At 40.2% G+C, this 72,089-nt stretch overlaps 1 long non-coding RNA gene across 1 annotated transcript; it reads left to right on the top strand.

The window, feature by feature from the left end:
* Positions 1–39,772: 39,772 nt before the first annotated feature.
* Positions 39,773–60,686, top strand: LOC117526523. Its single transcript, XR_004565318.1, has 4 exons — positions 39,773–39,852; positions 55,120–55,122; positions 58,059–58,066; positions 60,677–60,686. It is a non-coding gene; the product is annotated as an uncharacterized LOC117526523 (long non-coding RNA).
* Positions 60,687–72,089: the final 11,403 nt, after the last annotated feature.

The following is a 72,089-nucleotide window of genomic DNA, read 5'->3' as shown; positions in this document are numbered from 1 at the left end:
ATACATATATACACACACATATACACGTACATATACATACATATTGACTGATTGATCATTTATTTTGAGTTTTACAAAATAAGCATTTGATTGACATCTACATTTATCCACATTGGGTTGAAAAGAACAGGAGATACAAACATACACGCATACATACCCGCACACTTAACCCGAAAAGGGGTGGGATGAAGACGAATTTATTTAATCCCACCCCCAAATACCCATACGTTATTACGACTACCGAGTGTGACCAATATTCCTTTTTTATTACTATGTAATTGATATCATGTATTAGTGATGAGTAGCTATAATAATGATAATAATGATGATAAAAACTATTCCCACCATAATAGACAGTAATAATGACAATAATTGTCAATCAAATTTTTTTTTTTTTTTATTTCTATTATTATTATTACTACCATTTTTGTTTTTTAATTGCTATTGATATTGCTGGTGTCATTCCTTAAGCCATTTTCATATGTCAATAAATCCCCCACATTTACTCAGAAAATGACTATTTAAAAGGACTATTCTTGTGTGTGTCGATGGTAATTCTGTCTCAATATACACACACATATATATATATATATACACATACATATATATACACACATCATACATGCGGACATACATACACAAAATACACACATACATCACCTATACACACATGTATACACATAATACATATACATATATACAATTATGCTACATTCATTTTATTTTATTAATCTAATTACCTTAACTTTTTATTAATTTATCATTATCATTATTATTATTATTATTTTCTTTTTTTTCCCCTTCCCCTCCTTCCCCATTTGTCATGTGTGTGGTGCATTAAAAGATGCAAAGTATTTTGTAAACCTGCTGCCAGAGAGGGGTCACCCCCTGACACAGGTCCACCCTTTGCTGAATGTCCTAGGCTCTGCATTAAAAGACAAGGTTTTGGAGTCTGCTGGCAGAAGGGGGAGACCTTTGAGCAACAGACCCCCACTTGCCGACCCTGATCTGGTGATAATGATGTAAGTGATGTAAGAGGGGGAAACAAGGAGGAAAGAAAAGGAAAAGTCTTTTTATGTATCAATAAACTTACATATGTACATATTTATATAAATGTAAACATAAATATACATATATGTATATATACATACATACACACATACACACCCACATATACATACACATATATACATATATACATATACGTACATACATACATACACACACATACATACATACACACACATACATACATACATACACACACGCATACACATATATATACGCATACATATATACATACATACATATACATGTTTCCCCCTCTCTCTAAGTTATTACCATCATCACCATACTTCTATTTGACTAGCATTTCAACTACAGGATCATGATGTATAAAAATAATACTTTTGACCATGGTTACGACACCGGCAATAACAGGTATTATGCAAATATGTTAACATCTATTATATTAACAAACATATAGTAAGATTTTATTATCATTATTATTTTTTAAATTGATGTACAGGATAATTCCAGGTATTTTATGAAAGTTTGTGTGTCCTAGCGAGACCCCTTCTATTGCTGACAAGGCAAAAAAGCAAAGGTAAATTAACTAGAATAAATTAAAAAGACGTGACGATCACGCACCTCTCTCCTCATTCATGTATTTCAACAGAACCATTTCTTTGTATCTTTTTTTGAATTGATGGATGTTAGGACATTGCTTGAGCTGAGGTGCCAAACTATTCCACCGCTTAATGCCACACACGGACACACAGAAACTTTTCCTGGTAGTCTCACTGCCTGACTTTAAAGTTACCACATCCCCTCAAGTATAGCTTCCTTCTCTCTGGGTGAAGAGACTCAGAATATTAAATCAAAATCAAAATAAAATGAAATCAATTTTATTTATATAGCGCCAACTCACAACAAACAGTTGCCCCAAGGTGCTTTAGATTGTAAGGCAAAGCCATCAATAATTACGGAAAAACCCCAACCCCATTACTGGTAATGAGTTTTTACTGGCTTTATATAATAATTGTGCAGTGTGAAAATTAACCAGATCTGGCATTTTCAACAATTTGGATTGCAAAAATAGACTATTTGTGTGATCAAGATATCCTACCTTATAGATGATTCTTATTGCCCGCTTTTGGATTATACAGAGGGGATTTAGCAAACTTTTGTATTGTTACCCCAGATTTCTATACAATATTTAAGTAAGGAGAGATTAAAGAAGAATACAATAAATATATGCATTATGATCCAGAAAATATTTTGCTTTGTACATAATAGAGAGACATTCTTGGAAACTTTTTATGTATGTTGGCTGATATGAGACTTCCAGCTTAATTTACTATCGATGGTTATCCCTAAAAATTGGACTTCTGACACTTATCTATTTCGACACCGCTATATTTATTGGTAAATTAGAATTGACATTATGATTTCCAAAAAACATGACTTTAGTCTTTTTATATTTAGGGATAATTATTATATTCAACCAAGGTTTCAGCTTAATTAATTCACTATTTACCACATTAATAAGTTTGCTATAGTTATCACTGGAATAAGAATATATTGGTATCATCTGCAAATAATAATAATTTTAATATTGTGACACATTAAATATGTCATTTATATAAAGATAAAAAAATGTGGACCCAGTATGGACCCTGTGGGACCCCACAAGGGATGCCCATACACCCAGATTTACATATGCACCCATCTGCACAAACTGATGTCTCTCCGTTAATAGCTTTGAATCCCGTTCCAAGCCACTCCCCTGAATACCATATCTTTCCAATTTATTGAGTAGAATTGAGTGATTAAGTGTGTCAAACGCTTTCTTTAAATCAATGAATATTCCAACTATATAGTTTTTACTATCTAAGGTGTTTGTAATCTTTCTATTGCTTCAATTATTGCAAGTGAAGTGACCTACCAGACCTAAACCCATATTGACTTCCTTATTAGGTTATATTTTTCTATAAAGGATCCTACCTGTTGTTAAAAAGCTTTTCTAAAATTTTGGAAAATTGGTGGAAGTAGAGAGAACCGGTCTGTAGTTTTGGAAGATATGTTTATTTCCATTTTTGTATAGTGGAATAACTTTTGCATCTTCATTTTGATCGGGAATGTCCCAGTTTGAAATGACAAGTTACATATAGAGTCATGGGTTTTGATATGCTTTGATTATGTTTTTACTAGCTTCATACTATGTCTAACAGTTAGTTGATTTTTATTTTTACATTTATTAACAATTATTTATTAAAATTTTTTGACTATGTATGATGTCATCATATGACTTTTGTGTGACTTCATATATTTGCTGATCAATATATTCATTACATCATCCATCTTGGCTTCGTGGTTGTTGAAATATACAAAAGGTATTTTTCAGACCATGTTTCCTTGACCTTAACCTTTAAGCTTGTCCAAACTACTCTAAAATCTATTCAACTCCAGATATCTACCCAAGTAATATTCCCACCCTGTTACAGGAAATCATACAGGCTGTTTTTGAGTTATCTTGTCCACAAACGTGCCAGTGAATGCAATACCCTGCTGTCGCCACTTTGCTGACATGCAGGATAAAAATCATAAACTGTATCCAGTTGGAATCAGTAATCAAATGTCAAAAGACATCAGGATTCAGTATTAATGGCAAGATCCACACCCTTTAATCATGATCTGCACTAACATTTATTCCACTCTTCCTCAATCCATAGTCTACATATCCACTAAATGTCAATGAATCTGTTGATGTATTTTTGAGATATCCTGCAGCAAACAAATGAACAAACAGACATGAAAAACAACCTCGTTGTGGAGGAAACAATTCAGGAAGAAGTTTAACATTTTAAAGGAAACTGATCAAAGGTCTACTGGCACTGAATCATCCTGAGCAAGCAACATGGGGGGTTTACAGACGGTTTAGCAGCACCACAGTGATTTACCATATTTGGCAGCTTTCCAGATAGGAGGCAGTATTTAGAGCTGAGGTTAAAACAATGTTCCAACACATGACAGACCGTTGCAAACACTAAATCACTCTGAAATTCTTCATGCAGTTGGTAGGATTTTTGCTCATTTACAAAATGAGGACTTTATTAAATTGGCACATATGACATATTTTATAGATTTATGTATGTGTAATTTTCACAGTATGCTGTTGGTTCCTCTTCAATCACATGTGCAACAGGAATTTGCCTTGACCTGCTCTAACATACAGTGGAGTTTGTTCAACAATAACATACACGACAAAGCAACCCCAAAAAATAAATGAAAGGATTATTTCTGTAGCTTAGTTGTTGCTGAGTTATTTGAAACCTTCCTGTTAAATAATAGTCCAACGTCTTCAATATGACGATGGTCTCCAGCATCATCTTCTACGCTGTAGTGTGCTGGGGCAGCAGACTGAAGGCAGCTGACACAAACTGACTCAACAAGCTCATCAGGAAAGCTGGCTCTGTCCTGGGGGTTGAGCTGGAGTTGATGGTGGAGGTGTCAGAGAGGAGGATGCTGAGGAAACTGCGCAGCATCCGGGAAAACACCTCCACCCCCTGCATGCCACACTGATGTCAGAGCACCTTCAGCCAAAGACTGAGACCACTGAGGTGCACCACAGAATGCCACAGGAGGTCTTTCCTACCTGTGGCCATTAGATTCTACAACCCCTGGCAAAAATTATGGAATCACCGGCCTCAGAGGATGTTCATTCAGTTGTTTAATTTTGTAGAAAAAAAGCAGATCACAGACATGACACAAACTAAAGTCATTTCAAATGGCAACTTTCTGGCTTTAAGAAACACTATAAGAAATCAAGAAAAAAAGATTGTGGCAGTCAGTAACGGTTACTTTTTTAGACCAAGCAGAGGGAAAAAATATGGAATCACTCAATTCTGAGGAAAAAATTATGGAATCACCCTGTAAATTTTCATCCCCAAAACTAACACCTGCATCATATCAGATCTGCTCGTTAGTCTGCATCTAAAAAGGAGTGATCACACCTTGGAGAGCTGTTGCACCAAGTGGACTGACATGAATAACGGCTCCAACACGAGAGATGTCAATTGAAACAAAGGAGAGGATTATCAAACTCTTAAAAGAGAGTAAATCATCACGCAATGTTGCAAAAGATGTTGGTTGTTAACAGTCAGCTGTGTCTAAACTCTGGACCAAATACAAACAACATGGGAAGCTTGTTAAAGGCAAACATACTGGTAGACCAAGGAAGACATCAAAGCGTCAAGACAGAAAACTTAAAGCAATATGTCTCAAAAATCGAAAAATGTACAACAAAACAAATGAGGAACGAATGGGAGGAAACTGGAGTCAACGTCTGTGACCGAACTGTAAGAAACCGCCTAAAGGAAATGGGATTTACATACAGAAAAGCTAAACGAAAGGCATCATTAACACCTAAACAGAAAAAAACAAGGTTACAATGGGCTAAGGAAAAGCAATCGTGGACTGTGGATGACTGGATGAAAGTCATATTCAGTGATGAATCTCGAATCTGCATTGGGCAAGGTGATGATGCTGGAACTTTTGTTTGGTGCCTTTCCAATGAGATTTATAAAGATGACTGCCTGAAGAGAACATGTAAATTTCCACAGTCATTGATGATATGGGGCTGCATGTCAGGTAAAGGCACTGGGGAGATGGCTGTCATTACATCATCAATAAATGCACAAGTTTATGTTGATATTTTGGACAATTGAAAGGATGTTTGGGGATGATGAAATCATTTTTTCAAGATGATAATGCATCTTGCCATAGAGCAAAAACTGCAAAAACATTCCTTGCAAAAAGACACATAGGGTCAATGTCAATGAGCAGATCTGATTTGATGCAGGTGTTAATTTGGGGGAAAAATTTACAGGGTGATTCCATAATTTTTTCCTCAGAATTGAGTGATTCCATATTTTTTTCCTCTGCTTGGTCTAAAAAAGTAACCGTTACTGACTGCCACAATCTTTTTTCTTGATTTCTTATAGTGTTTCTTAAAGCCAGAAAGTTGCCATTTGAAATGACTTTAGTTTTGTCATGTCTGTGATCTGCTTTTTTTCTACAAAATTAAACAACTGAATGAACATCCTCTGAGGCCGGTGATTCCATAATTTTTGCCAGGGGTTGTATATAATTTCTCCCCCTTCTGCAGGATGAATACATAATGAACAAAGTTATTCAGTTACTAAGTTATGTGCAATATCGGCAAACATCTTGTGAAAATGTCTTCAGTCACTTTGCATAAATTTGTTGTACCTATTGTATAAAAAACTGCTCACTGTTTACTGTTCAGTACTCTGGCAAAAGAATTTCCTTCGGGATAATAAAGCTGAAGTAATCACAAAGAGCGCAGCTACAAATTTCCTTTTTTCACTTTTTGCTCAACACAGCAGCCACTGAAGCTTAATAATTTGCTGGGAAATGCAAAGTGGCCTGGTGCAGAAAAACAACATGCATCTGCACTTACCACATTGTCAAGTCACATCCTGTTCCTCATGGACATGCGACATTTAAAATACCACCCATAAGTGACAGCATAGAACACAATTAGGCAATAAGGCAGAGAAGAGAAAATTACACACTCTTTGCCTGTTTACCAAAAATATTTTAAGCCATATGTTTACAGTGGAATCACAGCTTCATATGCGCTGTGTGTTTGTTTGTCAGTTTGTGCACACAATAAACCAAGGCGTGTATGTGTGTGTGTGTATATATATATATATATATATATATATATATATATATATTATATATATATATATATGCATGCATGATCCTCACAGATCTACTTATACACTCCACCTGGTGTGCAATGGTAAACTATATAAGTAAATAATGAATTCCATTTTCCAATTTTTTTGTTGAATTTATGTATAGATGGATGTATGGATACGTATTTGCACAGTTTGTAACTTGGGTCTTTGACTATGGAAGACTCCTGCCTCTATGGATCTGGTGATTAGGGCCTGTTCTTGTGCTGCCAGGAACAGAGACTCTCTATCCTTTAGGACCCCCCGCCCCTCCAAAAAAAAAATAACACAAAACTCAATAATTGAGGGCCCTATCTTGATGATCGATGGCGCATCATCTAAAATGAAAAGTGCAAGAGGATTTGGGGCATTTTCTACTCTCTTTTGGCATCTAGAAGATGCATAAATTTTTACTGAAATTGGAGCAACTTTAACTTTTGACCCCTGTACAAACTGAAACTGACCTTTGTCACCATTTTTGGTGTTTTTACCCCATAACTCCAGAACATTCAGTCATAGATAGTCCAAACTATACCTTTTTTGGAATCATTAGGATCAGACAAATAATGTAGTATATCTTTAACATGACTAAAGCATTTTTACATTTTGACCTCTGTGTAATTCTTCATTGACCCCTAGCTGGCTACAGCTACTGCCCTGGCATGGTTAGCATACATTTTTGTGTAGGCCATGGTACACTGAGGCTGGAATCTAAATGTTGTTTCGTCAGCTTATGTGGTACCGATTAGGTCAAAATTGATAAATGGCTCATAGACTACATAAATACACAAATATAAATACCAGAAATACTGCTTACTACTGTTTTACTGGCTAATAGTGATCCTCTCCTTCCCATCCTCTGTCTTCCCGTTACTACTCCTCCCCCCGATGAGGCTCTGTCATTGTTTTCCGCGGCTCCACCTCAGACACGTTGTAATGACTTCTTCCTGTCAGTGCAGCTACCTGGTGACACGTGATGTCCAGTAGAGGACAGTAAAGAAATGGAACCATGTGCCATTTGTGTTTGAGTTATGGCTATTGCCATACTCCAGCTGTCACTCAGACAAACACACACACACACACACACACACCACACACACCACACCACACACCACACACACCACACACACACACACACACACCACACACACAAAAATGTTTTTCAGAGGATCAAAGGCCTAATCCCAGCACAAATATTTGTCATGGTATGTTGTGGTCAACCGTCAAATTGTAACCGAAACCAAAGGAAAAAATAACAGAGATCCATGTCTGATTTCAAAGCTCGTGACATCAGTACTTTGCGATGTCGTCTCACCTCACATGAGCAGACATCGTCTGATGTACGATGTATGGTGTCATTCAAGGCTTTTTTTTTTTTTTTTTGCTGATGTGTGCCCAGTCACGCTTATTTCCACAGACACACAACACACACGAGTCACTGTCTTTGAGAACGAGAGCACACCCTGACTCTGCTGAAGAACGTGGCTGCTGACAATCTGAGCACGTCGACACACAAACAGCTCCTGCTTCCAGCATTCTTTTTCATCCCACTGCTTTTTAAAATTTTTAAAATGATTAAAGTATTTTTTCCAAATGAAGGTAAACATTACTCGCCTTGGCCCACTTTAACGCTCACACTCATCCACGGGGAGTCAGAAGGAACGTGTGACTGACCCGCTGCTTTATGTCACCGCTGTCCCGTTGCTTTAATGGCGGGTTAAAACCACAAGCACAGCCCATGGGCCTAACAGGGGTTCTTAACAAGTCCTAGCGAGTCAGCTGTAGTTAACTAATGAGGGAAGTAGAAACCTACAAATGCACACAGACAAGCTATCAAACCTGATTATCGTGCCACTGAGTCAAACAAGCAAAACATCACCTGAGAAGACTGTAGGACCTGAATGGTCTTTGAATGGCGTGCAACCAATGGCTCATTACTGATGCACATTGGGAACCTATTTTCCAATAAGCGCAAACCAGTGCACAGTGCGTGCAAGCATCATTGCTAGTTTTCATCTGATGCAATTGCCATTTTAATGCTCAGAACCCACGTTAATTAAATTCCAGGTGTACTTGTGCTCATGTGTGAACCCACAGGTGTCTTGGTCTAAATAAGGTGTGGTCAGGCACAATGCTGACGCATCGCTATCATCAGGCAACAGAATGTTGTTTTGCTTTAAACCACCAAAAACTTTTGTTTATTAAGGTTGAGCACATAGTTTTTGTGCTACTATGTCCGCCAAGGATGGAATAAAATCATTTGTGTTTATTTATTTATTTGTCCCCCCCACACCCACACACACACACCACCACACACCTCTGTTAAATTAGTAGAACCGCCACTGCTGACGTCAAATTCGTTGTAGTGTTTTAAAAATGTAACCATTTATGTCTGTGGAAACGTAAAACTCTTTGGACGAATTGAAGCATTAAAAGCAGACAAGTTGTTGACAGCAGTGTTTCTCAGGGGGGAAAATACCTCGTCAGTCCTCAGTCCGAGGCAGAAGGTCAGCGTTTTCTGGATCCATGACGACGACCGGAAGCTGAACATGAAACAACTACTGGGAGCAATAAAAGCGCCGAAGCGGGATGTTATTGCGCTGCTGTCCCATCACTGCAGCGGCCTCCTCAGACGCCATCAGCCCGGACTCCACCTCCGACACTCCGCTCCACTGAGGAGCCTCCGGGCCGCCCTGCCGCTGCAGTTTACCGACAGCAGGGCTGAAATACTGACGCACAGACCGCCGAGCTGTCGGTAGTTGTCCTCCGCTGCTGCGCTGTTCTAACGTGTCTCTCTTTGTTTTTAACAGAAAGGGTCTGAGCTGTGACGTCACGTTCCTCAAGCCCCCAAACTACTATGTGAGCGTTTTTGATTGGCCAGAGCTCCCAGCAACAGCCGCACAGTACAACCGAGTACTACACACAGTACTACGGAATACAACAGACATTTTAACCACAAGTGCAACTGAAACAGCTACTATGTCAACCATAACGTCACTATAAACCTTTTTTTGGGAAAAGTACAACTTAAACAACTTCATTACATTTGACAAAGAGCCATCTCTGTATAAGCAACAGTGAGACTCAGTGGCGGCGACAGGAAATTTTTATGGGGGGGGCTGAGGGGGAGCTGGGGTAAAAGACCGAGGGGCGCCACAAAATGTGTCGAAATGACAATATTAGTAAATTGCTTTATAAATACCAAGGTATATGTTTTAGTCACCCGTGCTCCTCTAAAATGTGGTATCAATGCACACACACATCACTTAGAATGATTGCATTCATCACTTTGCTCAGTTACGCAATATTGAGACATTCTCAGCGCAAAACTGCAGTTGAGATCCACAAATATGTCAGTCGCTATTCACATTATTGGCAGAATTATTGGGGGGGCTGAGGGGGACTTGGCTCATTATTGGTGGGGTTTAAGCCCCCCCACGCCTCCCCTTGGCGCCGCCACTGATGAGACTCTTCCTAAGCAACTTGAGCACTGTCTTTCTTTCTTACTGTCTTTCTTACTGTCTGGAACCACTCATGCACTGAATAACTTACTCCAATATTTGTGCTAATTTCAAGGAATATTAACATGTTAAATACATTTTTAAAATTTAATCATGTGTGAGTGCGTTGTCTGACTTGTCTTTCAGCTGGCTATGGTTGGTTGGGGTGACCACAGCAGAATTACTCGAAATCTTGGGTTTGGCATAAGTAAGTCTTTTTGACGCAACTCCAGTTCTTCACACAGAAGAACATGCAGAGCCCTTGGTATGTCCCAGCCAAGTACACACATCAGTGCATCATGGTTTCCCATGATGCACTGAGTGTTTCTTTCTCTTTTTGCTCTGTATGCACCACTCTGCATTTAATCATTAGTGATTGATCTCTGCTCTCTTCCACAGCATGTCTTTTTCCTGATTCTCTCCCCTCAGCCCCAACCAGTCCCAGCAGAAGACTGCCCCTCCCTGAGCCTGGTTCTGCTGGAGGTTTCTTCCTGTTAAAAGGGAGTTTTTCCTTCCCACTGTCGCCAAGTGCTTGCTCACAGGGGTCGTTTTGACCGTTGGGGTTTTTCTGTGATTATTGTATGGCTTTTGCCTTGCAATATAAAGCGCCTTGGGGCAACTGTTGTTGTGATTTGGCGCTATATAAAAAATTGATTTGATTTGATTTGACACATTATAGTATATACAGCAGGTAAAATAAGTATTGAACACATCACCATTTTTCTCAGTGATTATATTTCTAAAGGTGCTATTGACATGAAATGTTGGTAACAACCCAAGTAATTCACACATACAAAGAAACCAAATCATACATGTCCATGAATTAAGTTATTAAGTTATGTGTGGTAATGTACAATGACACAGGGAAAAAGTATAGAACACCCAAAGAAAGGGGGACGCAAAAGGCATGGAAAGTCAAGACACCAGTTGAAATCTATTTGTACTTAGAAAGCAATCCTGCCCCTTGTCAGTGCAAATTGATATCAGCTAGTTCAGTCCCAACTGATGTTCTAAAAAAAATGTCTCATTACCAAGCTGTCACACAAGAACCATCTCATGATGGGTAAAAGCAAAGTGCTCTCTCGAAATCTTTGCAACCTTATTGTTGCAAAACATACTGATGGCACTGGTTACAGAAGGATTTCTAAGCTTCTGAATGTTCCAGTGAGCACTGTTGGGGCCATAATCCAGAAATGGAAAGAACATTGTTTCACTCTAAACTGGCCACAACCAGCTACTCCTCACAAGATTTCTGACAGTTTAGTGAAAAGAATCTGTGGAGAGCTTCAGAAAGACCTGCAATTAGCAGATAAAATTGTCTCAAAGAAAACAATAAGTACGTAATGTGCTCAACTGCCTTGACCTATATACGTACATGCTCACCAAGCAACCCCAATGCTTAAGAAAAATCATATTTAAGCTTCTATAAAGTTTGCTGCACAACATTTAGACAAGCCTGTAAAATGCCGGGAGAATATAGATTGGACAAATGAGACCAAAATTGAACTCTTTGGATGCCATAATACACACCATGTTTGGAGATCAAATGGCACTGGACATCACCCCAAAAACACCATACCAACAGTGAAGTTTGGAGGTGGGAACATCATGGTGTGGCACTGCTTTTCAGCATACAGCACTGGCAAACTTCATATAATTGAAGTAAAGATGAGTGGAAAAAATGTACCTTGATAAAAATCTGCTGCCATTTACCAGGATAATGAACATGAAACAAGGGTGGACATTTCAATAAGACAATGAACCCAAACACAGCCAAGGAAACTCTCACTTGGTTTCCAGAGAATGACAATAAATTTGCTAGAATAGCCCAGCCAATCACCTGAGTTGAATACAACAAAAAATCTACAGAAAGAACTAAAGATCAGAGTTCAGAAAAGGCCCACAGAACCTTCAAGATTGAAGACTGTTTGTGTGGAAGAATGGGCCAAAATCCATACCGGAGATGTCTTGAAGCTGTCATTACCTTTTGTATGAAGTATTAAATACATTTCAGTAAGCATGTTTAATACTTTTCCCTGTATCATTCCATTTTATTGCATATGACTTGTACTTATTTGTTGTGGTTTCATTGTATGTATGGATTAATTGGGTTGCTACCAGCATCTGATGAAAATTTAATGTCAATAGCACTTTTTAGAAATATATTTACTGAGAAGTATGGTGACATATCCAATACTTATTTTACCTGCTGTATACCTCTATATAGATATAATCTACAACCATTATTGAGAAGGACTGCATTTCTGAAGTTCTTTAGGTGCTGAAAGTGCTTTAGAATGATGCCTCACATTTACTTGTTCAGCCAAAGCCAGTACCCATTTACGGTTAGGTGGACTGAGATGATGCAGATAAAGTGTCTTGTCCAAGAACACAGACATGTAACATGAGTGGGATTCAAGCCCAGCTGTACATACTGGCAGGCCAGCTCCTTATCCACTGAGCTACCTATGCTGCAGAACCATTTTCACCAAGGTTACCAGATCTACAACGTGACCAGCCCTGTTTGTGCCAGGGATTGCATTAGTATCACCCATGAGTGACCAGTGCAGTGTCACAGCTAGAGCAGTCATCAATCACAGAGTGAAGTTGCCAATAAAAGGACTTCCTCACCACAATATCCGTTACCACAGTTGGAGTATAGATTGAGACAACAGACAAAACACCTAAAGAGTGCTCCCATTTGAGTTCTATAAAAGTTCATTGACAGACGTGACATCTGTCCACATCCAGGTCTCTGAAGCCCACACAACACAGGCACTGAAATGTGAAGCACTACACCAGTCACCAGCCCGCAGAGACAAGACCCTTGGTGCAATCCTGTGGTTTCTCCTTTTCTCAGAGGAGATGCTCCAAATCCCTTTTCCCATTCTTCGGCATAGTACGATGGAAGGCAGCGGCAGAGTTACACCCCAGAAAGAGGAAACAGAACATCTTTTTCGGGCTTTGCAAAGCGTTTTATGGCGGTTCAAGTACCAGTCCCACCAAGAAAGGCAGAAAACCTTTGCCAAATCAATGAGCAGTTTCATAACAGGATCAGACAAAAGAAAAATACAGATGTCCTGAAAAATAAGAGATTTTAAAAAATGATAATGGATTAATTTCAAAGTATGTAGTGACGTTTTAGTATTATTTTCATCATTAATCATTAATATTTTTAAATCATGATCAATCAAGAAATTTGGTCCTGAGTATTCTGTAGGATTGTATAAATACTTTCAGTATTACTTATTTTCATTGAAAATAACCATCTGAACATAGAACATAACTTCTCCACAAGAGGGAAGCAGAACACATGATTTGGCTTCAGGATGGGGTGGGGTGGGGTGGGGGGTGTTGGTTGGTTTGTTTGGCACCACCAGGCATCAGTGATGGAAAATAAGGTTTGTGTATATACTGGCATAAACTGAAACAGTTAAAGGAAGTTCATATTTATTCACTGTATCATGTTACACATTTATATTTTGCTCTGAAGTTAAAAAATGGGTAACAGTGGGCACCTGCAGTATGTTTTTCTGAACTTTGAAATTGCATAGTATAGTTAGTAATGCATTCTTACATAATTAATGAATGGTGACAACAAGTATTGTAATATATATATATTATATATATATATATAATATAATATATATATATATAATATATAATATATATATAATATATATATAAATTCAAAGTGCATTCATCAAGTGTGTGCGTGTGTGTGTGTGTTGTGTGTGTGTCACATGAGAGTCACTGTAATTTTTCCAAACATTGCAGATGTTTTTGTCAACCTGTTTGCTCACCCACATGATGACACAGTGACAAAATACACTTCCTCTGACCTGCGTTAGTGCATATATGCAAAACGTGCATTTGCACGTAGGCCCACCATAGACTGTATGGGGCACACAGATGCGCATTAAAAAATTGTAACAATATATTCACCTTTTGTTCTTGTTACTGGTGAGAATTAAATAAAAGTACACTCTAAAGTGGTATTTAAATATAGTCTGTTAAAATTGAAAATGAACTACGTCTGTGTTTTGGGTTTAGTTATCTGATGAAGATAAAACGTGGTTTAAAGTTGTAAAGCAGGGTAATAGCTTCTATTTCCCAGAGACACACACTATTACATTAACAATGCACTGTAGGTTATACGAGCATGAGCCGCCTGCCTCACTCTCAAATATGCTTTTCAAATCATTTTGAACAGAAACTAGACACACCCTCAGAGAGCTCGTACCTCACCACCATCATTTCCAAGATTTTTGTCTATGTTGACTTTTTCCTTTGATGTCTTTCTTTTGCTTTAGATTTGTTGTACAACCTTCTTTATCTTGATTGCTGACTTGTCATCATGATCACTCAGCTATGTTCCCGACCTTTGATATTCATTTCTGACTTTTCATCCTAAACACTGATCCTGCGCTTTGATCTTCATTTCTGACTTTTCATCCTGATCACACTGCTTTGATCCTGAGCTTTGATTTTTATTTTTGACTTTTCATCCTTATCACGCTGCTTTGATGCTGACCATTGATCTTCATTTCTGACTTTTCATCCTGATCATGCTGCTTTGTTTCTGACATTTGATATTCATTTCTGACTTTTCATCCTGATCACAGAGCTTGATCCAGAGCTTTGTTCATGATTGCTGAATGTTGATTTTGATCTTTGATCCTCATCACTCATGTTTGATACAGATTAGTCATCTTTGAAATTGATTCTTTGATCCTGACCTTTGAGCTTCATTTCTGACTTTTCATCCTGATCACACTACTTTGATCCTGAGCTTTGATTTTTATTTTTGACTTTTCATCCTTATCACGCTGCTTTGATGCTGACCATTGATCTTCATTTCTGACTTTTCATCCTGATCATGCTGCTTTGTTTCTGACATTTGATATGCATTTCTGACTTTTCATCCTGACCATGCTGCTTTGTTCCTGACCTTTGATCTTTATTTTGACTTTTCATCCTTATCACGCTACTTTGATGCTGACCTTTGATCTTCATTTCTGACTTTTCATCCTGATCACACAGCGTGATCCAGAGCTTTGTTCATGATTGCTGAATGTTGATTTTGATCTTTGATCCTCATCACTCATGTTTGATACAGATTAGTCATCGTTGAAATTGATTCTTTGTTCCTGACCTTTGATTTTGATCCCTGATTGTTGATTGCTGAACCTTAAGGAGGTAATGCCCAATTTCTCTATCTGTCTGACTTGTGATCAGGATCAAATGAGTCAGAATCAAGGTGGTGGTCCTGACCTTTATCTTGTTTTCTGAAGTAATCAGCATTCAGGATACATCAGGATCAGAGATTTTTTTTAAAGTCCGACTCAAAGGAAAAAAAGGTAAGGCAAGACCCCCTCCCCCAACTCCACCCGATGCCCGATCCTGTCTGTTCATCCCGATCACTGAGCAAATCTGTAATCCCGATTACAAGATCAAATGAAAGGCATCAGAGGGCTGATGCATATCCCATGCATTCTACACACCACAATATAAATGTACAAGTAAATATACAGAGGTCTGTAATGGTGTTTTTTGAATGAATGAATGAATGAATGGATTTATTCGGACACACACAAATCCGAAGAACAGAAACATACCAATAATATGAATGTTATATAAACAAGCCTGTGAGTCCGAAAGGGTGTGGGCAGAAGCAAAGCTTATCAACGCCCACCCCTGCTAGAATGAGTCCAACAATTATAACAGTCATAACAACATATACACAAATTCACAACACACTACATATCAACAGACATACACTTCAATATTCAATTACATTTCAATTCATGTATAAGTATGTTATGTATAAAGCGCCAATCACAGCAAACGTGGCCCAAGTCACTCCATATTAACCCTGCCCTGCCGACCCCCAGAGCAAGCACTAGGCAACTGTGGTGAGGAAAACTCCCTCTTAGGAAGAAACCTCAAGCAGACCAGGCTCTAGGGGGTGACCCTCTGCTTGGGCCGTGCATATATACCTGTATACGTACATACATACACACACATTATATACATATATACAACCCCTGGCAAAAATTATGGAATCACCGGCCTCGGAGGATGTTCATTCAGTTGTTTAATTTTGTAGAAAAAAGCAGATCACAGACATGACACAAAACTAAAGTCATTTCAAATGGCAACTTCTGGCTTTAAGAAACACTATAAGAAATCAGAAAAAAGATTGTGGCAGTCAGTAACAGTTACCTTTTAGACCAAGCAGAGGAAAAATATGGAATCACTCAATTCTGAGGAAAAAATTATGGAATCACCCTGTAAATTTTCATCCCCAAAACTAACACCTGCATCATATCAGATCTGCTTGTTAGTCTGCATCTAAAAAGGAGTGAACACACCTTGGAGAGCTGTTGCACCAAGTGGACTGACATGAATCATGGCTCCAACACGAGAGATGTCAATTGAAACAAAGGAGAGGATTATCAAACTCTTAAAAGAGAGTAAATCATCACGCAATGTTGCAAAAGATGTTGGTTGTTCACAGTCAGCTGTGTCTAAACTCTGGACCAAATACAAACAACATGGGAAGGTTGTTAAGGCAAACATACTGGTAGACCAAGGAAGACATCAAAGCATCAAGACAGAAAACTTAAAGCAATATGTCTCAAAAATCGAAAAATGTACAACAAAACAAATGAGGAACGAATGGAGGAAACTGGAGTCAACGTCTGTGACCGAACTGTAAGAAACCGCCTAAAGGAAATGGGATTTACATACAGAAAAGCTAAACGAAAGGCATCATTAACACCTAAACAGAAAAAAACAAGGTTACAATGGGCTAAGGAAAAGCAATCGTGGACTGTGGATGACTGGATGAAAGTCATATTCATTGATGAATCTCGAATCTGCATTGGGCAAGGTGATGATGCTGGAACCTTTGTTTGGTGCCTTTCCAATGAGATTTATAAAGATGACTGCCTGAGAACATGTAAATTTCCACAGTCATTGATGATATGGGGCTGCATGTCAGGTAAAGGCACTGGGGAGATGGCTGTCATTACATCATCAATAAATGCACAAGTTTATGTTGATATTTTGGACAACTGAAAGGATGTTTGGGGATGAAATCATTTTTCAAGATGATAATGCATCTTGCCATAGAGCAAAAACTGCAAAAACATTCCTTGCAAAAAGACACATAGGGTCAATGTCATGGCACAGGGTCAGTGTCAACGAGCAGATCTGATTTGATGCAGGTGTTAATTTGGGGGATGAAAATTTACAGGGTGATTCCATAATTTTTTCCTCAGAATTGAGTGATTCCATCTTTTTTCCTCTGCTTGGTCTAAAAAAGTAACCGTTACTGACTGCCACAATCTTTTTTTCTTGATTTCTTATAGTGTTTCTTAAAGCCAGAAAGTTGCCATTTGAAATGACTTAGTTTTGTGTCATGTCTGTGATCTGCTTTTTTTCTACAAAATTAAACAACTGAATGAACATCCTCTGAGGCCGGTGATTCCATAATTTTTGCCAGGGGTTATACACACACACATATACACACTCACATATATACCTATATACATACCCACTAACACATAAATATACACTACATATATATACACACATACATTTATATACACATACATATACATACCCCTACACAATACACATATACATACACGCACACACATATACATACACACACACAATACATATATACACATACATACTACATATATCCATATACATATATACACACATATACACCATATACATACATATTGACTGATTGATCATTTATTTTGAGTTTTACAAAATAAGCATTTCATTGACATCTACATTTACCCATTGGGTTGAAAAGAACAGGAGATACAAACATACACGCATACAACCCGCACACTTAACCCGAAAAGGGGTGGGATGAAGACGAATTATTTAATCCCACCCCCAAATACCCATACGTTATTACGACTACCGAGTGTGACCAATATTCCTTTTTTATTACTATGTAATTGATATCATATGTGATGAGTATCTATAATAATAATAATAATAATAATAAAAACATTCCCACCATAATAGACAGTAATAATGACAATAATTGTCAATCCAAAATTTTTATTTTTTTTTCTATTATTATTATTATTACCATTTTTTTTAAATTGCTATTGATATTGCTGGTGTCATTCCTTAAGCCATTTTCATATGTCAATAAATTCCCCACATTTACTCAGAAAATGACTATTTAAAAGGACTATTCTTGTGTGTGTCGATGGTAATTCTGTCTCAATATACACACATATATATATATATACATACATATATTACACACATCATAACCATACATACACAAAATACACACATACATCACCTATACACACATGTATACACATAATACATATACATATATACAATTATGCTACATTCATTTTATTTTATTAATTAATAACCTTAACTTTTTATTAATTTATCATTATCATTATTATTATTATTATTTTCTTTTTTTTTCCCCTTCCCCTCCTTCCCCATTTGTCATGTGTGTGGTGCATTAAAAGATGCAAAGTATTTTGTAAACCTGCTGCCAGAGAGGGGTCACCCCCTGACACAGGTCCACCCTTTGCTGAATGTCCTAGGCTCTGCATTAAAAGACAAGGTTTTGGAGTCTGCTGGCAGAAGGGGGAGACCTTTGAGCAACAGACCCCCACTTGCCGACCCTGATCTGGTGATAATGATGTAAGTGATGTAAGAGGGGGAAACAAGGAGGAAAGAAAAGGAAAAGTCTTTTTATGTATCAATAAACTTACATATGTACATATTATATAAATGTAACATAATATACATATATGTATATATACATACATACACACATACACACCCACATATACATACACATATACAATATACATATACGTACATACATACATACATACATACATACCACACATACATACATACATACCACACCATACACATATAATACGCATACAATATACATACATACATATACATGTTTCCCCCTCTCTCTAAGTTATTACCATCATCACCATACTTCTATTTGACTAGCATTTCAACTACAGGATCATGATGTATAAAAATAATACTTTTGACCATGGTTACGACACCGGCAATAACAGGTATTATGCAAATATGTTAACATCTATTATATTAACAAACATATAGTAAGATTTTATTATCATTATTATTTTTTAAATTGATGTACAGGATAATTCCAGGTATTTTATGAAAGTTTGTGTGTCCTAGCGAGACCCCTTCTATTGCTGACAAGGCAAAAAAGCAAAGGTAAATTAACTAGAAATAAATTAAAAAGACGTGACGATCACGCACCTCTCTCCTCATTCATGTATTTCAACAGAACCATTTCTTTGTATCTTTTTTTGAATTGATGGATGTTAGGACATTGCTTGAGCTGAGGTGCCAAACTATTCCACAGCTTAATGCCACACACGGACACACAGAAACTTTTCCTGGTAGTTCTCACTGCCTTGACTTTAAAGTTACCACATCCCCTCAAGTTATAGCTTCCTTCTCTCTGGGTGAAGAGACTCAGAATATTAAATCAAATCAAAATAAAATGAAATCAATTTTATTTATATAGCGCCAACTCACAACAAACAGTTGCCCCAAGGTGCTTTATATTGTAAGGCAAAGCCATACAATAATTACGGAAAAACCCCAACCCCATTACTGGGTAATGAGTTTTTACTGGCTTTATATAATAATTGTGCAGTGTGAAAATTAACCAGATCTGGCATTTTCAACAATTTGGATTGCAAAAATAGACTATTTGTGTGATCAAGATATCCTACCTTATAGATGATTCTTATTGCCCGCTTTTGGATTATACAGAGGGGATTTAGCAAACTTTTGTAATTGTTACCCCAGATTTCTATACAATATGTTAAGTAAGGAGAGATTAAAGAAGAATACAATAAATATAATGCATTATGATCCAGAAAATATTTTGCTTTGTACATAATAGAGACATTCTTGGAAACTTTTTTATGTATGTGGCTGATATGAGACTTCCAGCTTAATTTACTATCGATGGTTATCCCTAAAAATTTGACTTCTGACACTTTATCTATTTCGACACCGTCTATATTTATTGGTAAATTAGAATTGACATTATGATTTCCAAAAAACATGACTTTAGTCTTTTTTATATTTAGGGATAATTTATTAATATTCAACCAAGGTTTCAGCTTAATTAATTCACTATTTACCACATTAATAAGTTTGCTATAGTTATCACTGGAATAGAATATTGGTATCATCTGCAAATAATAATAATTTTAATAATTGTGACACATTAAATATGTCATTTATATAAAGATTAAAAAAATGTGGACCCAGTATGGACCCTGTGGGACCCCACAAGGGATGCCCATACACCCAGATTTAAATGCACCCATCTGCACAAACTGATGTCTCTCCGTTAAATAGCTTTGAATCCAGTTCCAAGCCACTCCCCTGATACCATATCTTTCCAATTTATTGAGTAGAATTGAGTGATTAAGTGTGTCAAACGCTTTCTTTAAATCAATGAATATTCCAACTATATAGTTTTTACTATCTAAGGTGTTTGTAATCTCTTCTATTGCTTCAATTATTGCAAGTGAAGTTGACCTACCAGACCTAAACCCATATTGACATTCCTTAATTATGTTATATTTTTCTATAAAGGATCCTAACCTGTTGTTAAAAAGCTTTTCTAAAATTTTGGAAAATTGTGGAAGTAGAGAGACCGGTCTGTAGTTTGTGAAGATATGTTTATTTCCATTTTTGTATAGTGGAATAACTTTTGCCATCTTCATTTTGATCGGGAATGTCCCAGTTTGAAATGACAAGTTACATATATGAGTCAGGGGTTTTGATATGCTTTTGATTATTGTTTTTACTAGCTTCATATCTATGTCATAACAGTTAGTTGATTTTTTATTTTTACATTTATTAACAATTTATTTATTAAAATTTTTTGACTATGTATGATGTCATCATATGACTTTTGTGTGACTTCATATATTTGCTGATCAATATATTCATTACATCATCCATCTTGGCTTCGTGGTTGTTGAAATATACAAAAGGTATTTTTCAGACCATGTTTCCTTGACCTTAACCTTTAAGCTTTGTCCAAACTACTCTAAAATCTATTCACCTCCAGATATCTACCCAAGTAATATTCCCACCCTGTTTACAGGAAATCATACAGGCTGTTTTTGAGTTATCTTGTCCACAAACGTGCCAGTGAATGCAATACCCTGCTGTCGCCACTTTGCTGACATGCAGGATAAAAATCATAAACTGTATCCAGTTGGAATCAGTAATCAAATGTCAAAAGACATCAGGATTCAGTATTAATGGCAAGATCCACCCTTTAATCATGATCTGCACTAACATTTATTCCACTCTTCCTCAATCCATAGTCTACATATCCACTAAATGTCAATGAAATCTGTTGATGTATTTTTGAGATATCCTGCAGCAAACAAATGAACAAACAGACATGAAAAACAACCTCGTTGGTGGAGGAAACAATTCAGGAAGAAGTTTAACATTTTAAAGGAAACTGATCAAAGGTCTACTGGCACTGAATCATCCTGAGCAAGCAACATGGGGGGTTTACAGACAGGTTTAGCAGCACCACAGTGATTTACCATATTTGCAGCTTTCCAGATAGGAGGCAGTATTTAGAGCTGAGGTTAAAACAATGTTCCAACACATGACAGACCTTTGCAAACACTAAATCACTCTGAATTCTTCATGCAGTTGTAGGATTTTTGCTCATTTACAAAATGAGGACTTTATTAAATTGGCACATATGACATATTTTATAGATTTATGTATGTGTATTTTCACAGTATTGCTGTTGGTTCCTCTTCATCACATGTGCAACAGGATTTGCTTGACTCTCTAACATACAGTGGATGTTTGTTCAACAATAACATACACGACAAAGCAACCCCAAAACAATAAATGAAAGGATTATTTCTGTAGCTTAGTTGTTGCTGAGTTATTTTGAAACCTTCCTGTTAAATAATAGTCATACGTCTTCAATATGACGATGGTCTCCAGCATCATCTTCTACGCTGTAGTGTGCTGGGGCAGCAGACTGAAGGCAGCTGACACAAACTGACTCAACAAGCTCATCAGGAAAGCTGGCTCTGTCCTGGGGGTTGAGCTGGAGTTGATGGTGGAGGTGTCAGAGAGGAGGATGCTGAGGAAACTGCGCAGCATCCGGGAAAACACCTCCCACCCCCCTGCATGCCACACTGATGTCAGAGCACCTTCAGCCAAGACTGAGACCACTGAGGTGCACCACAGAATGCCACAGGAGGTCTTTCCTACCTGTGGCCATTAGATTCTACAACCCCCTGGCAAAAATTATGGAATCACCGGCCTCAGAGGATGTTCATTCAGTTGTTTAATTTTGTAGAAAAAAAAGCAGATCACAGACATGACACAAAACTAAAGTCATTTCAAATGGCAACTTTCTGGCTTTAAGAAACACTATAAGAAATCAAGAAAAAAAGATTGTGGCAGTCAGTAACGGTTACTTTTTTAGACCAAGCAGAGGGAAAAAATATGGAATCACTCAATTCTGAGGAAAAAATTATGGAATCACCCTGTAAATTTTCATCCCCAAAACTAACACCTGCATCATATCAGATCTGCTCGTTAGTCTGCATCTAAAAAGGAGTGATCACACCTTGGAGAGCTGTTGCCACCAAGTGGACTGACATGAATAACGGCTCCAACACGAGAGATGTCAATTGAAACAAAGGAGAGGATTATCAAACTCTTAAAAGAGAGTAAATCATCACGCAATGTTGCAAAAGATGTTGGTTGTTAACAGTCAGCTGTGTCTAAACTCTGGACCAAATACAAACAACATGGGAAGCTTGTTAAAGGCAAACATACTGGTAGACCAAGGAAGACATCAAAGCGTCAAGACAGAAAACTTAAAGCAATATGTCTCAAAAATCGAAAAATGTACAACAAAACAAATGAGGAACGAATGGGAGGAAACTGGAGTCAACGTCTGTGACCGAACTGTAAGAAACCGCCTAAAGGAAATGGGATTTACATACAGAAAAGCTAAACGAAAGGCATCATTAACACCTAAACAGAAAAAAACAAGGTTACAATGGGCTAAGGAAAAGCAATCGTGGACTGTGGATGACTGGATGAAAGTCATATTCAGTGATGAATCTCGAATCTGCATTGGGCAAGGTGATGATGCTGGAACTTTTGTTTGGTGCCTTTCCAATGAGATTTATAAAGATGACTGCCTGAAGAGAACATGGAAAGTTCCACAGTCATTGATGATATGGGGCTGCATGTCAGGTAAAGGCACTGGGGGAGATGGCTGTCATTACATCATCAATAAATGCACAAGTTTATGTTGATATTTTGGACAATTGAAAGGATGTTTGGGGATGATGAAATCATTTTTTCAAGATGATAATGCATCTTGCCATAGAGCAAAAACTGCAAAAACATTCCTTGCAAAAAGACACATAGGGTCAATGTCAATGAGCAGATCTGATTTGATGCAGGTGTTAATTTGGGGGATGAAAATTTACAGGGTGATTCCATAATTTTTTCCTCAGAATTGAGTGATTCCATATTTTTTTCCTCTGCTTGGTCTAAAAAAGTAACCGTTACTGACTGCCACAATCTTTTTTCTGATTTCTTATAGTGTTTCTTAAAGCCAGAAAGTTGCCATTTGAAATGACTTTAGTTTTGTGTCATGTCTGTGATCTGCTTTTTTTCTACAAAATTAAACAACTGAATGAACATCCTCTGAGGCCGGTGATTCCATAATTTTTGCCAGGGGTTGTATATAATTTCTCCCCCTTCTGCAGGATGAATACATAATGGAACAAAGTTATTCAGTTACTAAGTTATGGTGCAATATCGGCAAACATCTTGTGAAAATGTCTTCAGTCACTTTGCATAAATTTGTTGTACCTATTGTATAAAAAACTGCTCACTGTTTACTGTTCAGTACTCTGGCAAAAGAATTTCCTTCGGGATAATAAAGCTGAAGTAATCACAAAGAGCGCAGCTACAAATTTCCTTTTTTCACTTTTTGGCTCAACACAGCAGCCACTGAAGCTTAATAATTTGCTGGGAAATGCAAAGTGGCCTGGTGCAGAAAAACAACATGCATCTGCACTTACCACATTGTCAAGTCACATCCTGTTCCTCATGGACATGCGACATTTAAAATACCACCCATAAGTGACAGCATAGAACACAATTAGGCAATAAGGCAGAGAAGAGAAAATTACACACTCTTTGCCTGTTACCCAAAATATTTTAAGCCCATAGTTTACAGTGGAATCACAGCTTCATATGCGCTGTGTGTTTGTTTGTCAGTTTGTGCACACAATAAACCAAGGGCGTGTATGTGTGTGTGTATATATATATATATATATATATATATATATATATATATATATATATATATATATATATATATATATATATATATATATATATAATGCATGCATGATCCTCACAGATCTACTTATACACTCCACCTGGTGTGCAATGGTAAACTATATAAGTAAATAATGAATTCCATTTTCCAATTTTTTTGTTGAATTTATGTATAGATGGATGTATGGATACGTATTTGCACAGTTTGTAACTTGGGTCTTTGACTATGGAAGACTCCTGCCTCTATGGATCTGGTGATTAGGGTCTGTTCTTGTGCTGCCAGGAACAGAGACTCTCTATCCTTTAGGACCCCCCGCCCCTCCAAAAAATAAAATAACACAAAAACTCAATAATTGAGGGCCCTATCTTGATGATCGATGGCGCATCATCTAAAATGAAAAGTGCAAGAGGATTTGGGGCATTTTCTACTCTCTTTTGGCATCTAGAAGATGCATAAATTTTTACTGAAATTGGAGCAACTTTAACTTTTGACCCCTGTACAAACTGAAACTGACCTTTGTCACCATTTTTGGTGTTTTTACCCCATAACTCCAGAACATTCAGTCATAGATAGTCCAAACTATACCTTTTTTGGAATCATTAGGATCAGACAAATAATGTAGTATATCTTAACATGACTAAAGCATTTTACATTTTGACCTCTGTGTAATTCTTCATTGACCCCTAGCTGGCTACAGCTACTGCCCTGGCATGGTTAGCATACATTTTTGTGTAGGCCATGGTACACTGAGGCTGGAATCTAAATGTTGTTTCGTCAGCTTATGTGGTACCGATTAGGTCAAAATTGATAAATGGCTCATAGACTACATAAATACACAAATATAAATACCAGAAATACTGCTTACTACTGTTTTACTGGCTAATAGTGATCCTCTCCTTCCCATCCTCTGTCTTCCCGTTACTACTCCTCCCCCGATGAGGCTCTGTCATTGTTTTCCGCGGCTCCACCTCAGACACGTTGTAATGACTTCTTCCTGTCAGTGCAGCTACCTGGTGACACGTGATGTCCAGTAGAGGACAGTAAAGAAATGGAACCATGTGCCATTTGTGTTTGAGTTATGGCTATTGCCATACTCCAGCTGTCACTCAGACAAACACACACACACACACCACACACACACACACACACACACACACACACACACACACACACACACACACACACACACACACACACACACACACACACACACACACACACAAAAATGTTTTTCAGAGGATCAAAGGCCTAATCCCAGCACAAATATTTGTCATGGTATGTTGTGGTCAACCGTCAAATTGTAACCGAAACCAAAGGAAAAAAATAACAGAGATCCATGTCTGATTTCAAAGCTCGTGACATCAGTACTTTGCGATGTCGTCTCACCTCACATGAGCAGACATCGTCTGATGTACGATGTATGGTGTCATTCAAGGCTTTTTTTTTTTTTTTTGCTGATGTGTGCCCAGTCACGCTTATTTCCACAGACACACAACACACACGAGTCACTGTCTTTGAGAACGAGAGCACACCCTGACTCTGCTGAAGAACGTTGGCTGCTGACAATCTGAGCACGTCGACACACAAACAGCTCCTGCTTCCAGCATTCTTTTTCATCCCACTGCTTTTTAAAATTTTTAAAATGATTAAAGTATTTTTTCCAAATGAAGGTAAACATTACTCGCCTTGGCCCACTTTAACGCTCACTCATCCACGGGGAGTCAGAAGGAACGTGTGACTGACCCGCTGCTTTATGTCACCGCTGTCCCGTTGCTTTAATGGCGGGTTAAAACCACAAGCACAGCCCATGGGCCTAACAGGGGTTCTTAACAAGTCCTAGCGAGTCAGCTGTAGTTAACATAATGAGGGAAGTAGAAACCTACAAATGCACACAGACAAGCTATCAAACCTGATTATCGTGCCACTGAGTCAAACAAGCAAAACATCACCTGAGAAGACTGTAGGACCTGAATGGTCTTTGAATGGCGTGCAACCAATGGCTCATTACTGATGCACATTGGGAACCTATTTTCCAATAAGCGCAAACCAGTGCACAGTGCGTGCAAGCATCATTGCTAGTTTCATCTGATGCAATTGCCATTTTAATGCTCAGAACCCACGTTAATTAAATTCCAGGTGTACTTGTGCTCATGTGTGAACCCACAGGTGTCTTGGTCTAAATAAGGTGTGGTCAGGCACAATGCTGACGCATCGCTATCATCAGGCAACAGAATGTTGTTTTGCTTTAAACCACCAAAAACTTTTGTTTATTAAGGTTGAGCACATAGTTTTTGTGCTACTATGTCCGCCAAGGATGGAATAAAATCATTTGTGTTTATTTATTTATTTGTCTGTCTGTCTGTCTCTTAGCAGGATTACATCTAAACTACTGCACGGATTTTTACATAATTTTCACCACAGATATATATTAGGCCATGGAAGAATCCATAAAATTTTGGAGGTGATCTGGATCTGGATTCTGGATCAAGATTTCACTTTATATAGGCTTTTAAGGATTACATCAAAACTACTGCATGGATTGTCACCAAATTTGCACCACAGATAGATATTAGGCCATGGAAGACTCCACTGAATTTTTGAGGGGATCCGGATCCGTATTAGCGGACGTCACAAATCTCTGATTGCTCTTGTTTAGTTATTTATTTACTAGCTGGGGTACCCGGCACTGCCCGGGTTAACCTGTTTTAGACAAAAGCCAAATGCCAATCATTTTAATCAAAACAATTGCCCAACATTTGTGTTTGTAAAGCTGATGTCTTACAAATATAACAGTTATTGGGCTAAAGTTTGTCCAACAGAACTATAAGAGGTGGATTCCCCAAACTAAGTGGAAATACTTGGTTAAAAGACAAACACATTTGAAGTCCTTCATGCAGACTTTGTTTTGCAATCAAATTTATAACAAAATTACACACAAAAGGTAGGTAACAGTAAATGTAAATATCAATTAATCAAAATTGAGGTAGTGGTGTATTTCACTGTTTTTACATTGCAATTTTACAAACATAAAATGAATGTATTCAGACAGGAAGGCAAACTGGGTTGTACAGGACAGTCAGGTGCTTAACAGTTGAGAACATAAAGTAGCTGAAGGAAGGGATTAAATTAATAGAGATGGCCAACACATATACAGGGCTGGAAATTTGAATCTGCCTGGTCATACCCACAGTCTCAGCCTAAGCATGTTGTTGTTTTGCTGAGTGTGCTGTGGCTGTGCTGTGCTTAGTGCACTGTAGAAAGGGATTAAATAAACAGAGATGGCCAACACATATACAGGGCTGGAAATTTGAATCTGCCTGGTCATACCCACAGCCAGCTATTTTGGGGGTAATTTTCAGTTCAACTTTTAAAAAAAATGGTACCAGTTTGTTCCCCATGTCATGAGGATTCAGAATAAATATACAGGTTTTAGGGCTACATATTATAGTTTGGGGATTTATCCAGGACAGATAGAAAGACAGACAGAAGCAGCAGCATGAAAAGCACATGGTACAACACTGTATGGTCTTACATAAATGGCTATTTTGGGGGTAATTTTCAGTTCAACTTTTAAGAAAATGGTACCAAGAAAATGGTACTAGTTTGTTCCCCATGTCATGAGGATTCAGAATTTTTTAGGGCTACATATTATAGTTTGGGAGTTTATCCCGGACAGACAGAGAGACAGACAGACAGACAGATATAGTAGCCCTTTATGTATATAGATTTGTCTGTCTGTTAGCAGGATTACATCAAAACTACTGCACGGATTTTGACAACATTTTCACCATATATAGATATTAGACCATGGAAGACTCCATTAAATTTTGGAGGTGATCCGGATCCAGATCCGGATTCTGGTTCAAGATTTCACTTTATATAGGTTTTGAAGCATAACATCAAAACTACTTCACAAATTCTCACCAAATTTGCACCACAGATAGATATTATGCCATGGAAGACTCCACTGAATTTTGGATGTGATCCGGATCCGGATTGGCGGACGTCAGAAATGTTGGGAAAGTGTAGGTACACGGACCCACAACAGGGGGCGCAAATGAACGGACAATGGAATAGGTCAAACAACAACACTTTACTGTTGTGAATGTGCACAACAAATACAACAGATTGCAACAATAGACAATAGTCAATTCACAAGGTGTCGTGTGGGCAGGCTCGAAGATAGGAGACGCCTGTCCAAAGCAGAACCGGAACCACACGATTTCCTCCGCCACCAGACCCCGGGAATACTGGAGCCGCCAAGTCCCGAACTCCCAGGTGGCCACTGCCTCCGCGTGTCGGATCTGGTACTGCTGGCGAGGAACAAAAAGCAAGTAAATGAGGATGCGTTTGCACCCAGGAATCAGCACGGCAGGAAAGCTACCTCCACCTCTCGTTGGAAAAGCAGTCCAAAAGATAATGCACAAAAGTCACAAAGGATATTGTCAAGCAGACAGCTGAGGTACGTTACCTTCCAGGTAGAACGATATCTCGGCAAAGAGGTGGAGATGACGTCTTGCTGATATACCGATGCTGATCCGATGAGTGGTGACAGCTGTCATAGGTGATGAGTGTCAGCTGTCACCCCGGCTGCTCCTGTGAGGCGGCAGCGCCCTCTGGTGCCTGGAGCCCGCACTCCAGGCAGGGTGCCCTCTGGTGGTGGTGAGCCAGCAGTACCTCCTCTTCAGCGGCCCACACAACAAGAAATCCATGATTGCTCTTGTTAACAAGGTACAATATTCAGATACACTTTTCACAGGCAGGTTTACGGTACACTCACCATCTACTGGGATGTGCAGAATTTTGATGCGACAACTCAGGCTTGTCTGCATTCATGAGAAACTCAGGTTTCAGGCAAACAAGTGAAAAAAAACTTGCCTGCTTTTGCAGAGGATTGTGGAAAAAAGGACTCCAGAGACAAACTCTGCACAAACCTCACAATCTTTCATGAGATTTAAACAGCCCTGGAGATATAACCATAAGAAAAAAATCTTCAGTTTCCTTGGATTGGATATTTAAAAATTTAAAGGGGGGGGGCAGTTTTAGCTTAAAACCAATTTGTTCTAGATTGCATGGCTTGCTATTTCACAAGCTGCAGCACAAGCATCTTGCACTCGAGTCTTTATGTTGCTGTCAAATTATTTACAATGTGCAAAACCATTGATCAGTAGGTGTGAATGGGAGTGTGAATGCGTTTGTTGATATGTGTTGACCCTGTGGACTCTTGGCCAAGCTGTACCACTCCTCTCATCAAGTGACCGTTAGAATAGGCTTCAACTGGTTTTGATGCGGGTTTAGAAAATGGATGGATGGGAAACTGTTAACCTTCTGCAATACATCACCATAAGTAGAAAGAAGGGTATTAAACTGTGATTCTTAACATTCCATTAACTTTATTTCTTATTAGCTGTCGTACCCAGCACTGCCCGGGTTAACCTGTTTTAGACAAAAGCCAAATGCCAATCATTTTAATCAAAACAATTGCCCAACAATTGTTTTTGTAAAGCTGATGTCTTACAAATACACTCAACAAAAATATAAACGCAACACTTTTGGTTTTGCTCCCATTTTGTATGAGATGAACTCAAAGATCTAAAACTTTTTCCACATACACAATATCACCATTTCCCTCAAATATTGATAGATAGATAGATAGATAGATAGATAGATAGATAGATAGATAGATAGATAGATAGATAGATAGATAGATAGATAGATAGATAGATAGATAGATAGATAGATAGATAGATAGATAGATAGATAGATAGATAGATAGATAGATAGATAGATAGATAGATACTTTATTACAGACTCAAGGTCCAGATAAAAAAACAAAACACCATACATACAACAACTAAAAATAAATAAATAAATAAATAAATAAATAAATAAATAAAATAGGGACACTAAACACCCTTGAATAAAAGACACTTATACCAGTGTTTCCAAATCTGTGACGTATACCGTGTGGCACTGTAAGAAATGTTAATCAGTTTAAGAACAATCTTATTGTCAGAATTATTTAAACGAAAGATGAACCTAAACATCATCGTAATTAAGATGGCTTGAAGAGTGTTCACACGTGCCGTCACAAACATTTCCGTGGCACTGGCCCATGGAGGCCTTTTTAGTAAAATTCGCAAAGAGTCATTATAAGCCACTTGTAGTCTCCGAAGGCTCGCTTTCTTATAGTTTATCCACAAATGTGCAGTATACAAAGGTGTACAAAATGCTTTAAACAAAGCCAGCTTCACTTCGTCGGAACAGTAGCCAAATTTTCGAACTAATGTGTTTGCTCTGACATACAGCGTACGACACTGACAAAAAATATCCTCATCATCACTCAGCATATCAGTGATCACTTGACCAAGATATCTCACCTGATTACATACATTCAGTACATGGCCTGCCAGAGTAAAATCAGGAAAAACCAAATGCTTGTCATCATTTGTTCTAGAAATCATGATCATACTTTTCATATCATTATATTTTACATCATGTTTTTCTCCATACATGGCACACACATTCAACAATTGCTGTAGCCCAGCAGAACTGGGACTAAACAAAATACAGTCATCAGCATACATCAAATGGTTCACCACTGTATCCCCAACCACACAACCAGTTCTACACCCATTCAGCTGTTCAGACAAACCATTCATATAAAAATTAAATAAAATTGGAGACAAAATGCTCCCTTGTCTGACTCCATTGCTGACCTGAAAAGGGGAGGATATACAGTTACCCCATTTCACCTGCATTTTTTGATGTGCATACCAATACATTAGTAGCCTCAATATGGATTTGGGAACACCAGCATCACTCAATTTTCTAAACAGTTTTCCATGGTTCACATGATCAAATTTTGTTCACAAACCAGTCTAAATCTGTGATAGTGAGCACTTCTCCTTTGCTGAGATAATCCATCCCACCTCACAGGTGTGCCATACCAAGATGCTGATTAGACACCATGATTAGTGCACAGGTGTGCCTTAGACTGCCCACAATAAAAGGCCACTCTGAAAGGTGCAGTTTTATCACACAGCACAATGCCACAGATGTCGCAAGATTTGAGGGAGCGTGCAATTGGCATGCTGACAGCAGGAATGTCAACCAGAGCTGTTGCTCGTGTATTGAATGTTCATTTCTCTACCATAAGTCGTCTCCAAAGACGTTTCAGAGAATTTGGCAGTACATCCAACCAGCCTCACAACCGCAGACCACGTGTAACCATACCAGCCCAGGACCTCCACATCCAGCATGTTCACCTCCAAGATCGTCTGAGACCAGCCACTCGGACAGCTGCTGAAACAATCGGTTTGCATAACCAAAGAATTTCTGCACAAACTGTCAGAAACCGTCTCAGGGAAGCTCATCTGCATGCTCGTCGTCCTCATTGGGGTCTCGTCCTGACTCCAGTTCGTCATTGTAAACGACTTGAGTGGGCAAATGCTCACATTCGCTGGCGTTTGGCACGTTGGAAAGGTGTTCTCTTCTCGGATGAATCCCGGTTCACACTGTCCAGGGTAGATGGCAGACAGCGTGTGTGGTGTCGTGAGTGAGCGGTTTTCTGATGTCAATGTTGTGGATCGAGTGGCGCATGGTGGCGGTGGGGTTATGGTATGGGCAGGCGTCTGTTATGGACGAAGAACACAGGTGCATTTTATTGATGGCATTTTGAATGCACAGAGATACCGTGACGACATCCTGAGGCCCATTGTTGTGCCATACATCCAAGAACATCACCTCATGTTGCAGCAGGATAATGCACGGCCCCATGTTGCAAGGATCTGTACACAATTCTTGGAAGCTGAAAATGTCCCAGTTCTTGCATGGTCGGCATACTCACCGGACATGTCGCCCATTGAGCATGTTTGGGATGCTCTGGACCGGCGTATACGACAGCGTGTACCAGTTCCTGCCAATATCCAGCAACTTCGCACAGCTATTGAAGAGGAGTGGACCAACATTCCACAGGCCACAATTGACAACCTGATCAACTCTATGCGAAGGAGATGTGTTGCACTGCATGAGGCGAATGGTGGTCACACCAGATACTGACTGGTATCCCCCCCCCAATAAAACAAAACTGCACCTTTCAGAGTGGCCTTTTATTGTGGGCAGTCTAAGGCACGTCTGTGCACTAATCATGGTGTCTAATCAGCATCTTGGTATGACACACCTGTGAGGTGGGATGGATTATCTCAGCAAAGGAGAAGTGCTCACTATCACAGATTTCGACTGGTTTGTGAACAATATTTGAGGGAAATGGTGATATTGTGTATGTGTAAAAAGTTTTAGATCTTTGAGTTCATCTCATACAAAATGGGAGCAAAACCAAAAGTGTTGCATTTATATTTTTGTTGAGTGTATAACAGTTAATGGGCTAAAGTTTGTCCAGCAGAACTATAAGAGGTGGAATCCACAAACTAAGTGGAAATACTTGGTTAAAAGGCAAACACATTTGAAGCCCTTCATGCAGACTTTATTTTGCGGCTGTATATGTACACTGTATATATTTGCAGGACCCAACGCAAATCTGGCAGGAGCAGGCGGTCAGAACTTTGCTGTGGGCATGAGCCGGCAGCTAAAAAAAAAACATTACGGGAATGGAAGCCATAGGATGACTTAGTCAACAAAGAAGAATAGTGTAAAGCATGCATTGTCCACATGCTACTTTCAGCTTAAATAGAACATCTTTAATTTACCAGCAGTGGACACTACAGGAGCGAACAGGTACACATTCAGAGAGACAGACATGGTGCTGCGAATTACCATAGCAACACTGCATGCCCATATATGGCACACACATGAAAATCTTTAAACTAAATGAAAACAACCAATAGTAGCGCTTTTCCTGACCAGTGCATCAAAAGACATACAGGCCAGAGAATTGAAACAAACAACCCCATGCATCTATTTATTAAAACCCAAATGGCGTGTTTTCTCCCACAGGACGGGAAGAGACACAAAATGAATGCATCTCTATTACTGTGCACAAGGTCTTATTGTTTCGTGGGTGCAGGCAAGACTGGACAGGCACATTGTGGGAACAGGTGGGCATGTTGGGCGGTCACGGTCCAAAATTCAGTGGGAGTGGGCTGGAACGGGACAAAGAAATTCGACCCGCGCAGGGCTGTAATGGGAAGTACCTGCACAAAGCTTTGCACTGCACACAAAGGGGTTGGACTGACTGTGTTCATGAAGCATGGGTGTGTTGTAGTCCAAACATGATATCAACCAATCGATGTGACACTTGTCCTTCACTCTAAACCAGACTGCTGCAAGTAAACTGCACGTGGTATCAAGAAAAAAACAAGGTTTTGTATTTTTCCTTTAGCATTTGTTATTGATTCTTATTTCATTTAAACATTTCAATTTAAATTTTTCAATTTATTTTCATTTATATAGCACAAAATCACAACAGAGTTGCCTCAAGGCGCTTCACACAAGTAAGGTCTAACCTTACTAACCCCCAGAGCAGCAGTGGTAAGGAAAAACTCCCTCTGAGGAAGAAACCTCAAGCAGACCAGACTAAAAGGGGTGACCCTCTGCTTGGGCCATGCTACAGACATAAATTACAGAACAATTCACAAAACGAATATACAGGAAATGCAGTTGGTGCACAATCATTGTTTTCAGTTCACTTTTCCATGCATTTCATGCACATGATACCTGTCTCTGAGAAAGAGAGCGAGAGACAGAGAGGGAGAGAGAGAGAGAGAGAGAGAGAGAGAGAGAGAGCTCTCATAATATATGAACGTATACCAGTGCACAAATGCAGGTAATTGCTGATGATATGTGCAAGAATACAGCTTGTATCACTTATGTAACACATCTAAATGTTTATACAGTGCTATAAAATGCTGGACTTTAACTTTTTTTGTTGTTGTTGTTTGTTGGGGTAAGGTGCAAATTCTTTCTTGTGATCAGCAATATTAATAAACCGGCTCTGCATCCAATTACACCTCATTTTTATACTGTGCATGAGCATAAGTGGTATTGTGATTTAGAGGAGGTGGATGCTGGGCTGGGTAAAATATAGAGCTCAAAATATTCAGTATGAGCTGATACAAAGTTTTTCATACAGATAAACTGATGCACAATTAAAATCCATGCTTTTTGTGCCATTTTCTGTGCATGATCCAGGCCACAGCTGCTTCAGTGCCAAGGAGTCCAGCAACTAGAAAAGGCCAAGAGTGTGCTCACGTATCATCGATGGCTAATTTTAGAAAGTGGGGATGGATTAATTGTCTGCCTGGGTGGTTGCCAAGTAGGATACCGAAGGGTTTCATTGTGTGGTGCAGCTATGCTCGCCACTCACATATGGTTCCAGACCTAGCTTGATCTATTTGTGAAAATGGCATAATGCCCATGGAAGCACTTGATGGCAGATAGTCTCCATCCTATGCAGTTCTGGTTTTCATGCCCAGCACAGGGGCATAAATCATAAGGATATGTTGATCCAAACATGTGGTGTGATGGTGTATTTGTGGTATTTAAACTGTTCAATATTTAGACACAACTTATATAAGCTGGTTTATGATGTACACACACCCTACTTGTACACACAACAAAACTACATTGAAAACAACAATTAAATGAAGTAAAAGTAAACACTTGTGGAAAAATAAAAAACTTCACTGTTTCACGCTTCACCTCAGGGAGCTTTGGTGGCTGATGCCTTCTGATGCACTCTGATGCATTGGTGCATAAACTGATCAGAAAACCTCTCACTTGGTGCCACTTTCTAAATAGCTGAGTGCTTTTCACCTGCACAGTTGCATCTTAAACCTTAAGCGACCAAGCTATTTTAGTGACTACTATTACCAAGTGGGGTTATTAATGACCCCATTGACTATATATTGGAATACTTCTATATAAATGATTGTTTTAGGGTTATTCATATTTATTTCACTCTGTAATATATGTATTTGTCCATCATCCTTTTCATCCTCATTCTGGGCATCAAGAATCAGTTTCAATGTTTGTGCAGCTGTAAATTTTGCTATTCTAGGTCAGTTGGCCATGCGTCCTTGCAAAACAGTAAAACATAATGATTAGAGTTGGCAAATTACAATCTGAAGCGATAATGTCGAAAATCTCATAGATCTTCCCAGGATCATAAGTGACCCACACAAGTTTGGATTATACTTGTGAAGCAGTAGGACCTTCGTGGCTGGGACGACGGTGGGGATCGAACCCACGCGGCTCGCACAAAAGACCGTTCCGCGTGGGTTCGATCCCCACCGTCGTCCCGGCCACAAAGGTCCTACTGCTTCAATCTGGCGTCACGAACAGGATGTGCGTCACAGAGTATGCTTACATGCACCTGTGACTTCGGGACGAAGTCAAAAATGGTGGGGAGATGTGTAGCGGGATGAAAGTCCCAGGTCCCATTTGAAAAGACGGTCTTGCTAGCTTGGCTAACGGGGAGTTCCCCTTTGGCTGACCTGGTAGAGGAACGGTCTTTTGTGCGAGCCGCATGTGTTCGATCCTCCACCGTCGTCCCGGCCATGAAGGTCCTGCTGCTTCACTTGCCACACGGCTCAGCCGATCCTTTCAAAATTCTATGAACAAATTCAGGACAAGTAGACTGAATAATTCATGGTAGGAAAGTTTTTTCAATTAAAATGAGGAAAAAGTGGTGCACAAAATACATAAATGACCCCACTCGGTCGCTTGAGGGTTAAAGGGGATGATGGAAGACACTGTGGTTTATTTTATGTTGTGCCCAAAACATAGCACTGACTAAATACAAGGACAAAACCAATCCCTTTGCTCCCTACTTTGAGTTTGCATTACCTTTCATGAAAATAGAGAAAATGAGTTGGACGCATCCCTACGCATCATAGGCTGCGCTCCATAGACCATGAAGATATGGCCCGTAATCTTCCCACATTGCTTTTGACAGCCAATACCATTTGTATTTCTGAGACAATGGATGCACACATGCAAATAACTGGGTTTACATGACTGAGTGTAGCAGAGAAAAATCAGATGCCTTCAAATATTCCAAATGAATTTTTCATGGAGTGGTCAGCTACGGCCATTAGTTACAGAAGACAACACTGGCTAAATGGGATCTGGGACAACTGAGATGAAGAAAATGGCTTTCAAATAGAACTAAAAGATGAAAATGTTGACAGAATTTTCAAAGTAAAGGGTCAGTGAAGTTCCTCCCTCCCTCTTTGGGGCTGTGGTTTTCTTCAGTGCTGCTGCTGACATAAGGTTTTTTGTCTCAGTGCTGCACAAAAACAAGATGAACCACGAGGGAATGCCGAGGAGATCAACAAATAAAACTCAACAGGCGGAGTTCTGCAGCGCTCTGCTGCTCTCTGGTCAGCAGAAGGAACTCGTACAACAGCAGAAAAGTTGCTTCCTAGTGCAAAATCTGCATTATGTCTGCACATGCATGGAAACAACTGGTGCTGAAAAATGAAGCCAAATTTTGCAGTTGCATGGCTGCTTGAGGCTGACTCCAAAAGCGAGTCACTCCCAGTAGTCCTTTGTGTTAAAATCCAAAACTTCACAGGAGAAGCAAACATGGTTACAGCCTGGTAAGAAAAACAATTTTGGACTCTACAGCTAGTTTCCTCCTTCATGATAATTGTATGTTTCATCAGTTTAAGCTGTTTAAGCTATTTATGCCATGATGGTATGAATAATTAAAGGTGTGGTTTCTTTGAGTAACACTTCACAATTTTTAAGACGCACACCTAAGCCACTCATTATGAAAATCACTGCCCAGTCCACAAAAATATGTGTTAATCAAATAAGGTTAGCGCTTTAGTTTTAACTTGGCTTTTTTTGGTAATTTCAAGACGGACAGGGGTGGGCTTTATTTGTCCAGTCTTGCCAGTGGTCCACCTCTTTGCCTGTGTATGGGTTTGCCCGGGATTTGGAGCTGCCAAATTTGAGCTTCAAAGACACTCTATAGAAAAATCTATGCAAGACATCACGGAGGGTTTGTCGAGTATATACATATATGCAGTCCATGTGTCAAACATTTGACTGGTAGTGTATGACTTCATCACATGACTTCTGTGTGACTTCATTATAAAGTATTTCATACAAATCAATCAATCAATCAGAAATAGATAGATAGATAGATAGATAGATAGATAGATAGATAGATAGATAGATAGATAGATAGATAGATAGATAGATAGATAGATAGATAGATAGATAGATAGATAGATAGATAGATAGATAGATAGATAGATAGATAGATAGATAGATAGATAGATAGATAGATAGATAGATAGATAGATAGATAGATAGATAGATAGATATTATAATAGCCAAGTGGCCTCTGTGTGCATTTACAAGTGTGTGCATGTGCATGGCTTAGAACAGGGGTGGGCAATCATGTGCCATAAAGGGCCGAGACATTGCAGGTTTTCCTTGCTACCACTCACCTTCGCAGGTGATTTCATTAATGTTCAGGTGTCTCAGCAGGTGATTTCATTGATGACCAGGTGTTTATGTGCAGGGGAGAAGCTCATCAGCAACCCACCAGGTGAGGTGATTGGTTACAAGGAAAACCTGCACTGTATCGGCCCTCGTTGCCCACCCCGGCTTAGAAACTGGGAAGAACTGACATTTAGTCTGCTTATGCTGCTTATGCTAGGGTCAAGGGTGAATGCTGTGAAAATGAAAAATTGATAAGACTAATATTTTGGGAGAAACCAGCGATATTAGCTAACAACAGCGAATAATGGCTGCTGTGCAATAATGCACCATGGGAGTTTGGGGTTTGGGGGTTTTAAATGTTGTTAATGTGATGCATGTTAGTTTAACAATATTATTAGTATTATTGATTTATTGTTTTTTTTTTAGTTCAATTGGTTTAATCAATTTAGTTAAGTGTCATGTTGCCATTACATTAGTGAGAAGCCACCATTTCTGTCTGGGGGTGTGTAAAAATAAAAGCACCTGCTTGCGCAGATTGCAGAAAAGACCAAAAGTTCTGCATGTGTGCGTGCGTTTCGATCATGGACAAACTGTGGAGAGTTGACATTAGCCATTTGGTATGCTTAAGTATTTTGGGTCAAGGATGAACGCCACCAAAATGGAATGTTGATAGGACTAATATTTTTGAAGAAACCATGAATATTATTAGCTAACACTGAACAGTGGACATTGATGATTATATTCTGGACTCACACGCCAATCCAGCAGGGGGCCGTAAATCATTTACATATTAAAAATGTGCATGCGTGTGTGATTTTATTTAATAAGTTCAATGTAAGTGCATAATATAATTGTAAATACATTAAAAATACATGGATGACACAAGAAAGTGAAAACACGTATTTCCATTGTGGTCCATATAAATCTCAAATGGTGCTTTCTTTGTAAAATTCACTAGGATTTACTCAATCGTTTTTGGTGATATAACTCATCATTTGCTGTGCTATTAAATCTAACACATTTCTACTGTTGTTTTTATTAACATGTACTTATTTATTTATTTTGTTTAAGTTTAGTTCATGTATTCAGTACTTTTTCATCAAAATTGTGGAACTTAAAATCTATTCAATTATATTATGTGTAACTTTGTTGCCACAATTTTTTGGAGTAACAATTGGTCAAAATGTTTACAGTGTACAAGAGCACCCTAGGCCGAAGGTCGATTTTGCGATCGTATCATCTGATGTGAGGTTGCATGTTCTGGACACGTGGGTGAAGAGAGGAGAAGCGCTATCAACTGATTACCATCTGGTAGTGAGTTGGATCAGATGGTGGGGGAGAACTTTGAACAGACCTGGTAACCCCAAAGTGGGTGGGGGGGGGGGGGGGGACTGGGAACATCTGCAGGAGTCCACTGTCCAAGAGATCTTCAACTCACAACTCTGATGGAGCTTTTCTAGCATCCCTGTGGAGGTTGAACCAGAATAGGCAATGTTCATAGCTTCCATTGCTGAAGCTGCAGCAGGGAGCTGTGGTCTGAAGGTCTTAGGTGCCTCAAGGGGTGGCAACCCTCGAACATCATGGTGGACATCAGTGGTCAGGGAAGCCGTCCGAATGAAAGAGTCTTTCCAGGATATGTTATGCCTGAGGCAGTTGCAAGGTACCGACAGGCCCGAAGGGTGGCAGTCTCTGTTGTGAGGGAGGCAAAGGAGCAAGTTTAGGAGTATTCATGGAGATGGACTTTCAGTCAGCACCAAGGTGCTTCTGGCAGACTGTGAGGCACCTCAGGAGAGGAAAATGAAGAACCATCCAAGCTGTCTACAGTAAGGATGGGACTCTGTTGACCTCAACTGAGCAACTCCTGCCACAGAATGAAGCACCCTCTATAGTAGGGGCAGAGCAGAAAGCTGATGGGGGATCATCATCAATTTCCCTGGTGAAAGTCACTGAGATAGTCAAACAACTCCACAGTGGCAAAGCCCCGGGGGTTGATGAGATCTGTCCAGAAAGGCTGAAGGCTCTGGGTGTGGAGGGACTGTCTTGGATGGGATGTCTTTTCAACATTGCTCTGAGGTCTGGGACAGTGCCTAAGGAGTGGCAAACTGGGGTGGTGCTCCCCATATTTTAAAAAGGGGACAAGAGAGCAAACCCTGCCAATGACAGGGGCATCACACTACTCAGTCTCCCTGATAAAGTCTACTCCAGTGTGCTGAAAAGGAGGGTTCGGCCGATAGTCAAACCTCGGGTTGAAGGGGAACAATGCAAGTTCTGTCCTGGTCGTGGAACAATCGACCAGCTCTTCACTCTCACAAGGATTCTGGAGAGGGCCTGGGAGTATGCCCATCCAGTCTACATGTGTTTTGTGGACTTGGAGAAGGCATATGATCGGGTACCCTGGGAGATGCTGTGGGAGTTGCTGCAGGAGTATAAAATGAAGAGATCCCTTCTCAGGGCCATTCATTCTCAGTATTCACAAAGCGAGAGCTGTGTTCGGGTTTTCGGCAGTAAGTCAGACTTGTTTCCGATGGGGGTTGGCCTCCACCAGGGCTGCGCCTTGTCACCAATCCTGTCTTTGATATTCATGGACAGGATATTGAGGTGTAGTCGGGGGGAGGAAGGTTTTCAGTTTGGTGGGGTTAGGTTCTCATCACTGCTCTTTGCAGATGATGTGATCCTGTTGGTTTCATTGGCCTGTGACCGCCAACAATCACTGGGTCGGTTTGCAGCCAAGTGTGAAGCAGCCGGGATGAAAATCAACACCTCTAAATAGGAGGCTATGGTTCTCAGCAGGAAACCGATGGATTGCCTACTTCAGGTTGGGAATGTGTTCTTGCCCCAAGTGAAGGAGTTCAAGTACCTCAGGTCTTGTTCACGAGTGAGGGGACAATGAAGCGTGACATTGGACGGAGAATCGGCATGGCAGGGACTATATTGCATTCTCTCTACTGCACTGATGTGACAAAAAGAGAGCTGAGCCAAAAGGGGAAGCTCTCGATCTACTGGTCAATTTTCGTTCCTACTCTTACCTATGGTCATGAAGGTTGGGTCATGACTGAAAGAAGTAGATCGCTGGTACAAGCAACTGAAATAGGTTTCCTCAGCAGGATGGCTGGTATCTCCCTTAGAGATAGGGTGAGAAGCTTGGTCTTCTGTGAGGGGCTCGGAGTAGAGCCGCTGCTCCCTTGCATTGAAAGGTCCCAGCTGTGTTGTGTGTGTGTGTCTGTCAGTCATGTCTTTGCTTTATGTTTGTGTGTTTGTATTTGGTCTTTTTCTGTGTCTATGCTTATGTGGTATCTTCTGCCCGCGTCCCTTTTTGTATTCAGTGTCTGTCCTCCCTTGTCAGTCATCCTTGTGGGTCCCCCTTGTGGTTTGTCCTTTGGCTATGTCCTGGGTCTGTCTGTCCTGTGTTTTTGTCTTCAGTCCTCTGTCTTTGTTGTCCTTGGGTTCCCCCTGTCTAGAGTTTATCTTGTATTTGCATTTCTGGTCATTACATTTCTTATGTGTTCTTAGGTTTTTCATGTTACACTCTGTTCAGTTTTGAGTTTCATGCGTGTTTATGACCTGAGCTCAAACACGGTGGTGCAGGCAATAGAATGCAGGTACTCTGGCTATGTGTGTAGGCTAACACTTACCGCTATGACCTCTCCCATTTGTCTTGTCTTCCCTTCTCCACTGGGAACCAAAAAAACCCAGCAGTTTTCACGGCTGCTTCAGTGATTGCAGCCAAAAACAAAACAATACACCATTTTTCCATTAGAAGTGATGCTGTCTGTGGGGAAAGACTAATCTCCAGGTGGAGTGTGGGCATGTCAGCACAAACCATTAGGTGTATGGAGATTTCAGCGGAAACCATTTTAAGCCAGCACATTTTCAACCAGTATGTCTTAAACCGGAACGTGTGCTAGGTGGTGGTGCATATGCTTTTAAGTTTACTGAGCAGGGCCAAATGGTTTGTGCTGAAACTCCCACACTCCACCCGGGGATTAGTCTCTCCCGTGTTAGTGCAGGCTGTCCTCAGATGTGGTCAAATCCTGCGATATCACGCAGGGGTTCAAACAGGACTGCGCTGCCCTATTAAGTTTTATTTCCTCTTACCTTCTGATGTCTGTTTAGTTTTTAGTTTTTTAGTTTATCACATGTCTCTTTTGTTCCTGTCCTCCCTGATTTCATGCACCTGTTGTTCATTAGTTCATTTTGCTTTTAAGCCACACCTTTTTCCCGTGTTTGGTTTACTGTTTGTTTAATGTTGGTCTCACCTGCTGTTGCTCATTGTAAGTACCTCGCGTTTATAGTCTCCCACTGTTTGTTCATCCGTTGTTAGTTTTGCTTATCCCTTTGTTCTTCCTGTTGGACACCACCCTGTATTTTTATTTGGACTTTGTTGTATTCCTATCCTGGCACATTGCTGGATTGTTTGTTCACAAGTGGATTATTAAATCACTGTGGTTTTGCAACTAACTTCTTGTCTCTGTGCTGCCTGCATATTGGGGTTCCATTTGACCTTGCTAAACGTACCACAGCTGAGGTGGTTCGGGCGTCTGGTAAAGATGCCCCCTGGGTGCTTCCCTAGGAAGGTGTTCCAGGCACGTCCATCTGAGAGGAGATGCTGGGGAAGACCGAGGACTAGGTAGAGAGATTATACTGCCACACTAGCCTGGGAATGCTTCGGTATCCCCCAGGCAGAGGTGGTTAATGTGGCCTGGGAAAGGGAAGTTTGAGGTCCCCTGCTGGAGCTGTTGCCCCCGTGACCCGATCGGATAAGTGGTGGAAGATGATAGATGGATAAGACAGATAGACAGATGAAAGACAGACAGAAAAACAAATAATATTGCCACCAAGTTTGAAGGAAATCTGTCCAGGTATTTTAGAGTTATCTTGTCCAAACACACACACACACACACACACACACACACACACACACACACACACACACACACACACACACACACACACACACACACACACACACACACACACACACACACACACGTGCCAGTGAAAACAATACCCTGCTATCAAAACAAAAGTTGATGCCCTATATTCCCAACTGCTTCTGAGGTTTATCATTTTTAATGTCACACCTGCTTCAGAAGAAAGAGGTTATGCTTTTGCAAACACCGGTTAATTGAGGTTAATGGTGAATGAGGTTAATGGTGAATGGGGTGGGGGGCATTCACCATCCTTCCCCCTTCTCTGTCTCATTCCTTGTTGATTCTTTCCTGCACATTTTAACTGGTTGGATTGTTGGCCGGTCTGAATACACTGCCGCCTGTCTTTAACAGTCTCTCTTGCTTTTTTATTTTTATTTATTTTTTTAGCCATCCTGAGACACAGTGACCCACTTCCAGTTCCTTCCTCTCCCTCAGTAGAGAATTGTGTGCAAATGTTTAAGGTTTTTGTTTTTGCTGCCGTCTTACTCCAGAGGCCATCTGTCCTTCCTTCTCTCTTGCTCTCGCTCCTCCTTTATCTCTCTCTCTCTCTCTCTGCGTTCTGGTGTGGGAGTGGGAGTGGATAGGGATCTCTGCCACAAGTCATTACCAGGGGACCTCTGGCACTCAGCTGTACCCCTCCTCTGCATGCAAGGAATGTCAGCTAAACGCACGCCAGCCTTAATGAAAGAAGACCCTCATTTCACATGCAGACGGGAGAACTTTATCAAACTTTTGATCGACAGCGGGGTGTTAACAACGAGCACCAACTTCCAAAAAAATGAGGATTTTCCCGAGTTTTTACAAGTCCATCCAGAGAAAATTGATGGTCAGGAGGTTTTTATGAGAGCTTTCTGTTTTTTAGGTGTGCACAGCTGCACTTTGCGGTGATGGAAATATTCACTGGCACGCAGAGTTCTGGCCGTATGACACACCGTCATTAAATGTGCACGCACGCCATGAGGCCTCCTGTGTTAGGCTGTTACCTGCTCTATGCAAAACAAAATACCAACGCTAATTTTCTTCCGTTCTGTATTTTTTTCACTGTTGTTTCTTTTACCCCTCCTTCCCATCCTGCCGCTCCTCCCTCTTGTTTTTCCCCCTCGATCCCTCTGCTTTTCTCGATGGCTTGGTCTGGCAGGGCCGCGGGTTCAAAGACGTGCAAGCACCAGAATGTAGGTCAGCCATCGGTGCTGAGTTACCGATTAGAAACAGCTGTGCTTCGCTTCTATTCCAGGGTAGCGCTGCAGCAACTTTACTGTTAAACGCCCCCCTGCTCAGAAAAACCTGCACTTCGCTCCGCTTTCCTCCCTGTAAAAAAAGACGGGGCGAGCATGAGCGCTTTTGTTTGCAGTGAGCTCTTATGATTCCTGCATGGCTTTGTTCAATTTTAATGCAAACAAGAGCTTTTTGTGAGTCATCACTGATGATTATCTCGCTGCATGAATGTACCGGAATAAAAGCGTGGGTCTTTTTTTTTTTTTGGTTCCTTTTTTGGTTCCTGGATTCAGCAAAACTGATCAGATTCAAAATACAGTATGTGTTGATAGGTCATTCACCAGAAGTGCTTCGGGTGTCGACATCAACCTTTTGTCCAGCATTCGAATAGTCAGTATGTTCAGCACAACCAGTACTGTAGTATGTACTAGAAGTAAAGGAGCGAGTTGTTGGGACTCAATTCATAAATACTACACTGTTGCCATCTTGTCTGTACTTTGACCCGGATATTTACAGATGACACACATGCACGTACCCATGTATGCTGCAAAAATGTCTATGATGAAGTGGTATAGAGGCTTTGCATGTGACGTGCACGTGCCGGCCACATGCAGGGCGGTGTCACGAGCAGCCGCCGCTATTTTGAAGGTCAAGTTGAGCCGGTCACAATCAGTGTTGCCACAGTTACCTTGAAAAAGTAACCCCATTACCAATTACTGGTTACTCCTTGAAAAAGTAACTTTGTCACTTTACTTATTAGTCAATTTTAAAAGTAACTAAGTTAGATTACTAGTTACTTTACTTTCAGTAGCTGCCGACAACACTCAACACCACCTCAAAATGTAAATGATAGCAAGATTTTCACTTTATAGTCAACATTTCTTGACTTCAATGAACATAAATAGTTGTTTTATAAAAAAAAATACAATAAAGACGTCTTTCTTGACCTCATATTTAACTGTTGACAGCACTGTAATGATAAAACTTGCAATTTCTGACCTACATTGTTTATAAATGTAACTATTAAATTCTTTCTACCATTTTTTTAACATTTAAATTCTCTCTAAACATTTTAGTTGTTGAAATTAATATTATTATAAGTAGTATTAGTAGTAATAGTAGCAAAAAAAGGCTTCAAAAGTGGACCTTTAATCTAGGGGTCTTGTATGTGTGTGTGTGGGGGGGGGGGGCTGCCCCATTTCATGCCCCCTTTCCATCTGGATTCGCCCCTGCTTTGGCATTTGAGCACGATAAATGGATAACGCTTATTTATGCAGAAAACATAACCAGATTGACAGGTAAGAAAGTTTTTTCAGAGTTTTTTACATCATGTCATCCTCAGAAAGAGAGTTTAGATGCATTTGGATGGAAAAAAGTGTTTTAACGCGTCGCAGATCAGCTGTTTTTAGCAAGGACACACAGAGCGACTCAGAGTTTTAAATAATGGGAAAAAAGCGTAAAATGTCTTTGTAAAGCTCAGTGCAGGTGCGCTGTCATCACTGCGCTATGAGACATGATGACTGTTTTTCAACTCGGAGCTGCTGCAACTCGCTGACAGTGGGCAATGTAGGCAATTGCGCTGAACCCCGACCCCCTGCTCACCAACCAAGTTTAATGCTGTGATCAGTCCGCAATGAAATAATAGTAGTAATGCACAGTGACTTGGAGAAGTAATTTTAATCTGATTACTGATTTAGAAAGATTAACGCATTGGATTACTCATTACTGAAAAAAGTGGTCAGATTAGAGTACCAGCATCATTGCACACAGGGTAAGAAGCAAACAAAGTATCAAAAGTAAAAGTCAGAAAGACAGTTTGCAAATATAAATATAAATACTGGTTTATTGGCTACTACTGTTCCTCTTATTCCCAACCTCTGTCTTCCTGTTACGCCTCCTCTCACTGAGTATATATTCAGCACTTGGGTGTAATTACCTATTGCTGCCTATGGGTACGCCACTAGTCAGGAGCCTGTGTGTGTCTTCAAACACTCAGAGGCCACTCCCCAAAAACACAGACAGAACAACACAAGTGAACATTTGTCACTTTTGTGTTCAGAAAGAGAGAAAAGCAATTAAAGAGTTAGAGGTGTTGTGTTGACTGTTCACACTCCAGATCATCCCTCCCTCCACTGCAAGCTCAGCACCAGATATGAGCCAAACCCTGTACACTGCAGCTGTGGGCGCAAAATGCCAAACAGACAAAGTAGTGCACAAACATTTCAGCAATGCATGTGTTACATTCAAATATGACAAACCGGTAGGTTGTAGGTTATGTGATCTGCAATATTTGTCTGTCGCTCAGAATATTCTCTGCTGAACGCTGTGGATAAAGATCTGGATCTGTTACAGTGAAACATATAGTCAGGTCAGACAGTATTTTGGGCAGAGACCCTTTAAAAAATAATAACTATTGCCTGTGTACAACACAGTAGACTTGAAATGAGACCTATATAGGTTTATGCCAATCTCTAGCGGCCATTCAAGGAACTGCAATATCTGGCACTTCTATATTGGCTTCATTTTTCATCACTGGGGGTTGGGGGCTTGTTATTTACAGGAGGATATTTGTTGTTGTTCTATGAATTTGTGAGGTTTGCCAGCTGCTATTGTCACGGATGTGGTCGTCAAGTAACCTCCCGTTCACACATCCCTGCTGTTTGAGTTTTTGTGGCACCGTCGACACACATCTATCAGATTTTTGGCAACATAATGAATAAAATGAGGCTGAAAATAAAAGATGTGTCGTCTTCTCAACAACATGGCTGAATGCAGAAGCCCCATGTGATGATGTTTTAACACTGTTCACGAGGACATATTACACATCAACGTTCAACCGACAAATTCTGAAAGCCTTTTTTAGTCTTGCAAACTGTAACTCTAACTGCATCAACAAACAAACTGCATCATCTGGCTGCTAAACACACTGTATTAAAACATGCTAATCTTTGACCGCAAAGAGCAAAAATGTAGTTAAGTGAGTGAGTGAGACGTAGTCACTTACTCCCCAGAGCAAGCTAGGCTGATGCCTTCTGGACAACGGCTGCTGAATTTTCACATCTGTTAAAGAAAATCTGTTGTGGGTATGCTTGTCTGTGCACTTAGGTGTTATTTTGTGCTGTATTCTGTTAATATTGTTATTTTCTGTATATGTTCAATTATTACCGTTCTTTCTCTTTTAGTGTTTTTCTTGTATAGACACCTTTACAGTGTTAAATTTCGCACATAATCATGTTCTCGCTGGGGAGGCCGAGATTTCGTTGTCAGTGTAAACAAGCGTTTGTGGCAACTTCTTTGCAACATTGCATCGTTATGGAGGTGAGTCCAACCAAAATATGTATTTAGGTGTTTAACTAAGATAATCATGAGTCTTTAATGTGAGTTTTATTTAAAAAAAAAAAAAAAGGTGTGTTGCTGTTAGGGTTGCGTGTCAGGAACTGTTTTTTTCGGGTATCCTTAAGAAATTATTCGATCCATCAACATCAATAGCCTTTTTGCTTAACGATTCCCTTATCAGTGCTTCAGAGTGGCTGTTGTGAAAGTGTCGTGACACGGACCCACAACAGGGGGCGTTAATGAACGGACAATGGATAAGCCAAAAGTAACAATTTAATGTTGTGAATCGCACAACGACGTACAGACAATAACAATACGGTGGACTGTCAATCATACACCAGGTGACGTGTGGGCAGGCTCCACGATAGAAGACGCCTGGCGAGAGAAGAGCCGGATCCCCACACAGCTTTCACCACCAACGGAGCTGAAGAACACCGGAGCCGCCAAGCCCTGCGCCCCAGGTGGCCATGTCTTCAGCAGTCAGACCCGGTACTGCTGGCAGAGAACAGAGACAGTCCTGATGAGTGTGAGTTCGCACAATCAGTAATCCCACAGTCAGTATTTAGTTAGGAGGGAGCACCTCCACCTCCAATCACACACTCGTGCAGCTCCTGTCTAACCACTTATCTGGTTGCAGTGTGAAGCGAAGCCGTCGCTGATCACACTTTACGCCAATCCCACAGATAAGGAAACGCCACAGGAAAACGGCTGCAAAGAAGTTCAGATTATTACTCAATGTTTTAAGTCAGTAGAGAAAATTACCTGAATGGTAGCTGATTTCTCGGCGGGGAGGTGGAGTTGCAGTCCGGCCTTTATGGTGGTGGTGATGAGTAGTGGATGAGTGACAGCTGGTACGGATGATGTGTGACAGCTGTCACTCCTGGTTGCTCCGACGCCCTCTCGTGCTTGAAGCCCGCACTTCAAGCAGGGCGCCATCTTGTGGTGGTGGGCCAGCAGTACCTCCTCTTCGGCGGTCCACACAACAGTGGCTGTTGTTTTTGGGGGGTGTTTGTCAGGAAAATGATCATTTCTCTACATTGGTTGCAGACCATTTCTGCAGCGCGGCTTTGCTTTGAACCTTGAACCAATGAAGCAGTGCTTCGATCTTCGATCTGCTGCTTCGTTGGTTCTTTGTTTTATTTTGCTTTATCTTAATTTTTCACCGCTAAAACCCTAAAGAGCATATGTCTATGAATAATATTTACCTTTTTTATGTTAAACTGACCTGTTATGGTATTCTGAAACAGTTGATAGATGTATTTTATAAATTAAGCCTCTGGGGTCCGAGGGCATTTTTTTGGACAGTTTTGGACCTGGCATAAATGTTTTATTATTGCTGTTAACAGCTCTCCCTGCATCCCACAATCAAGTTTTGTATCTCTTTTTTTTTCAGGACAACCTGTGCTTTCAAAATATATATGCTTTTGTTGTGTTTTATAAGTGTAATAAAGGTTTACAATCAAAAATAAGGAAGGAAAAGTAAAGCGGAAAATAATTTCCCACACACATTTATTCAAAACACACAGCAAACTATAATAAACAACTGTTTTGACACTTTATAAAGGTAATTTGAGGTCTTGTTTGAAAGACTGTACAACAAAAAGGTACAAACAATAAACACAAATGCACATTTTGAACAATATATACAAAATGGTCTATGTGTTTTTTTTTTGTCTTCATGGTAAAAGCAACAGAGTTTTCCAGTAACATTCACATGCAAACTAGTGGAGCAATCCTGATAGTTACACACTCTTTGTTTGAGCACGTCAGATTGTCATCAGAGGCTCTCCGTCTGCTCCTGCTTTCAGTGATCGCTGTGTGTAATGGTGCAGGGCACATTTGGAGCCCAATAGGATGTGCTCATTGGAGCACCCAGGGTGCTATTCAAACAGGCCAACTAGTAACATATCACTCCTGAAAACGATCTTTGGCTTTTCACGTGAGGTGAATCTGCCCTACGATTGGATTTTGGAAAACCATGTAACAGTGAACCAATTCCGATTGGATACTCACATTGCGCATGTCATCACACAGCTTCTACGAGGAGTACAAAGATGGCCGTTGGCTGGTTCGAACGTTCGCGGAGTTAACTTTTCAGCAAAAAAAAAAAGAGTAAGTTTCTATCTCATATCACTAAAAAGTTATTTATAATTTAGTAAAGCTTGGTCTTAGCCGTCGTATATGATGGCGTCGGCCCCAGAGGGTTAAAAACGGGACCAATGCTAACACATTAGCATGTCTATATTTTCAAAGTTAAATTTAGCATTAAGATGAGTCATTATCAAGCCTCCCTCCCCAGCGCGCAAAGGATTCTGGGATACTTTAAAACCGTGAATAGGTTCATTTATACTTGTCTGATCTGGGTCCCCCGTGTTCCACCCCTGCATACTCACCTGTCTGTCTTGTTATGTCTTCCTGTTGCACTCCTTCTCGTGTTTGAGTCCCACTTTGCTCTTCATTAGTCTTCATTAGTTCTTATAATCTTTTCTGATCACCTCCTGCTGTCATTACGTTAGTTTTCTCACTCTGGCACCTTATTTACTCTGAGTTTTGTGTTGGTGTTATTACTTCCCTTATTGCTGTTTGTAAAAATTATGTTTATTATGTTCTACTCACATGCAGTTGTCTGTTTAGTTTCTGTTCACCTTTTGTATATTGTCACTTGACCTTTGACTTTTCATACACCAGTCCCCATTCTGTTCAGTAGGTTCCTCTACATGCTCTTCCTCCATCCCCTAATTAGACACATCTGTTGCTTATTAGTGTGTTTGTATTTAAGTCCTCACCTGTAGATTCACTGGGTTGTGAGTATTGTTTGCCAGTTGCTTTATTGATCTCTGTTTCTCAGTTAAATTATGTTTTTGCTCCAGAATTCTCTGTGTTTGGACTCAGTTCTCTCTGCCCTGTTATTGTCACCGTTTGGATGGTTTAGTACTTTGAGACTTGTGTGGATAATAAATCACCTCAACTTTTTGCACCTACCTCCTGTGTTTGGCTGCTTGCATTATTGGGGGTCTCAATTTTGACTGTGTTTGAACATACATACATAACAAAAACTCTCTTAATAGTGCAGCAGATAACTGAAACAATCCTTTAAATGGTGATTCAAGCATCAAATTTGGCACAAATACTCCTGAGACGTTACTCTTTAAAAAAAAAAAAAAAAAACGACTGGCCACTTGAATTTTCAATAGGCAGTCAGGTTGGGGTCAACTGAAGAATTGCGCAGGGGTCAAAATTTAAAAATGCTCCAATCAAATTGAGACCCACACCACATTATTTATCTGATGATAAAGATTCCAGAAAGGTATAGTTTGGACTATCTATGACTGAAAGTTATGTTATCCCATAAACAGCAAAAATGGTAACAAAGGTCAATTTCAGTTTGTACAGGGGTCAAAAAAAGTTGCTCCAATTTTGTTAAAAAAATGATGCGTATTATTGGTTGCGCTAATACTAGGATTAATAAATGGAACAGGTTTGAATGTACTGAATGTTTGGTCTCCAAAGTAAAGGTCAAACAAGGTCAACGTCCATTGGATTCTATGACATGTGACATATGTTACCCCGTAACATGACAACTAAGCATGACACATGGTCCAAACTATTCCTTTTTAAAACCCTGTTAACTAATAATTTGCATCACTTTTTCCCAAAATTGAAGCAACTTTAACTTTTGAACCTTGTACAAACTGACCTTTGTCACCGTTCTTGCTGATTTTACCTCATAACTCCATAAAATTCAGCCACAGATTGTCCAAACTATACCTTTTTTGGAATCTTTATGCTCAGGCAAATAATGTGGTATAGTTTTCAATATGATTGGAGCATTGTGGACAGTCTAAGGCACACCTGTGCACTAATCATGGTGTCTAATCAGCATCTTGGTATGGCACACCTGTGAGGTGGGATGGATTATCTCAGCAAAGGAGAAGTGCTCACTATCACAGATTTAGACTGGTTTGTGAACAATATTTGAGGGAAATGGTGATATTGTGTATGTGGAAAAAGTTTTAGATCTTTGAGTTCATCTCATACAAAATGGGAGCAAAACCAAAAGTGTTGCGTTTATATTTTTGTTGAGTGTATTTACATTACAGGTTGTAATTAGAAAAAATATCGCAATGCTAAAATACCCTCGGTCGTATGAGCATAAAAATAGGAAACAAAAAATAGGAAACTTTTGACCTCTGAAAATAGGTCAAGGTTAGCCATCTTTGAACTTGTTCAAGGTCTGTGTCCCAAGAATGTTCCCTGTGAATTTGAAGACTCTGGCAGTAAGAAGACTAGACTTATGCTGAGCACAGACAGATGGACAGAAGGCCTTCACAACACTCGATGGCCATATTTTGTCCTTGAGTAAAAATGGGGAAAACACAACTGGGGCAAATGCATTTGCATGGGAGTGTATAAAACACTCAACAGTAGTGCTGTGTCTTCTGAAGCCTTATTTACTTTCTTGTGCTATTGGTCTCAGGCTGCAGACATTACAATCATTGGTGATATCTTATTATGTCCACCAATCATCTGCATTCTTTTATTTATTTATTTGTATGTCTGTCTGTTAGCAGGATTAGGTCAAAACTACTTCACGGATTTTGAGAAGATTTTCACCACAGATAGATATTAGGGCATGGAAGACTCCACTGTATTTTGGAGGTGATCTGGATCCAGATTGGTCAATCAATCAATCAATCAATTTTTTTATATAGCGCCAAATCACAACAAACAGCTGCCCCAAGGCGCTTTATATTGTAAGGCAAGGCCATACAATAATTATGTAAAACCCCAACGGTCAAAACGACCCCCTGTGAGCAAGCACTTGGCTACAGTGGGAAGGAAAAACTCCCTTTTAACAGGAAGAAACCTCCAGCAGAACCAGGCTCAGGGAGGGGCAGTCTTCTGCTGGGACTGGTTGGGGCTGAGGGAGAGAACCAGGAAAAGACATGCTGTGGAGGGGAGCAGAGATCGATCACTAATGATTAAATGCAGAGTGGTGCATACAGAGCAAAAAGAGAAAGAAACAGTGCATCATGGGAACCCCCCAGCAGTCTACGTCTATAGCAGCATAACTAAGGGATGGTTCAGGGTCACCTGATCCAGCCCTAACTATAAGCTTTAGCAAAAAGGAAAGTTTTAAGCCTAATCTTAAAAGTAGAGAGGGTGTCTGTCTCCCTGATCTGAATTGGGAGCTGGTTCCACAGGAGAGGAGCCTGAAAGCTGAAGGCTCTGCCTCCCATTCTACTCTTACAAACCCTAGGAACTACAAGTAAGCCTGCAGTCTGAGAGCGAAGCGCTCTATTGGGGTGATATGGTACTACGAGGTCCCTAAGATAAGATGGGACCTGATTATTCAAAACCTTATAAGTAAGAAGAAGAATTTTAAATTCTATTCTAGAATTAAAAGGAAGCCAATGAAGAGAGGCCAATATGGGTGAGATATGCTCTCTCCTTCTAGTCCCCGTCAGTACTCTAGCTGCAGCATTTTGAATTAACTGAAGGCTTTTTAGGGAACTTTTAGGACAACCTGATAATAATGAATTACAATAGTCCAACCTAGAGGAAATAAATGCATGAATTAGTTTTTCAGCATCACTCTGAGACAAGACCTTTCTGATTATAGAGATATTGCGTAAATGCAAAAAAGCAGTCCTACATATTTGTTTAATATGCGCTTTGAATGACATATCCTGATCAAAAATGACTCCAAGATTTCTCACAGTATTACTAGAGGTCAGGGTAATGCCATCCAGAGTAAGGATCTGGTTAGACACCATGTTTCTAAGATTTGTGGGGCCAAGTACAATAACTTCAGTTTTATCTGAGTTTAAAAGCAGGAAATTAGAGGTCATCCATGTCTTTATGTCTGTAAGACAATCCTGCAGTTTAGCTAATTGGTGTGTGTCCTCTGGCTTCATGGATAGATAAAGCTGGGTATCATCTGCGTAACAATGAAAATTTAAGCAATACCGTCTAATAATACTGCCTAAGGGAAGCATGTATAAAGTGAATAAAATTGGTCCTAGCACAGAACCTTGTGGAACTCCATAATTAACTTTAGTCTGTGAAGAAGATTCCCCATTTACATGAACAAATTGTAATCTATTAGACAAATATGATTCAAACCACCGCAGCGCAGTGCCTTTAATACCTATGGCATGCTCTAATCTCTGTAATAAAATTTTATGGTCAACAGTATCAAAAGCAGCACTGAGGTCTAACAGAACAAGCACAGAGATGAGTCCACTGTCCGAGGCCATAAGAAGATCATTTGTAACCTTCACTAATGCTGTTTCTGTACTATGATGAATTCTAAAACCTGACTGAAACTCTTCAAATAGACCATTCCTCTGCAGATGATCAGTTAGCTGTTTTACAACTACCCTTTCAAGAATTTTTGAGAGAAAAGGAAGGTTGGAGATTGGCCTATAATTAGCTAAGATAGCTGGGTCAAGTGATGGCTTTTTAAGTAATGGTTTAATTACTGCCACCTTAAAAGCCTGTGGTACATAGCCAACTAACAAAGATAGATTGATCATATTTAAGATCGAAGCATTAAATAATGGTAGGCTTCCTTGAGCAGCCTGGTAGGAATGGGGTCTAATAAACATGTTGATGGTTTGGATGAAGTAACTAATGAAAATAACTCAGACAGAACAATCGGAGAGAAAGAGTCTAACCAAATACTGGCATCACTGAAAGCAGCCAAAGATAACGATACGTCTTTGGGATGGTTATGAGTAATTTTTTCTCTAATAGTTAAAATTTTGTTAGCAAAGAAAGTCATGAAGTCATTACTAGTTAAAGTTAATGGAATACTCAGCTCAATAGAGCTCTGACTCTTTGTCAGCCTGGCTACAGTGCTGAAAAGAAACCTGGGGTTGTTCTTATTTTCTTCAATTAGTGATGAGTAGAAAGATGTCCTAGCTTTATGGAGGGCTTTTTTATAGAGCAACAGACTCTTTTTCCAGGCTAAGTGAAGATCTTCTAAATTAGTGAGACGCCATTTCCTCTCCAACTTACGGGTTATCTGCTTTAAGCTACGAGTTTGTGAGTTATACCACAAACTCTTAAAGCCCAAAACAAATGAACCCTTCTTCAGAAATTATCGGTGGCTTGCAAACCAACACACAGCACTACCGCCACCAACTGTTTAAGCGTGGAACTGAAATGAACTGAATGAATGGACTACGAGTTTGTGAGTTATACCACGGAGTCAGACACTTCTGATTTAAAGCTCTCTTTTTCAGAGGAGCTACAGCATCCAAAGTTGTTTTCAATGAGGATGTAAAACTATTGACGAGATACTCTATCTCCCTTACAGAGTTTAGGTAGCTACTCTGCACTGTGTTGGTATATGGCATTAGATAACATAAAGAAGGAATCATATCCTTAAACCTAGTTACAGCGCTTTCTGAAAGACTTCTAGTGTAATGAAACTTATTCCCCACTGCTGGGTAGTCCATCAGAGTAAATGTAAATGTTATTAAGAAATGATCAGACAGAAGGGAGTTTTCAGGGAATACTGTTAAGTCTTCTATTTCCATACCATAAGTCAGAACAAGATCTAAGATATGATTAAAGTGGTGGGTGGACTCATTTACTTTTTGAGCAAAGCCAATAGAGTCTAATAATAGATTAAATGCAGTGTTGAGGCTGTCATTCTCAGCATCTGTGTGGATGTTAAAATCGCCCACTATAATTATCTTATCTGAGCTAAGCACTAAGTCAGACAAAAGGTCTGAAAATTCACAGAGAAACTCACAGTAACGACCAGGTGGACGATAGATAATAACAAATAAAACTGGTTTTTGGGACTTCCAATTTGGATGGACAAGACTAAGAGTCAAGCTTTCAAATGAATTAAAGCGCTGTCTGGGTTTTTGATTAATTAATAAGCTGGAATGGAAGATTGCTGCTAATCCTCCGCCCCGGCCCATGCTACGAGCATTCTGACAGTTAGTGTGACTCGGGGGTGTTGACTCATTTAAACTAACATATTGATCCTGCTGTAACCAGGTTTCTGTTAGGCAGAATAAATCAATATGTTGATCAATTATTATATCATTACCAACAGGGACTTAGAAGAGAGAGACCTAATGTTTAATAGACCACATTTAACTGTTTTAGTCTGTGGTGCAGTTGAAGGTGCTATATTATTTTTTCTTTTTGAATTTTTATGCTTAAATAGATTTTTGCTGGTTATTGGTGGTCTGGGAGCAGGCACTGTCTCTACTGGGATGGGGTAATGAGGGGATGGCAGGGGGAGAGAAGCTGCAGAGAGGTGTGTAAGACTACAACTCTGCTTCCTGGTCCCAACCCTGGATAGTCACGGTTTGGAGGATTTAAGAAAATTGGCCAGATTTCTAGAAGTGAGAGCTGCTCCATCCAAAGTGGGATGGATGCCGTCTCTCCTAACAAGACCAGGTTTTCCCCAGAAGCTTTGCCAATTATCTATGAAGCCCACCTCATTTTTTTGGACACCACTCAGACAGCCAGCAATTCAAGGAGAACATGCGGCTAAACATGTCACTCCCGGTCCGATTGGGCAGGGGCCCAGAGAAAACTACAGAGTCCGACATTGTTTTTGCAAAGTTACACACCGATTTAATGTTAATTTTAGTGACCTCCGATTGGCGTAACCGGGTGTCATTACTGCCGACGTGAATTACAATCTTACCAAATTTACGCTTAGCCTTAGCCAGCAGTTTCAAATTTCCTTCAATGTCGCCTGCTCTGGCCCCCGGAAGACAATTGACTATGGTTGCTGGTGTCGCTAACTTCACATTTCTCAAAACAGAGTCGCCAATAACCAGAGTTTGATCCTCGGCGGGTGTGTCGTCGAGTGGGGAAAAACGGTTAGAGATGTGAACGGGTTGGCGGTGTACACGGGGCTTCTGTTTAGGGCTACGCTTCCTCCTCACAGTCACCCAGTCAGCCTGCTTCCCGGCTGCTCTGGATCTGCCAGGGGGGAACTAACGGCGGCTAAGCTACCTTGGTCCGCACCGACTACAGGGGCCTGGCTAGCTGTAGAATTTTCCACGGTGCGGAGCCGAGTCTCCAATTCGCCCAGCCTGGCCTCCAAAGCTACGAATAAGCTACACTTATTACAAGTACCGTTACTGCTAAAGGAGGCCGAGGAATAACTAAACATTTCACACCCAGAGCAGAAAAGTGCGGGAGAGACAGGAGAAGCCGCCATGCTAAATCGGCTAAGAGCTACTAGCTACGCTAAGCTAGCGGATTCCTAAAAACACGCAAAGTGAATAATGTGTAAATAATTTAGAGGTGATTCAGCAGAAGGAGTGCTTTAGTTAAGGCACGTAAAGATTACACTGGGAAACAAATCGTAATCTAGATAACTAGATCAATCTAACTGCGCAGATTAAACAGCTAACAGATACAGAAAAACACCGCTGTGCTCCGGAACAGGAAGTGATACAATACCGCAGTGAGAGCCAACCACGTAGAAATCGCTGATTGCTCTTGTCATCTACTATTGTAACTGTAAATCTATTATTACCAACATCATTATTGTTATTATAGTGCAGGTAGCTCTGTGGGTTAAGGAGTTGGATTACCAACACATAAACCTGGGGCTCAACTTCTGTCCTTGTCCATGAACAACAGACAGGTCTTGGCTGGGGAAGTAATCAGCATCAGACTCGCGTCCCTTCCAGGGAGTCACAGACTCTTATCCACTTCATGCTTCAGAATTCAGGGATAAACACTGACACCGGTGGGCATCAGGACATACACAGGACTTGGTAGTAGTAGTATTCAACATGAAGGCAGAAGAGGGCAATGGCAGGCGGCCTACGTAAACGTTGCAGTTTATGGATGTGGAACCTGTATGTCTCACCCACAAAGTGCCACAGTGGATGACCAAGATCTAAGTGTGTGAGCGAGCTCCTGGCAAGTGATAGTTTTCCTGAAACAAATCCATGTCAATGGCCTTGCATCTTCACTCACTCTCTCCATGTCACCTTCTGACCTCTCCAGTCAAATAATCAAATGTGGGAGCTGTGGTAGATGACTCCAGGTCAAAAAGTGCTACAGAGGTAGCTGAAGAAGAAGCAAGTGAAGTGATTAATTTCCAATTTACCTAAAAACATTTGCATTATTTTGTTTATTGATGTATGTTCCCAATTAAACTGTAGCATGGTATAAGCAATACCATGTAGTCATCTCATACAAATGTTGTACTAACAATATTATCTATGAGTCAACCAGAGAACTCCACAAACACTTTGAAATGTTACTGCAAAAATAAAGTTTGACACTGAAAGGAAGATTTGCAGGCTGACTGCACAACTGTGTGGGTGGACAATCATGTTTTTTATATCTGTGACATTTCGATGGATAGAGAGCGGAGACAAGCCCACGGTCTGAGGTTTGATTCTGAGAGACATCAAAGGTTTCAGTTCAGGACTGAAATGAGTTTCAGGTTCAGAGGTTTTGTTATGTGGCACATCATCACAACACCTTGTCTTAAAATACTCAGCAATACCAGTAGGCATGGAGACTGCAAAGCCTACATCAGTCTGACATTTCCCCCCAGTGCCCTTGACCTTCACCACATTTATTGACCTCTGGCTGACCTTGCCAGGGCAGTTTTCAAACCTACCTAAATGTGTGCCACATTTGATCCAAATCAGATTAAAAATCAAGCTCCTTGACTTTGATCTTTGCCCAAATAAAATTTTTAATGCCAATTTCATACCAAGTTTGGTAGAAATCAGGAAAACGAACTGGGAAGAGTCGGGCAACAACAGATGTGCACCTTATCCTCAATCTAACCTAATCATTGGAGTCAGTAAACTTGACCCCAGTGATTGAGCTTTGGCAAATTTGAAATTGCTGGGCAATTCCAAACCCAGACTATATATTTGTGAAACATTTGGTGCAAAGTGAAGTGACCAACTTAAATTTTGGCCTTTGACTACAATGACCTTGAACCAAATGAATAATCTTTGGCAAATTACCCGGGCAATTCCAAATGACCAGACATATGTATGCCAATTCTGGTGCAAATTCAAGCGAAAAACTTAAATTATGACCTCATTGACCTTGACTCCACTCATTGACATTTTGATAAATTTAGTATTGTTTGACCACAGTCCACCTTCATATGGATGGTGACACCTTCAAGGATGTCCACCATGTTTGGTGTGGTGTCGGGGGATGGTCTAGTGGTTAAGCGTTGGACTTGAGACCAGAGGGTCCTCGATTCAAATCCCAGCTTGAAAATCACTGAGGGGCCTTGGGCAAGGTCCTTAATCCCCTAGTTGCTCCCGGTGTGTAGTGAGCATCTTGTATGGCAGTACCCTCACATCGGGGTGAATGTGAGGCATTATTTGTAAAGCGCTTTGAGCGTCTGATGCAAATGCAAAAGCGTTATATAAATGCAGTCCATTTACCATTTAACCCTTATAATTTTGACCGTTGATCCAATGACCCTAACCTTGACCAAAACAAACCCTTTGAGGGCCATCTGATGTTGACTGTCATCCACGTGTCAAGTCTGGTGGAAATCAGTTAAATGACCTGGGAGCAAACAGACAGATAAACCAAATTTTCACCTTTAACCACAATGACCTTGAAATTTGTTTAAAAAAAAAAAAAAGTTTGGTTGAAATTGGCCCAAGTATCCTGGGGGATTATTGGAACCAACAAGCCCGTACACAAACGTATCAATGTGCTTACAGGCAGAGATAAATTAGCTTCTGCTCTACAAAAAGAAATGTGAAGCAGACAAAACAAAATAGAAAAAAAATCATATTTTGCATCATGCAATTATGCAATCCAGTTTATTCTTACTGTACAGTGTTGAAATGTCAGCAGTCTTATGCATGCGTAGTGTACAGTTGATGTCCAGACAGCATGTGTCATGCCTGTTGTGCACACACCTTCTTGCCCCACCTATTAAGAATATTTTTAAACAGTTAATTCTTTGGTTGGTACGTCACCACGCCTGACACACAGGATGCGTCTGAAAACACAGTGGGGGAGGGTTTGCTGATGGGAATCATCGTTTCTGTGACTAAGATGTTACGTCTGCGTCTATCCTGCAACTATGAGGTCTATTGCATCAACTTGATCAGATGACACTGAGGCGTGCACGCTTCCAGTTGCACGTTGCCACATACTGATGGTGGTGACATCTTATTGCCACACCAACCTCCACACTGGCTATTTCAAACTTTTCACAGTGATTTTAAATTTTTCACACGGCTTGCTTGCCAACACCAAAAACAAAGTGCCCCGTCACCCCTACCATGTAACTTTACACATACGATGGCCCATGCACACGCATCCTTGAAACTACAAAAAGCACAGACAGACATGCTGCGCAACATCTGGAAGTACTAAATGTGTTGAAACAAGACCGTTTAGCCATTCTCATTGGTTGAGAGGTGGTCACATGGCTGGTCATAAACAATGATAAAGGCCAGCTCAAGGTTGAAGATACCATGACAGCAGCTCTGCTGGTGGTAAGCTCCACCCATGTGCACTTTTCTCCAAGACATTTTCCACCACAGAACAGAGCTGTTCCAGGTCTGGACAGATCATAACAAATTAGAATATTTAAAGTCTGATAATGTTTGAATGCCATGCAGGCCCGTGGGGCCCATCATCTTTAGCCACTTTGACTTTGTGCTGTCTTATCGCCCTGGTTCCAAGAATGCAAAATCAGACTCATTTTCTCGATCATTCGATCCAGATAATCTCACCAATGAGCTAAAAAACCATTCTGCCAGCTTTTATCCCTGTTCTCACCTGGAATATTGAAGTCAAAGTCAAGTCCCCACCTTCTGATTGTCCTCAGGGGAAACTGTTTGTGGTGGACTCATTAAGGGGTGGAGGTTATTGCATGGGCTCATACCAACAAACCTTTGTGTGATCTGAGTATCAACAAAACATTGTTTGTAGCACACAATGGTTTCATTGCCAGGTCTGTTAAAAGATGTCAGAGAATTTGTGAACACATGTCAGGTATATGCTATGTTTAAATCATCTAATTGGAACCTACAGGGTAAATTATCACCATGGTCTGTACCCAAGCAACCATGGACCCATATAGCCATAGATTTTGTCACCAGACTCCTGAATTCTTATGGCAACACAGTCACTGTGACTGTAGTGGACAGATTTTCTACGATTTCACATTTTATTCCTTTGCCAAAGCTTCTCTCAGCCAAAGAAACGGCAGAGGCAGCTAACACTTCTGTTTTCAGGTACCACGGTTTCCCTCTGGACATTGTGTCTGACTGGGACCTGCAATTTGTGTCCCAGTTCTGGTCAGTGTATTGCAGACTCCTGGGAGCTACTGTCAGCCTGTCCTCTGGCTATCACATCCAGTCAGTCAGAACGCATCAACCAGGAGTTTTAAGAGACTCCGCATAAGTCTCACATCCTGGTCGGAACATCTAATGTCAAGCTGAAACTCCCCAGGGCCATGTGCGTCCACCTTACGTTCCACATCAGTCATGTCAAGTCAGCGAAGTCCAGCCACGCTGATGGTGCTCCTTTAGTTGGGTGGGGGACTTGTTTTTATATGTCTCTGTATAATACTCAACCTCGGATGCTGTGGTGTCGGACTTGGCCTTGGCTTCTGAGACTCAGAACTCAGACTTGGCCTTGGCCTCAGGGGAGGTGGACTCAACTACAACACTGCTACTACAAATTCTATTTAAGTATCAGAGGGGAGCTGGAGCCTATCCCAGCAGTCATTGGGTGAGAGGCAGGGTACACCATGGACGGGACACCAGTCTATCACAGGGCCACAGACAGACAGACAGACACAATGACACCTATGGTCAAATTAAAGTTTTCAGTTCACCTAACCTGCAAGTCGTTGCAAGTGGGAGAAAGCTGAAGCACCCGGAGGGACCCCAAGCTAACACTGGGAGGACATCCAAACGCCACACAGAAAGGACCAGGCAGGAAGCGATCCCATGACCTTCTTGCTATGAAGCAACAGTGTGAAACCTGTGCCAGAAAATGCACAGATTTTCATTAATAAAATAGAAATATGTTTGACAACTTGTTAGCTTTTTTTTACTCTGATTAATAGCAAACATCAGTGTCATGTCTCCGTGTTGTTGGCCAACTCCTTCAAAGTCCTTTTGCTGATTCTTACCACACTTGGTATGTCAGTAAGTTTGACCCCCAAATTCCCTTGATAATTCACCTAGACAAAAATCAAGGTCAAGGAAATGTGGCACACACAGGTAGATTCCACAATTACCCCTGGCAAGGTCAGCCAAAAGTCAGTCATTGGGTGAAGGTGAAGGTCAAGAGGGTCAAATGTTAAATTGACATACATAGCCATGGCGCAATTTGGTGGGGGATAGGGGGACACCTTTTCAACCAGGGGACAGAATATGGTATGCCCCCCCCACCTTCTGACATATATGTGTGTACTTAAAACATGCTATGCCAGTCCTTATGGCAAAACCATGTCAGAATAGTATCTTTGTTTCTGCAAGTTGTATTTTTAAGCAGCACTGACTTGTTTACAACACCTTTCTTTCGGAATTCAGAATTTTCTGGGACTCATTTGCCCAGATTTGAAACCAAAAAATAGTTGCCTCTAGGGACTAGTGTCTACACATAAGAATCAATGGACCATATGCTAATTTACAAAATTCTGAAAGTTAGAAAGAAAATCAGAAAAGCTATCTGGGACCTCAGAAAGCCCATCTGCAGTTATTGCTTGATCTCCAAAATCAGTCTATGCAAGTGAAATTATGTTCAGTATGAGTGTTGTCATTAGTGCCACTTCGAAAATTAAATTCATGATAAGTAATTTATCCTAAACTTATGATCTGTTGTTTTTTTTCAAACTTATGCATAACAAATCTTGAGAAAAAAAAGTACAGCATGCGGTAGTTAATAATTATTAAGAGCCTGTTCTTTCATATTCTGAATACATTTTACCACATTGCAGTTGTTTTTTTAATGAAAAGGTCAACCTATCATTCTTTTTGAGTTCTACACATGTGGTGATACCTTACACCAGGATGTTAATAAAATCAGTGCTGGCTATTCTCAGAATAAAGTACTTATATCCACAGTTTCAAATTGCATAAATCAAATGGTGTCCACTTTATGGTCTTCTCAGAACATTAAAATTACTGTTCTGGATGTTCAGAATGCATCTGAGCTTATATAGAACCCGTTGGCTTCTGGGGGCCTAAAGCGGCCCCCAGACACCCGGCCAATGGACTTCGGCCCTGTGGGCCTCGCACTTTGTCCCCCCAATTTCTAGTTTAAATTGCGCCCTTGTATATAGCTACTAGTACTGTCTTCATGCCCCTTGTAACATCAACTAACTGAATATAAAGTGAGTAGAATATTCTAAATACACACCTGATGTCACAAGAAAATTTAGGACTGCCTCTCGGTATTGGAACCAATGGCATGAATTGGAATACTGTTAAAAAATTTTCAGATAAGAAAAATATTCCCTGTAAAATTAACTCTGCAAAGTTACATCTCGCTTCTCAGATTGTCATTTACCAACATAGAGTTAACAGTGATTCTGCTATAATGACTGGTAAGATTGTTTTGTAGTGTCCAAAATGTGAATGCTGCATAAGAACAGCAAAGTTACAGGAAAAAATTGTGTGTCTCGACTTGAATTAAATTCAGGGGTCATTATAATCACCATGAAACACTTCTGTTATTGTGATTCCGGCACAGGAATTACATAAACATCCTTGGCAGGCTTTACATCCTCCTCACCAAAATGAAATTCCCCCACATCAAAGTAACCTAGTAACAAAAACCCAGAAGCATACACTGCGAATATCTGAAACTAACTGAATATGAAACCAGTAGAATATGGGGCTGGGTGTACATTAATCTACCTGAATGCATATTAAAAGTAATATAAACACAGGACATTTAGGCCCATATCTTGAGGGCCTATGGTGCAATGTCCTACAATATGGTGGATGAAAGCCCTATAAATTCTGTTTGCAAACCCAGTTGTAACCAAGATGTATTTGTACTCATCTTTCCAATGGTAATGTTGCAGTCAGCCCAACTTTCAATTCAAATGGTTGTTGGAGCAAAGAACTTTCTAGACTTTAGATCAAGTCAAGTTAGGTCTGCAGCCTCCAACACACCTGAGAACCGAATTGGGCCCTGGGTGGCAACTACGTAGACACACAACAGGTCCACCCTTATCTCTCAAAAGTAACCATCTATCTGCCGCAGCCAGGTGAAGCATGGCCATCCCATAGGTCTTCTCCAGCTACTGGGTCCCCTCAACACTGAGGCACCTGCATTCTGGATCCTACTTAGAGAAAAGCGCCACATGGCCGAAACTTCGTAGCTAAGGTTCCTTCATAATGCAAGTGACAGTCCTCATTTGAGTCTCCCTCAGTAACTGCTAGTTTGATACAAAGTCATTCAAGCAGGACCCAAGGGAGCTTTTGAAGAGAACTGGTTAGTTAAGACAGGTAGCACCTGGACCCAAAAGACTTGGACCTTCATTCTGCTCCAAAGATATTGGCATCACCAAACACCTCTGTCCAGTGACCTCATGAATACAGAAACTCTTCAGGCGCCTCCTGATCTGAAAGACTGAGGATCCAGAGACATGAATGTCTCTACAAGCTCAACACATTCATCACATACAGTCAAACATCTGATGTCTGAATCCAGGAAATCACTGAAAGTCTGAATCTTTGTCTTTAACCAAGACAAACACAAACCCAGATACTTTGAATCCTCACTCAGCATCTCAAGTGCTGCAATCAGAGTTTCTATTCATTGCTTCCAGTATTGGCTACAAAGTCAAGGTCAGCAGACCTTTTCTTGCCATCACAGTGAGACGAGCCATTTCATCTTTTCATTTTTACAGTATATTGACTTGACATGTTTAAAACTGGACACACTGACATGAGACAGTTCTACAACCACTGTTCCACTGTGATAGTCGGCCATCAAACATGACAAATGTCCATTCACTTTCTTTATATGGCTTAGAGAGTTGATCAAAAACATGTTTTCTGAGGTAATTTTACCAGGTAATTTCTGCAAAATGATGGCAGACTATTAATTGATCAATCTAGGCTTCAGATCTTACAGGTTACATTGCTTGTTGTGGAGATATTGTGACTGTGGGGTTTAAAACTACAACCCCTGGCAAAAATTATGGAATCACCGGCCTCGGAGGATGTTCATTCAGTTGTTTAATTTTGTAGAAAAAAAGCAGATCACAGACATGACACAAAACTAAAGTCATTCAATGGCAACTTTCTGGCTTTAAGAAACACTATAAGAAATCAGGAAAAAAAAATTGTGGCAGTCAGTAACGGTTACTTTTCTAGACCAAGCAGAGGGAAAAAAATATGGAATCACTCAATTCTGAGGAAAAAATTATGGAATCATGAAAAACAAAAGAAACGCTCCAACACATCACTAGTATTTTGTTGCACCACCTCTGGCTTTTATAACAGCTTGCAGTCTCTGAGGCATGGACTTAATGAGTGACAAACAGTACTCTTCATCAATCTGGCTCCAACTTTCTCTGATTGCTGTTGCCAGATCAGCTTTGCAGGTTGGAGCTTTGTCATGGACCATTTTCTTCAACTTCCACCAAAGATTTTCACTTGGATTAAGATCCGGACTATTTGCAGGCCATTGGAACTGCACCAACAAAATTTCCAGCATCATCACCTTGCCCAATGCAGATTCAAGATTCATCGCTGAATATGACTTTCATCCAGTCATCCACAGTCCCACGATTGCTTTTCCTTAGCCCATTGTAACCTTGTTTTTGTCTGTTTAGGTGTTAATGATGGCTTTCATTTAGCTTTTCTGTATGTAAATCCTATTTCCTTTTAGGCGGTTTCTTACAGTTCGGTCACAGACGTTGACTCCAGTTTCCTCCCATTCGTTCCTCATTTGTTTTGTTGTGCATTTTCATTTTTGAGACATATTGCTTTAAGTTTTCTGTCTTGACGCTTTGAATTCTTCTCTTGGTCTACCAGTCTGTTTGCCTTTAACAACCTTCCCATGTTGTTTGTATTTGGTCCAGAGTTTACACACAGCTGACTGGAACAACCAACATCTTTTGCAACATTGCATGATGATTTACCCCTCTTTAAGAGTTTGATAATCCTCTCCTTTGTTTCAATTGACATCGCGTCGTGTTGGAGCCATGATTCATGTCAGTCAACTTGGTGCAACAGCTCTCCAAGGTGTGATCACTCCTTTTTAGATACAGACTAACGAGCAGAATCTGATTTGATGCAGGTGTTAGTTTTGGGGATGGAAATTACAGGGTGATTCCAAAATTTATTCCTCAGAATTGAGTAAGTCCATATTTTTTTCCCTCTGCTTGGTCTAAAAAAGTAACCGTTACTGACTTTTAGTTATTTTATTCCCACATACACACGCGCACAAACTGGATTGATCACAAAAACCTGCTCATGTGGCAGTGTACAGGGTATGAGTTCTCAGCCTCGGTGAAGTGCAGTACTGGCTCCAGGGATCCCACACCCTGTTTATAGTTGAACAATTTTATGAGCCACAAACGTGAATGTAAATGTGACCAGATGAAAGAGCCCTGTTCAAAAAGAACCAGCCTACAGGCACATATCCAAAGCATTTGTGTTATTTCTTCAGATCATCACTATGACTGGGCAATTATCACTTTGAGTCTGAAGAAGCAGAAACATGTATGTTTGGTTCCTCTATTCTCAGCTCTCCTCTTCAGCTGAAAAATTAAGATGACTGATACTGGATAATTTTGCAGTTCGACAATACCAGATATACGAGGTCTATTAGATAATAAACCGACACTTTTATTTTTTATTTTTAACTATATGGATTTAAATGACGTGCGATTACACCAATCATGCTTGAACCCTCGTGCGCATGCGTGAGTTTTTTCACGCGTGTTGGTGACGTCATTTCCCTGTGGGCAGGCCTTGAGTGAGATGTGGTCCCGCCCTCTCGGCTGAATTCCTTTGTTTCACACGCTGCTCGAGACGGCGCACGTTGCTTTATCAAAATTTTTTCTGGACCTGTGAGGAATATCCGAGTGGACACTATTCGAGAAATTAAGCTGGTTTTCGGTGAAACGTTTAACGGCTGATGAGAGATTATGCGGTGTTTCTGTGGTGTAAGGGACTTCCCGCGGAGTGGGACTTCGTGCAGCGCTTCCCAGGCACCGTCGTCGGCCTGTTTCGACCTGAAAACATCCTAATTTAAGGCTTAATTCACCCAGGATGGTCGTGAGAGAACAGAGAAGATTCAGAAGAGGCCAGCATGAGGACTTTTTGCGGACTGTTTAAGGACATTTTTTAATGAAAGACGTGCGCGCAAATTCGCCGAGTCGTTTCCGTGACGACTCGGCAAAATCTGTGTGCGCCGCGACAGGAAAAACACCTCCGTGTTGAAAACCATTTTGAAAAATTCAGGTGGCTTTGAGGGCTTTCAACAGTGAGTAACTGAGAAATTGTTTAACAGCTTGGGCATGTTCCAACTTGCCCGTTAAGGTTTCCAACACGGAGGTGTTTTTCCTGTCGCGACCCCCGCGGTCGGGTCCGGCCCGACATGCGACTCTGCCCGTACGTTCTTTCATTACAAAATGTCCGTTAACAATGGAATGTCCGAATAAACTCCTCATGCCGACTTCTTCTGAAAGTTCTCTGTTCTCTGACTACTTACTGGGTCAAAAGAGCCTGAAATGTGGAAGTTTTCAACTTGAAACGGCGAGATGCTGCCGCCTCGAAGCGCAGATTGCCGTCAGGCACCGTGGGCCGTCCTTACGGCGACACTACCAGACCAAAATCTCTCATCAGCCGTTAAAATTTTTACTGAAACCAGCTGAATTTATCGAATGGTGTCCACTCAGTTGTGCCTTACAGTTTTGAAAAAATTTTGATCAAACAAAGCAGCAGTCTCTGAGCCATTCTTAAACAATGAAAAAATCGATGAGAGGGTGGGCGACTCCTCACTCAAAGACTGCCCACAGGCGAATGACGTAACCGACAGCGTGAAAAAACTCTCGCATGCCCACGAGGGTTCAAGCATGTCTGATGTAATCACACGTGATTCAAATCCATATGGTTTTTGAAAAAAATAATAAGGTCGGATACTTTTCTAATAGACCTCGTACAATGTGTGGATGCAAAAACGTGCGTGTCACTAGCATTGATTATTCTGAATATCAAAACTATGTGTACTTGATTCGCAAGTGTATATATATATATATATATATACAGTATATGTATATTATATAATATAATATATATATAGTAGCACGTGCACACAAAAGGACTGTCCTGTACAGAATTCACCGACTCAAATGTTGTTCAGAAGGAAATGCAATAACTTGCAATAACACTGGTTTTCCTGCTGTACTCAGGGACATCGTCACACCTCTGTGGATCATGATGCTGAAAGTCACATGCTTCTGTGAATTGCCACACAAAGGGTTTTCAAATAAGGAGAAGTATGGAAATCAGTCATGTTATTTTGTCACTGTTTATAGGCCTCCCGGCCCACATTCTGAATTCTTAGATGAATTTGGTGTGTTCATAGCCTGTCATCTAGTGCGGACAACATTTTGATTATTGGTGACTTTAACATTCATATTTAACATTTTCGCCATTTCCAATTCTATTTTACATGGTGTAGATTTTTAATGATTCATCACTTTATGTGTTCCTTTAAAGATATCAACATATAGTAGCTAAGTTCTTAGGTTTCCATTTGATAGCATAATGATTATACTTTTTTTCCTATAGTATGCTAACAGAGTTACTTTAGATAGATACCAGTACACTCACAACTCATAGCTTCTGCTTGTATAGCTTAGCCTACTAACTACATCTGATTTTACTACTAGTCTCCTTCCTAATTACCTATACTACAATCTTCTCTTGTGATGTCTTATCCTTCTTATGTCTTATTATTTATTATATTATATATACCTTTTTCTTGGCTCTTGGGTGGGTAGGGAGAGTTCCATGGGATAAAAAAAGCTTTTTTAACCTACCATCCCTGGTTCTCAAGACCAGGCACCTAAGTGGCTCTACTCTACTCTTTTCTACTTTCCTATTTACTCTTCCTTTTTAGATATTTAGATATACCTTTGTATACTGGCTGAATTTATACCTTACTGAATTTTCATATAAATAACTCCTCTGATCTCCTTTGCAAATCATTTATGGAACTTGTGGATGCATTAGGATTCCAGCAATGCATTCAGGACTCGACGCAGATTAGTGGAAATACCCTTGATTTGGTTCTCGTGCGTGGCTTTGCTGTCACGAACATTGACATTTTGCCTCTTGCCTCAGTGGTCTCTGACCACTCATTTACAACCCCTGGCAATAATTATGGAATCACCGGCCTCGGAGGATGTTCATTCAGTTGTTTAATTTTGTAGAAAAAAAGCAGATCACAGACATGACACAAAACTAAAGTCATTTCAAATGGCAACTCTGGCTTTAAGAAACACTATAAGAAATCAAGAAAAAAAATTGTGGCAGTCAGTAACGGTTACTTTTTAGACAAAGCAGAGGGAAAAAAAATATGGACTCACTCAATTGAGGAATAAATTATGGAATCACCCTGTAAATTTTCATCCCCAAAACTAACACCTGCATTAAATCAGATCTGCTCGTTAGTCTGCATCTAAAAAGGATGATCACACCTTGGAGAGCTGTTGCACCAAGTGGACTGACATGAATCATGGCTCCAACACGAGAGATGTCAATTGAAACAAAGGAGAGGATTATCAACTCTTAAAAGAGGGTAAATCATCACGCAATGTTGCAAAGATGTTGGTTGTTCACAGTCAGCTGTGTCTGAATACAATACAAACAACAAATAAAACAAACACATGGGAAGGTTGTTAAAGGCAAACATACTGATAGACCAAGGAAGACATCAAAGCGTCAAGACAGAAAACTTAAAGCAATATGTCTCAAAAATCGAAAATGCACAACAAAACAAATGAGGAACGAATGGGAGGAAACTGGAGTCAACGTCTGTGATCGAACTGTAAGAAACCGCCTAAAGAAATGGGATTTGCATACAGAAAAGCTAAACGAAAGCCATCATTAACACCTAAACAGAAAAAAACAAGGTTACAATGGGCTAAGGAAAAGCAATCGTGGACTGTGGATCTGGATGAAAGTCATATTCAGTGATGAATCTCGAATCTGCATTGGGCAAGGTGATGATGCTGGAACTTTTGTTTGGTGCCGTTCCAATGAGATTTATAAAGATGACTGCCTGAAGAGAACATGTAAATTTCCACAGTCATTGATGATATGGGGCTGCATGTCAGGTAAAGGCACTGGGAAATGGCTGTCATTACATCATCAATAAATGCACAAGTTTACGTTGATATTTTGGACACTTTCTTATCCATCAATTGAAAGGATGTTTGGGGATGATGAAATCATTTTCAAGATGATAATGCATCTTGCCATAGAGCAAAAACTGTGAAAACATTCCTTGCAAAAAGACACATAGGGTCAATGTCATGGCCTGCAAATAGTCCGGATCTTAATCCAATTGAAAATCTTTGGTGGAAGTTGAAGAAAATGGTCCATGACAAGGCTCCAACCTGCAAAGCTGATCTGGCAACAGCAATCAGAGAACGTTGGAGCCAGATTGATGAAGAGTACTGTTTGTCACTCATTAAGTCCATGCCTCAGAGACTGCAAGCTGTTATAAAAGCCAGAGGTGGTGCAACAAAATACTAGTGATGTGTTGGAGTGTTCTTTTGTTTTTCATGATTCCATAATTTTTTCCTCAGAATTAAGTGATTCCATATTTTTTTGCCTCTGCTTGGTCTAAAAAAGTAACCGTTACTGACTGCCACAATTTTTTTCCTGATTTCTTATAGTCAATTTCAATTTCAATTTTATTTATATAGCGCCAAATCACACAAACAGTTGCCCCAAGGCTCCTTATATTGTAAGGCAAGGCCATACAATAATTACAGAAAACCCCAACGGTCAAAACAACCCCCTGTGAGCAAGCACTTGGCAACAGTGGGAAGGAAAAACTCCCTTTTAACAGGAGGAAACCTCCAGCAGAACCAGGCTCAGGGAGGGGCAGTCTTCTGCTGGGACTGGTTGGGGCTGAGGGAGAGAACCAGGAAAAAGACATGCTGTGGAGGGGAGCAGAGATCAATCACTAATGATTAAATGCAGAGTGGTGCATACAGAGCAAAAAGAGAAACACTCAGTGCATCATGGGAACCCCCCAGTCTAAGTCTATAGCAGCATAACTAAGGGATGGTTCAGGGTCACCTGATCCAGCCCTAACTATAAGCTTTAGCAAAAAAGGAAAGTTTTAAGCCTAATCTTAAAAGTAGAGAGGGTGTCTGTCTCCCTGATCTGAATTGGGAGCTGGTTCCACAGGAGAGGAGCCTGAAAGCTGAAGGCTCTGCCTCCCATTCTACTCTTACAAACCCTAGGAATTACAAGTAAGCCTGCAGTCTGAGAGCGAAGTGCTCTATTGGGGTGATATGGTACTATGAGGTCCCTAAGATAAGATGGGACCTGATTATTCAAAACCTTAATAAAGAAGAAGAATTTAAGTTCTATTCTAGAATTAACAGGAAGCCAATGAAGAGAGGCCAATATGGGTGAGATATGCTCTCTCCTACTAGTCCCCGTCAGTACTCTAGCTACAGCATTTTGAATTAACTGAAGGCTTTTCAGGGAACTTTTAAGACAACCTGATAATAATGAATTACAATAGTCCAGCCTAGAGGAAATAAATGCATGAATTAGTTTTTCAGCATCACTCTGAGACAAGACCTTTCTAATTTTAGAGATATTGCGCAAATGCAAAAAAACAGTGTTTGTTTAAAATGCGCATTGAATGACATATCCTGATCAAAAATGACTCCAAGATTTCTCACAGTATTACTAGAGGTCAGGGTAATGCCATCCAGAGTAAGGATCTGGTTAGACACCATGTTTCTAAGATTTGTGGGGCCAAGTACAATAACTTCTGTTATGTGCAGACGAGTTGAGGAGCGGACCAGCGTCTGACTGAACCCAGCGCTAAAATAACCAGAAAGCGGTTCCAAAAACAAAACAAATTTATTTCCCCTCTGTGCAATAATTGTGTACAACATAAATGTGCGGTTTGTCTGGCAAGGTGAAGGAGGCGCGCTCTCCAGCGCCCAAATGGATCGAAGCCCGACGCTTCTGGACCCAGACTCACCGCCAAACACCCCCCAGGTGGACACGACAAACTGACTCTGTGAAGGATGAAAAGGTGAGGTAAGTCAACAGCTACAACAATATCCTTCAAAGGCACACACTATCAGCAACACATTCAGATCTGAATTTAAGCTTTATGTAAATGAGCAGCCTCTCACAACAGGAGGATCATCATTCCGTACGCCACGGCAGTGAGAAGCGAACTGCACAATTCTCATCAATGTTCAAATATACTGCGTAACAAAATACCAAATTAT

The sequence above is a fragment of the Thalassophryne amazonica genome, chromosome 15 (assembly GCF_902500255.1).
Source record: "Thalassophryne amazonica chromosome 15, fThaAma1.1, whole genome shotgun sequence".
Lineage (NCBI taxonomy): Eukaryota > Metazoa > Chordata > Actinopteri > Batrachoidiformes > Batrachoididae > Thalassophryne > Thalassophryne amazonica.
This window is presented reverse-complemented; position numbering and strand designations above follow the sequence as displayed.